The 72,089-nt window shown below is 40.5% G+C and overlaps 2 long non-coding RNA genes across 4 annotated transcripts; one reads left to right on the top strand and one right to left on the bottom strand.

Moving 5' to 3' along the window:
* Positions 1 to 37,006: 37,006 nt before the first annotated feature.
* LOC135409410 (uncharacterized) lies at positions 37,007 to 39,616 on the bottom strand. 2 transcript variants are annotated; one of them, XR_010428174.1, is made up of 3 exons: positions 39,354 to 39,616; positions 38,975 to 39,034; positions 37,007 to 38,887 (listed from the first exon to the last, which is right to left on the bottom strand). It is a non-coding gene; the product is annotated as an uncharacterized LOC135409410 (long non-coding RNA). The 2 variants fall into 2 exon arrangements; XR_010428173.1 differs by having other exon boundaries at positions 38,975 to 39,616.
* On the top strand, positions 38,322 to 47,768 carry LOC135409419 (uncharacterized). Of its 2 annotated transcripts, none has more exons than XR_010428177.1 (3): positions 38,322 to 38,843; positions 45,913 to 46,076; positions 47,609 to 47,768. It is a non-coding gene; the product is annotated as an uncharacterized LOC135409419 (long non-coding RNA). The 2 variants fall into 2 exon arrangements; XR_010428176.1 differs by lacking the exon at positions 38,322 to 38,843 and adding an exon at positions 42,671 to 44,731.
* The last annotated feature ends 24,321 nt before the right edge of the window (positions 47,769 to 72,089 follow it).

Below are 72,089 nucleotides of genomic sequence, written 5' to 3'. Positions count from 1 at the left end.
ATTTTGCCAGGCCACAGGGAGCAAAAAGCCCTGGGCCAGAATCCTCTCTTATTCACACTGGCATACGTTTGAAGATCAAACCAGCAAAGTCAGCAGTTTCACAACAGTGAAAGTGATATAACATCAGAGTTTGATGACCTGCTTCTAGTTGTCTTTCAAGGAATTCAGAGGTATTCAAATACATTTCATCCTAGGCACTTCTTTAGTATTTCTGCATATTCATGCTATCAATGAGGATTTTCTCATCATGTTCTCTGAGACAAACCATGCCTGCTCAGGTTCCATGCTTCACCGTATAGGTTGTATTAATGCCAAAACCTGAGCTTTTAATGAGATAATGGAAAGCTGTAGAATTAGTGGTTAAACTCAACACTGCTCCAACACTGAGTCCCAATCGGCAGGATAAGTGTTATAGATAAGTTATGTTGGCAACTGGAATAATCAATGAATGGAGCAGCTGCCTTACAAAGTGAGACTGGAAGGGTTGGCATGCTTTAGTTTGAAAGGAGAAAACTGTGGAGAGGGAATCATGAAAGGCTGGATCAGGTAATTGTAGAATCTTTTTCACCACCCTCCACTATACTAGGACTATGGTGTCATTCGTTAAAATAAACAGGACTGATTTTAAACATTAAAGAAAGTACTTCTTTACATAGTGTAGTGACCTTCTGGAGACAGACAACACTGGCAACTTTAAAAATAGGTTAGGCAAATTCATGGACAGCAGGTCAATTAGCAGACACAAGACAGCAAGAATGTGCTGCAGACACTGAGGAAGCATGAGGTGAGTGGGACACAGGGTCTAGGTGTGTTCCTGATATTGCAACTCCTCATGTATGCAAGACAGAAAATGCTAAAGTAGGTTGTTATGACCAGTAGGGATTTTCTTTTGTTATAATATCTCACTTACAATATTTTGAGATGTTTTTCCTTTCAAATTCTGAGGAACATTTTAACTGGCTTCTGGAGTCCACTAGAGCGCTCTTTGTATGGCATTGTATGCATTGTATGCCCTGGGGTGCTGCATAAGAGCAGGACTGAACAAGCAAAGTTTTCTGGGACAATTTGGAGGACAGCATGGGGAAGAAAAAACTACACTTGTTCAGCATCATTCAGGCAGAGTCCCTCCTGCGAACTGCCTAGACCCACAGGCACACTCAGGCTTTCTTTTGAAGGAAACTGCAAAAGAAATTTCAAGAATAACCAACAGTTATGAAATTTATGAAACAGGCTGGAATAGTCAGAGAATAAGGACACACAACTGATACCTGAGTTATCTGAGACCATGATCATAACTGGATTAGGTTTCACCTATACTATTAGTTAGTGTGATGTACTGGAGAAGGGTCTGGACAACCTGCAAAGGGTTAGAGCCAACAATAGGAGCCTGCATGGGGTCACAGAACTGGCTTCCTTTCCCATTTGGTTCCATGGGCCAGCACTTGGTTTAAACTAAAGCCTCTTTTTTCCCATTGTCCTGCATGATGCTAGCAATGAATAGGCTCCTGGGGTTGTGGCTTAAGGGGATTATTAGGGGAAAGAAAAACATGCCTTATACAAAAATCTAGCTCTAAAAACTATGAAAGTTTAAAAGACTGATGAAGAGAAGGTGCTGAGTTTTAATTATGGGCTTTCTCTATGTAAAATGCAGAAGAATCAGAACAAATTCAGGTGGAAACTTCAAAAAAAGCATAGCAGGGTCAGACTGATGCTGGTTTTAATTGCTTGAGCCAACAGGAAAAGAAGACAACAAGGAAGGGCCCCTATATGAAAGCACACGATGTCCTGTTGCTGGTTTTTCTCAAATCCACATGTTCCTGTGGCTATGGTAAAAATGGTGTTTGAATGGCTGGTATGATTTAATTGCATACACAGCTTTACCAATGTTGCCAACATGCTCATTTTTACATAGACTCTTTCTGCCCTTTACAGAGACAATTCTTTGCATGATCTTGTAGCATCAGAAACAGAAGGATCTGGGCTTTCATGACATTATTCACTTCTCTGTGGGACCATGTGAATGTAACATCTGCAAATAGGCTTGCCTGGGGACAAAGGATTTTCTGTTAAGATTTTCTATGAGGCTCCACAACCTTGAGCATTACTGAGACTTGTGTTGTCAGTTGACTCATATAGAAAAGTCAGGATGAGATTATTTGCTTTCTCACATCTCATTTATTGCTCTATTTTTCAGACCACTGCTCTCTTAGGTCATGGCTGACAACATGTGTTTCAACATCTTTTGAGAGGATGCAGGGGAACAGCTCTGAATGTAGCTTGCTGCATGTGCAGACTTAAGTATGCAGCTCCTGACGCTGGCCAAGGAAAAATTGCTGTGTAAGGAAGCCCTGATAGATTGCTCTTCATTTCTCCCTCTCTTTTCCAGTAAAAAACATTCTGTCTATGATGTTGATTGAATCTCTAAAATGGTCTGCTTCCTTCCTGTCCTTATAAATAATTTCCTATTTGATGTGTATTTATTTTCAGTTTTCTTTTTTGTTTGATTGCACCTGTCATTGTAAGAGTGATAATAATTTGCAATAGATGTTAAGACCCTATTATCACTTTCCTTGAGTAACTGAGAATTGAGACACTTAAATATAATTCCTGGAAATATTTATTCAGTTTTTGTGGTGCAGTTGGTTTTCTCATAAGAGTAGCCTGAAGAGAGACAACCAAGATAAACTTCATCAGTTTTGACTGAGTTTCAACTGGAAACTTCTGTTAAATAAATGCTCTTCAAGTGGAGCTGAGTAATTGTGAACCACTGCACCTTCAAATCAAGATACTGTTCATATCAATTTCTTGAAAACTAAACTGTTTGATATTGTGTTTATATTTTCTAGCCTCTCTATTGGAGAGCACCATTTCAACCTGTTTGTATTTGCATGTTTATTGCAGGCTATTTACTAAAAGATTTATTTATAACTCAAAGTCTTTTACACCTTTACTCTTCCACACCTTTTGGTTGGACACCAGGTGCCCACCAAAGCCACTCTGTCACTCTCTTCATCAGCTGCACAGGTGAGAGAAAATATAACAGAAAGCTCATGGGTCAAACAAGGAGAGAACACTCAGCAATTACGGACAGGGGCAAAATAGACTCAACTTGAATTTGTTATGACAGTAGGATAATGAAAAATAAAACCCAAATCTTAAAACACTTCTCCCCACTCCTCCCTTCTTCCTGGGCTCAACTTAACTCCCCATTTTCTCTCCCACCTCCCCTCTAGTGGGGCAGGGCGATGGGGTCAGTTCATCATATGGTGTCTCTGCCGCTGCTTCTACTTCAGGGATAGGACACCTCACACTCTTCACCTGCTTCAGCATGAGATACCTCCCACAGTAGACTTTCCACCACAAACTCCTCCAGCATGGGTTTCCTTCCCGTGGGCTGCAGTTATTCATGAACTGCTCCAGCATACGTCTGCCATGGAATCACAAGTCCTGCCAGGAGCCTGCTCCATCATGGGCTTCCCATAGGGTTTTAGTCTCCTTTGGGCGCGCACCCGCTCCTTTATGGGCTCCCTCATGGGCTGCAGTTGGATCTCTGCTCCACCATGGACCTTCATGGGCTGCAGGGTCACAGCTGCCTCACCATGGGCTGCACCACGGGCTGCAGGGCAATCTCTGCTCTGCCATCTCCTTCCTCGCAGACCTGGGTGTCTGCAAGGCTGTTTCTCTCATGTATTCTCACTCTGGCTACTGTTGGGCAGCTGATTTTCCCCCCCCTTCGTAAATCTCTTGTCCCAGAGGCGCTACCACTGTCACTGCTGGGCTTGGCCTTGGCCAGTGGCAGGTCCTTCTTGGAGCTGACTGGCACTGGCTCTGCTGGACACAAGGGAAACTTCAGGCAGCTCCTCACAGAAACTCAATACAATTGCTCCTAGTTTAGCAGAAGAGATCTGCTCAGGAGCTGTGAATTTCTTAAGATGACCACAACTTTCCTGTGCAGCCATTCAGGAGACTGATGGGGAACACGTTTCACGTACCTTAATAGTAGATTTTTATACATCTGTGGAGAAAAAAATATTCATAGCAGTTTTTTAAAAATTAATTTCTGGATGCCATATGTGTACTCATGAGTGCTTCTAAATAATTACACAAGAACTGTGATTTGTTTTGTGCTCAATGTGACCAATTTTGTGCCAACAAACAATTGTACTTGTAACTGCCCATTTGGTGTGTATCAATAACATGTTTGCACTTCTGCAAACATATTTGGGAGAATACAAACCAGGACCTCACAGTTTGCAATAGAACAAATGAAGCATGGTAGTTAGTAATTGAGAAGACTGATTTTCCATGCAAATTTCTTGAATAAGAAGTGTTGATTTCTAGGACAAAAGCAGCTTGCTTCTCTGATTAGTTCTTCATTAATTATTTTAAAACTTGCCTATGAGCTGTATTTTATGTCTTGTAAGCATGGTGAACAGGTGTTTTTAACCCTTAAGACCTACAGAGGAGCACATTCTTTTTTTATTTACATTTTTAATTGCTCAGTTGTCACAGCCAGACATGATGCAGTAGTGATTCCACTGACTAATTTGACTTGATATTTTGATGCCTGTTTCTTTCAGAGCTCCGTGTTATTTGGCTCTTGACCTGTGCCAGGTCATTCATCAACAAACCCCTCCATTTTTCAACTACTACTCTACTAAAGAATACATTCAACCTGCCTATATAGTTTCTTACATGTATCTACCCATAGCTCTCCTGGCTTTTTCTTTCTGTCAGCAAGGTCAAACTCATTCCTCTTCTAATTATACAAAGTACCTACTCAAATCTTTTCTATTTGAGTCTGTTAGCTGTTGAAGTAATTATATTAGTGTGAATGCCAAAGAAAACAATAAGAAAAGTAGGGAATACAAATAATTTAAAGCTTTAAGAGGAAAAGAAAGTGATTCTTACTGTCACTGAATGTACTAAGTCCCCTCAGACAATACAGTTTCAAGTGTTAAACTGTCGGGGGACCTGGCTTGAAGTTAGGTTAGAAATGCTAGTATTCTCACTTTTCATTCTTTCTTATTAATGTTCAGATGAAAGCTATAAAGTTTTCACCAAATTCATTACTTTCAGGGAAGGATCTGCATTTCTGAAGAAGTAGAAATCTTCAGTCTTGTGCAGTGAAGTTACTGTCTTACTTTAAGATTGCTTAGGACTTCCTAGAAAGGAAACAGTGTAGTAGTTTGTATGAAATGAACTGTTGTCAGACCCTACTGATGAAAACGTAGTGGACTCCAATTATATTTCCGTTTGCGTTGTATCTTTTCTTTCAAGGAAAATGTATCGAGAAATTTATTATGAATCACATTATGAATCACAGTTTGGTTTAAAATCTCTACGCGTTCTTTGCTTTTTGAGTAAAGACCCTATGCTCTATGCTACAGGTCTTTCCTGGTAATAGTCCTCTCATTCATCAGAGGAAAAAGCTGATTTTTTTATGTGTATAAATACTGATTCTTTTATGTGTACCTAGCTTAGTATCCTTTTCTTCTGGTGTGTGTAGTTCCATGCTCTTCCATGGAAGGGCACAAGAAGGGAAGTCTTGTTCTTGAAGGTAGTGCTTTGTTTTAGTGGTGTTTTATCTTAGTAGTGTTTTATTTTAGTAGTGTTTTATTTTAATAGTGTTTTGATTGAGATCTTTTCACATCTTCTTATTTGGGTTTACATTGGGTAGAGACAGTCACTTCAGTACTTAGAAGATTACACAACTAACTTTGGAGATGTTAGTGTGCCAAGAGCCCTAAACCAGCTTTCCCAGCAGTGACCACTTTTTGCTGCTCTGTACCCTCGTTGTTCATTCTCACAGTTCAGGCTGCTCTAATCTGTACAGTAAGACCTGGAGGCCAACTGGGATTTCTCAGCTGACTTTGATCAACTCAGGAGCAGAGGAAAAGACCCATCTTTTTCTGGTTGTTTTTGCCTGAAGCAGAATTAAATGTTCACTGTGTATTTAATCAATTTTGGCAGTGGCATATTCCGCAGTTGTTGTTCTATGTGGTGGCCACAGAAAGAAAGCACTACTGTTAAACACTATGTTTTAGTGCTTTGATTTTTGCAGTTACACTCCACAGAAATTGAGTAACAGTGGAGCCATCATCTTTGCTATAGGTCAATGAAACCAAAAATCTATGTTTCAACACTCTGCTGGTGAGAAGCTCCTTTCTCTGTTTGAAACAGAATGGACTAGATGACTGGATTCTAGTTAATCTGTAATATTACAGCTGAATCCCTCCCACATCATGAGGTGAAGGTGACATATATGATTATACCAATATTTACATTACAGTTTTTAAATTTGTTTTTGAAACTGGCTAATTTACTCCTGTTCATGTTTCAAAGCCACTCACGTACTAGACCAAAATTCTTCAGTTATTTATTTATTCACAGAGGAACACCAATCAGGTACAAGATTTGCAAATTGTTTCTGAACCCATCACTTTCATTTGGAAAAAAAAAGCATTAAATAAATCAAAAAGTTTCTCACTCTTAAGATAAACTGATTTATATTGTAAAACTTTTCTTTATAAAATTGACTTAATTTTATTAATAGAACCCTCATAGACTGTATATTTCAGGTTGAAAAATAACTTTCACTCTTTTAATCTAAAATTTTTTTAAGGATGGGGATGTTTTGTCTGGGAAAAAAAAATCAATCTTCCTATGAAAAATTGAATTGTCTTTGCAGGTTCAGCCTTCTGTTCCACACAGCCTTTTGCATGGACTTGTGTTTAATTTTTATGTTATTCAATGTGTTTGGAGAATTGTGTTAACTTCTATGAAAATTTTCCTTTCATTAAGAAACCAGATGAAACTAAGTGATACAGCCTGAATTTTTATTCACACTCAAACTAAAATAAGAAGAGAAAAAGCAGATTTGAACTGAACTGGAAGAAAAGTGACAGTGGACATACGCATAAAATTACATTGAATTTAAATAAATGAGGACCTGAAGAAAGCTTTAAGACAAATCTTGTCAAATCAGATTGATCTTTATTTTAAACATATTCAGTCTTCTGATCTAATAATGATTTCATTTAATGTTTGGGGAAGCTGGGATTGATATTTTGCAACAGTTCAAATGTCAGGCTTGGGCAATTTTTGATTTGTTGCAGTTTGGAGGACTGTGAACTTGGCAGGGATGGTGAGCCCATCATAAATAGCACCAGAGCTATCAAATCTGGAAATTCCCTGTCAACAGAAACCATCCAAAGTTCAGGAACATTACTTTTACATTCAGGTTGAGTCAGTTTGTCACTAAGAGCTCTAAGAGAGATTATATCATTTCCTGACATTAAAAAAACACATTTGAGTTCTTTGATGATAGTGGAGTTGCTCAGTTTCAGTGTTTCAGCATTATGGCATGCCAGTAACATGAGGAGATGTCATTAACACTGTAATAAAAGAACCAGGCTTGATGAAATTTAACCTCCTAGAAACTCTGACTGAAAAGCAAACCATCCACATATTAGTACTTGCCTTTCTATCTAGCAAGGTGTTTTAGAGGCTGGATTGGTTGTTAGTACCAGGAAAAGAATTCTACTTCTTCACTAAAAAAAAAAAAAAAAATTAGGTTTGTAACTGAAGGCTTAACATTTGCATTTTAAAGTCATGTTTGCAGAGAACATATCCTGCAATTCCTTAAATAAAAAAAAATCCAAACACAGAGTTACAGATGTAAGACTTGAAATCAGTCCTTAACATCTGAATGTGGAATGTTGCTGATTTTTGGATATCTCTCTGCAATTTTTATTTTAACATTATTTATTTCTAAGTTGGTGCCTTTAGATACAAGTCTTTTAATAGTCATATAAGACAGAATAATAGTTACTACAAAGTAGTCTGAAATATAACAATTTTTACCTGCAATTTTAAGAGAAGATGGGTTAGTGCATGACCTACAGCCTGCCTTTAGTCTATTAATCTAATTAAGTATTTTAATGTTCAAATTTACAAACTTCAGAGTATTTCACAATGTGATATCAAATCAATTAAGAAAACTAGTTCAAGTTAATTCAATCACATAAATCAACACGTATCTTCATACATTTTCTTGTGTTTTGTTTATACGTGTCTCAATCAAAACTCCATATCTGCAGGTGTATAGTTCTAAAATTCCATATTCTAAGATATTTAGGTCTATTATTGTTTATGTAAAGCAGTATATACCCTTTTTGACACAAATGATGTGGTCTATAATTGTACCATAAATTTTTAATATGTAAATTTTTTCCCCAAACAATTGATGTCAATGGGATAATCATTCTGACAAGGTTTCTAATCTCAACTCAGGAGAGAAAAATAGTAGCCTTAATTTTCTTCCTTATGCCTGACACATTTCATCATATAATCAGATTGTTTTTCTTTAAATTAATGTCTCCATGCTGGTTTTCTCTATTCGCAGGTATTAATGAATAAATTTAAACTCTGAATCAGAGGTCTTTTAATTGGCTGAAGGAATAAATGTATAGCTACATTCATAAATATATATCAAAGCAGTCAAAGGCTAGGCTATATATTCTACCTTGATGTGTATGCAAAATTTCCATTACTGTTACTTGGAGATAATGTGGGTGTTTTGAGGGCAGAATATATTTCAGGCAGTACCCTGTAACATGTTTTTTCCCATTAGTCCCATTTTTCCTTCTTTCTATGCCGTTTGCCATTACAGTAACAAAGCATTTGAATATGAATTTTAGTAAGTTTATTGAAAACAATAACAGAATTTACACCTTTATCACAACAGAAAGATTTTGCAAGGTTCACAATGGACACATCTGTACTGGAAAACCAAACATAGCAAAGGCACAGACCAAAGCATGTTTAGCCAGATGTTGATACTCGAATTGCAGACATTGATGTTTAAGCAGCTGAAGTCCTCCAAGATTTCTGTTCCATGGTTAGGACCATTTACAATGGCAACAAAAAAAGTCATAGTTACTAATAATGTTGCTGATAGTAGCAAAGGAACATTGGAACCATGATGGTGGTGAAGGAAGATGTCCGTGTGGCAGGAAAAAAATTATATATCCCTGTACACAGGCTGCAGACCAGACAATTGAAGGCAAAAGTATGTTGGAAATATTTTCTCAAGTTTTCTAATGCTTACTATGAAAAGTTAAATAAAAGTTCCTGTATTCCAGTGATCTGTTCACAGTTTTTGTTACCACTCATTTCATAAAAGACTTTGAAAATCCCTATTTTTCCTACGTGCATCGAAGTAACACTTCTCTCTCTCGTGCATCAAAATTAGTGACAGGAGTCATTAAAGTGTTTGCAGGTTCAGAAGCTTTACCTGTTTAAGAACCAGAAGCAAAGCAACTCCTTTATTTTGTTAGCATCTAATGCTTTTCTTACTTTAAGTATCATTTGGTTGTGCCTTCATTTCTCTTAAGAGAAAAAAGGGTGAGAATGAGAGAATTGGATGAGACTGAGAAAGATGTTCCCCTCACAGTGAAAAAGTCAGTGCAGAACATCCCACAGTCCAATTTCAAGAAGTCAGTTGTGTTCTCATTCCTGCTGGGATGTGTGTATAGCATGGTGACAGATGAAGTGCTAAGTAGCTATGCTTAGCCAAAGAAAAGGGCATTATTATTTTTCCCCATGAAATGGATTAGGGGAAAAATTTTTGGAACAAACATTCGATTAAAACAAAACAAAACACACACACACAAACACAACACATAAAAAAAAAAGCCCAGTAAGAACTTCTTTAATACTAGATATGTATCACTGGTGGGTACCCTCACAGTTCCCTTATTGTGTGTCTCAGTCATTAGTAAGAGACAAGAGGATATATACCTGGAGAGGGTGGATCTAGGTTCCAGGCAGTCACCATCTGCAGACTAGATGCAACTGTAAAGTTTTGGGTAACCTAAGCACACAGTTTATCTCTTGATTTCTAACCAGCTTCAGATGACACAGACATCTATTTAATTATTTTTTAAGGCGAACAATTTTCCTATCAATTGATGATTAATAATTTCTAATTGGAAAAGAAAAAAATGCAGGTGTAGTTAAACACATTCTTTAAGATTAGAAAGGATCTCTAGTATTGAAATGGCAATGCATTCACTCTGCATACAGCATAAACAAAATGCAAACACATGAACTGAAGTCACATGGGTTCTAATGAGGCTTCAGTCTGTGGTTAAAAACATGTTGTTATGAGGTAGTGGTGGGTAGCTTTATTTGCTAAAAGCACATTAAAAATATTCCTGACCCTATTTAAGACTGATCTCTACAGCTCTATTAGATGCAATAAACAAAGAATTAAAAGTGAGGAGAAAAAAATAGAGATCGTGGTAGAAATATTGCAGTGTTGTTTTGAATACTGTAACAAACTGCAATGCATTCAGGCAACAGTGGAAAAGGCTCTGGTACAACAATGGAATATAATTTATTTGGAAGATCTGCCAAGGGAAGGTGGCATCCTGATAGAAAAGAGTCGATTTGGAGGAACCAATTAGAGTTTTAAACCAGAAGAAAAAATGCCCATATAATTTATTGGAACTGTGTGTTCTTTGGCCATTTTGTTGTGCTCCTTGGGAATTAAGTGTGTTTTGCTTATAATAGATAGACATTTGTGGCTTTTTATCCTATGTTTCCTCATGAAATCTTGATCTACTAACTGTGGCATCACTCTCTAGGGCAACATACGCAAACAAGCTACAGTAGTCTCTTGTCTACAGTACTGTCATATTTCATTTTGAAAAGTAAATGAAGATATTTCATACAGAAGAAACAGTCCTTGCATTCCCTTATTTGTGAATTTCAAGCCAGAATGCTCCCATTAGCCATCACATGAAAAACATGTCCAAGAGATAATGTGCATATTTATACCAGCTTGAAGTACCACAAAGTCTTAGTGTGTTTGCTGGGCAGGAGACAGACAGTATGGGCAGTTCACTGTGTAAACTTGGACCAGATCACTTTCAACATGTTGAAAGGATTATGCTGGCTTTTTATTTATGTAAATAACAAAGTTTTAGATTGCTGCGTCCACTCTCTAAAGTTATGGAAATGAATAACTCTAGAGAGAGGATGTGGTGTCTTTTCCTGCACTATAGTGTATAAAGTCTGGCAAAAGTATTGTTTTCATGAAAACAAAATATTTCAAAGTCTTCAAGTCTGCACTGACCAAAACTGATTCCATTTAAGCAACATTTTCTTCCTCTCCTTTAGAAAGGCTACCTCTTGCATAAGCTTCTGTCCTGACTTGAACAATTTTCTCAGCGTAGAGCTTACTTCCAAGGATTTATTTTCAAGACAGGAGAAGATCCAAACCTCACACCTACTTCTTTGAGCTAGTTCATCTCAATGACTTGAGTCATTCTGTGCTTATTCTCCATTGTAACTCTGTCCACCATTTGGGCTCACTTTGCAAGAAGGTAGGATTTTTACTGTAAACATGTAAACATATAAACATGTCTACAAGAAAAATCATGGTTTGAAGAAAAGCACTTTGCCAAACTTTGTGTTGAGCAGGGCATGGAAGAGAAGTGCCTGACACCATTTAAAATAAACTTAAGGGAGGCTTAGTTAAGAGTCTAACCTTGTCCATTGCATATGCACACATGCCTTGCAGCATTGTTTATTTTGAAGCAAGGTAGTTAAAATTGGACATTAAAAACCTTGTTTTATGATATGCACTTCAATACATTGCATTTCTCACTTGCTGTTTTCTAAGTTTTCAGTGCATGATTTGCAATGTCAGGGTTCTTTCAAAAAGGTGTCTGTGCATGAAGGAGAAAGAGGCTAATTTCCTAGGTTTCTAATAAAGAAAAAAAGAGAAAAACAAAACAGAAATTTCAGCAGGTAGCGAGTGACATGCACATGTACCCTTTCAGGCACTGCAACCTTTATATACACTGCACAGACCTCTTATCTCTTGAGTTAATTTTGTGATTCCTGGGTGATGTTTTCATACTTTCTGCTGAGTGGCACTAACAGATACAGAGATGCACATTTTCCCAGTGAAGTTGCACAAAATGCTTGCTGGTAAATGTGAGGTTTAGGAACTGTGAAGCCTCAAATAAATCTGTTCCATTTTCTCTAAGTGGTACCTGTCTTAGCATATGATGCCACATCTAGCTTCCAAGCTCTTGCTGAGCTGAATTTTCTCCAGTTCACATTGGGCTGTATCCTCTTTCACAGAGCCTGGGCTTAGCAATCAGCAGGGGAAACACTGAGTTCACGCAAAGACAGAGAAAGAAAGAGGGACTTCCTGGCCTTGAGAGCTGACAGCAGGCAGGAAAACACAACCACTGTGGAAGGAATTTATAAGCATGCAGCTGCCAATTGCCTCAGCTCTTGTCTGAGCATGGACAAACTCAGGGGCTTTTTGAAAGGCTACAACTAGGAGACAGAAATAGCATGCAACACATCCTTATTCCAGATTTCACTCTCCACCTGTTACATTTTGAGTCTCTACCACACAAGATAGCAGTTTTATTCCAATAAATTGTTGTAAGGTTTTATTTTTATTTGCTTGAGGTGGGCACTCACTGAGTTTTACCTGAATGTCTTTCTGAGAAACGGATGAGGTATGTTGACTGAGAGTGTCTTTAAAACTTCAGCCTAAGACAGATACCAGGTCTGGAAAATTTTAGCCTGAGTGGTTACACTTTAACAGAATTTTAAGCCACTGGAAATAAAAATTTATTAGGAGGTTTGGAAATTTCAAATTGAGGTGGTGTTGCCACCTCTATTAACAATATATGTGAAAATTCAACAGCTAGCTACAGAAAAGGAAACTCATGTATTAGAGTGTTATTATATTAATATGCATATGGAGAGAGAAAATAAAATGCTTCTTTCTCTATTTTTTTAATGAGACAGAATCATATGTTAGAATGAAAAACAGGCATATTTAAGAAATTAAATTGAACAGAAATAGGAACAACTCTGGGTTTATACATTCCCTTGACAAATCTCTCGAGTTTTTATGACTTTATAATCCAGCTCCTGTCACAGTTTTTTGCCATGGCATCTTTCAGATGATTGGTTTTGTGCATAGTTATTAGTCTGATGCTGCTAATCTCTCATTTCTGCAGGAATAAACTCAATCGCTTCTAGCTGAGTGCTTATAGTTTCTTTTAAAAGAGTGTCTTCAGGTGGCCTAATGGAAAGTGGAAGATCCAGATTTAAAGATGACGTTTGATCTTTTGTACATGCCAGGTGATCTAGAAACTGGGAAGTATATGGGTAGTATTTTCCAATTTTATCTGGAAAAGGACTAATAATATTCAAGTGTAGTACTTCCTCTTAATTAAGAAAAAGGGATTGCCTTCACCTGTATTGGTAGGGTTAAAAATAATGCATGTGGGCCAACCCGGTTCCCCATCTGTGGAAAGGGTGTCTTGTCCCCACAGAAGACAGGTTTGTATTGCAGAAGGGTTAGCTCCCTCTGGAGCTGCTTATTTTTCCCTGTTAATATGTAGAGAAGGATCTAAATGATTTGTGTACATGAGGCATCCAAGTCACGTGGCTACACCTAAAGGAGATGTACTCAGTGGCTGCAATAATTACCCCTCTTCCTGCAGAGATGAAGCTTACATAAACACAAATATTTTGTTTTCTTCTCAGTGCTCCCATCAACTATTAGCAGCTCAGATTTATTTCATCCTGGCTTAAGACCAAATTCTGAACAGATGTGACAATAGTTAACTTGGTCTCCAACTATGCAGGATCCTGGTGAACACTTATTCTCTCAATATTCTCTTCAGCATTTTGTGCTTTTTGTCACAAGAAGTTCCTGACTTACCTACTAAAATTAACATAGCTCTACAAAGTTTTCTGAACTTGCTTATAGACTTTGAGGTTTCAGCTAGGAAAAAAGTGATGGGAAGAACACATGTGAGTAAAAAGTGTGCCATTGTGAGTAAAATGCTATTTTTGAGTGTAGACAAGTGAGTATTCCTACTCATTCTAGTCTGTGACCTTTCTTTTTGCTTGTTTCTAGGCTCTGGAACCTAATTCTTCACTTTATTTTCTGTCAACAGTAAAGAATCACAAGCATTTTTGTCTTTCACAAGAAAGAAATGCTACTGCTTTTCTTCTTTTCAAATTCCCTCTATAGATTATTCTTGTTTAGGATACCGTACATCAAAAACCTAAACATCTGTTCCCTTGTTGATACCAATCTTGACATCCAAGGAGTCACACATTTTTTTTCCCATCATCACTTTCATATTTTTTCTCAATATTGAATAGCAGTGGAGCTTCTACCACAAGAAAGTCATGATCCCTAGCTGGGACCTCTGGGTTTAGATGTAGTTTGAAAGATTATGGCACCTTTAGACAGAAAGCAGTGTGGCACTACCTCTTTAGAGATTCTTAGTGATTCAATCTCCAAGTTTCCCTCAGTTGGTGTTTCATCTGTCCTTCTCTAGAACACAAGACACCTGTGACGACCTTCCTTAAATCTCAATTACACAAGCTCTAACTCCACAGGCTGATGAACAGGCATTATTTCGTCTCCCTTCTCACCATGTGACCTCTGAAACACACTCTGAGAAATCACAGAGTTACGGAATCATGGAATCAACCAGGTTGGAAAAGACCTCTGAGATCGAGTCCAGCCCCTGACCCAAGACCACCCTTTCAACTAGACCATGACACTAAGTGCCACATCCAGTCTCTTCTTAAGACCTCCAGGGACGGAGCATCCACTACCTCCCTGGGCAGCCCATTTTAATGTCTGATTACTCTCTCTGTAAAGAATTTCTTCATAATATCTAACCTAAACCTCCCCTGGCACAGCTTAAGACCATGCCCTCTTGTCCTACTGATAGCTGCCTGGGAGAAGAGACCAACCCCCACCTGGCTAAAACCTCCTTTCAGGTAGTTTTAGAGAGTGAGGAGGTCTCCCATGAGCCTCCTTTTCTCCAGGTTAAACAGCCCCAGCTCTTTCAGCTTCTCCTCATAGGACTTGTTCTCAAGTCCCTTCACCAGCCTTGTTGCCCTTCTTTGGACCTGCTCCAGGACCTCAATATCCTTCCTGAACTGAGGGGCCCAGAACTGGACACAGTACTCCAGGTGTGGCCTAACTAGTGCCAAGTACAGGGACAGAATCATTTCTCTGGACCTGTTGGCCACACTATTCCTGATCCAGGCCACGATGCCATTGGCTTTCTTGGTCACCCAAGGCACACTGCTGGCTCATGTTCAGCTTCCTGTTGATTAGAATTCCCAGGACCCTTTCTACCTGGCTGCTCTCCAGCCAGCCTATGCCCAGCCTGTAGCACTGCATGGGGTTATTGTGGCCAAAGTGCAGGATCCCTCACTTGGTCTTGTTAAACATCATACCACTGGATTTATCCCACTTATCCAGCCTGTCCAGGTCCCTCTGCAGAGCCCTCCTGCCCTCCAGCTGATCGACACTCCCCCCCAGCTTAGTGTCATCTGCAAATTTGCTGATGGTGGACTCAATCCCCTCATCCAGATCATCGATAAAGATATTAAACAGGACTGACCCCAACACTGATCCCTGGGGGAAACCACTAGTGATCGGCCACCAACTGGATGCAGCACCGTTCACCACCACTCTCTGGGCCCGGCCCTCCAGCCAGTTCCTAACAGAACTGAGTGCCACAGAGTGCCCCTGTCCAAGCTGTGGGCTGCCAGCTTTTCCAGGAGTGTGCCGTGGGAGATGGTGTCAAAGGCTTCGCTGAAGTCCAGGTAGACACATCCACAGCCTTCCCTTCATCCACCAGGCGGATCACCTGATCATAAAAGGAGATCAGATTGGTCAGACAGGACCTGCCCTTCCTAAACTTGTGTTGTCTGGGTCTGATGCCCTGTCTGTCCTGTAGGTACTGTGTGATCACACTTAAGATGATCTGTTCTATAATGTTGCCAGGCACCAAGGTCAGGCTGACAGACCTGTAGTTTCCTGGGTCTTTGTTACGGCCCTTCTTGTGGATGGGCATCACATCACTGGAAGTCAGCTTCCAGTCATCTGGGACCTACCCGGTGAGCCAGGTCTGGTGATAAATGATAGAGAGCAGCTTGGCGAGCTCTTCTGCCAGTTCCCTTATCACCCTAGGATGGATCCCATCTTGTCCCGTAGACTTGTGAGGATCCAAGTGGCTCAGCAGGTCACTAACTTCTTCCTCCTGGATAACAGTGGGACTATTTGGCTCCCTGTCGCTGTCTACCAGCCCAGGAAGCCAGTTGTCCTGAGGACAACCTGTCTTCTTGTTGAAAACTGAGGCAAAGAAGGTGTTAAGTACCTCAGCCTCATCCTTGTCTTTGGTAACTATGTTCCCCTCCATGTCCAAAAGAGATTGAAGGTTTTCCTTGCCCCTCCTTTTGCTGTTGATGTATTTACAAAACCACTTTTTGTTGTCCTTAACAGAAGTGGACAGATGAACTTCAAATTGTGCTTTTGCTTCTCTAATTTTCTTTCTACGTGACCTAACTACATTCCTTAACCCTTCATGAGTTGCCTTGCCCTTTTTTCCACAGACTCTCTTTTTTTCCCTAATTTCCTGCAAAATCTCCCTGTTCAACCAGGCCAGTCGTCTTCCCCACCAGCTTGCCTTTCAGCACATAGGGACAGCCTGCTCCCGCACCTTCAAGATTTCTTTCTTGAAGTATGTCCATTCTTCCTGGACCCCTTTGTTTTTATGGGCTGCTTCCCAAGGTACTCTCCAAACCAGCCTCCTGAACAGGCCAAAGTCTGCCCTCCAGAAGTCCAGGGTAGATGTCTTTCCTCACTTCACTGAGTATTGAAAACTCTATAATTTCATGGTCACTGTGCCCCAGACAGCCTCTGACCACCACATCTCTGATCAGCCCTTCTCTCTTTGTAAACAGCAGGTCTAAAGCAGCCCCAGCCCTGGTAGGTTCATTTATCATCTGCAACAGGAAATTATCCTCCATACACTCTAGGAATCTCCTAGACTGCCTCTTCTCTGCTGTGTGGAGTTCCCAGCAGACATCCAGCAGGTTAAAGTCGCCCACAAGAACAAGGGCTGGCGATTTTGAAACCTCTACCGGTTGCTTGTAGAATAATTCATCACCCTCATCATCCTGATTGGGTGATCTATAACAGACTCCCATCAGGATGTCAGCCTTGCTGGCCTTTCCCCTGATTCTGACCCATAAGCACTCAACCTTATTGTCACTGGCTTCAAGTTCTACAGAGTCAAGAGAGTCTCTAACATAGAGAGCCACCCCTCCACCTCTCCCACCTTGCCTATCTCTTCTGAAGAGCATGTAGTCATCCATTGCAGGATTCCAGTCATGCGAGTCATCCCACCACGTTTCTGTGATGGTGACCACATCATAGCTTTCCTGCTGCACGATGGTTTCCAGCTCCTCTTGTTTGTTACCCACACTGCATGCATTGGTGTACATGCACTTCAGCTGGGCTGCTGATTTCACTTCTAACTCTGGCTTTCCACTCTTAGGCTCTTCTCTGGAGAGCCTGGCTTCAATCCCTTTCCCCTTCAAATCAAGTTTTAAGCCCTCTTGATCAGCCCCGACAACTTATACACTAGGGTTCTTTTGTCCTTTCTAGATAGATGAAACCCATCCAACTCTAACAGGCTTGGCACCATAAATTTTGACCCATGATCAAAAAAAACAAAAAACAAATTCCGCTGGTGGCACCAATCCTTTAGCCACCTATTGATAGAATGGGTTTTCCTAGTACTCCATTCATCCCTGCTACTGCAGGAACTGAGGCAAACACCACCTGTGCTGCTGTCCCATCAACTCATTGACCCAAAGCCTTAAAGTCCTTTTTAATTGCCCTGGTACCTCTTTTAACAATCTCATCACTGCCAACCTGTATCATCAACAATGGGTAATAATCAGAGGGCCGAATTAGCTCCGGGAGTCTCCTGTAACATCCCTCTCACCGGCCCCAGGAAGGCAGCAGACTTCCCTGTGGGATGGGTCTGGTTGGCATACAGGGCCCTCAGTTCCCCTCAGAAGGGAATCACTGACTACAACTACCCTTCTTTTTTTTGTTAACAGCTGCAGCTGTGATCCGTCTGACAGATGGAGTGCGACCCAGAGACCCTCCAGACAGATCTTTTTCTTGAATGTCGTCTGCCTGACTCTCTAGGTCCAGAGCCTCATATCTATTCTTTAAGGACACGCGGGAAGGTGATGGGGGTCAGGAGGGGATTCTTTTACCTTTATGACCAAGGACCTGTTTCGATTCCCCCCCATCTACTTGGTCTGTTCCATCTGCCTGATGGCAAGAGAAGCAGGGCTTCTCTGACTGTCCTGAAGTTCTTTTGGGGTTGAAAGGGTGTGACTCCACCGGTCTATCTCCCTTTCACTTTGCCCCTCTACTTCTTCCTTAAGCTCTGCCACTAAACAGAGCAAATCATTCGCCTGATAGCACCATATGCGGGTGTCTTTTGCACTGTCCTCTGGTGCTAATGCCAGGTTCAGACACTCTTACAGCCAGTGACCTGGACAGCTGCATCCTTCTTGGGGAGTTCTGTCTGGGTTAGAACACTCCTGCTGGCAGCAGCAGCAATGGCTTTTGATCATTTGGAAACCATTGCTGGATCTAGTTGAAGTGGAGAGGAAAAAGAAAACCAAACCAAAACAACCAAACCAAACCAAAACCCCAAAAACCAAACCCACCACCAAACAAAACCACACACACCTACCACAGAACCCACCAGCACGAGCCAGGAGAGTAACTATGCCCTTTGTTCCTCAGGAGAAAGGCATTCTCCCAGGTTATCCTGGGTTTTGTTTTGAAATATGGCAGCAAAGAGGGAATGATTACTTTTCACTACCTCCTGAGGAGTTATGCAAAAATGGGAAACACTTATGGGCGTAGTTTTCTTAAGATACTTCCCACCTTACTTTCCCTCAAGGATCTCTTTGTCCACTACTTGTCTTCTCATACGTAAAATGAGAAAGAAGGGCTGTCTGTGCCTGATTCATTTTTTGAGGTATCTGCCACATCAGTGTAATAAATAAACATAAAGTTTATGTCCTTAAGATGAGAAATCAATCCACAGAGGCGACTTTTAGATATTTCATCTAGAATAAGAATCCAAGAGGGAGGAAGATTAGGTGAAACGGAGAAATGAAGAACTTGGCTGTCACCTTGCCTTGTGTTTGTTAATTGAATATAATTGCAAGAAGAGGCAGCATTCAGCTTCAGAGTTCTTTCTGTGTGGAAAGCAAAGGTGAATCCTCTGATTCACTACAAAAACTCTGTCCTTTATTTCATTTGGATTATTGATTTCTCTGACATATTTTAAGCATCTCTTTGTAGCTACTGCTTTTTTCCATCCCAGACTCTGCCTGCCCTCCTCTGGTCTTTCCACACCTTCACAGGCAAAGAATTGAAACGCTGAAATATCTGAAAAACAAAAAATGTTGGAAGAAGACAGGAAGAAGATGGGAATAAAAAGGAAACTGGTTAAGGTAGTAATGCTGAATGTAATGCCTGCCTTTATCTTAGTATAACTCATGGTGAATGACTTTGTGTGGGCGAGATTTTTACTTCAGGAAAGAACAGTGAATACACATTTCTTGAGTCATGGTAAAGTAGATTTTTAGATTACCTTTATAAATTTTAAGATGCATGTGAAATTTTAGGATTCAGAGGTTTGTAGAAAAATAAAAATCAAACAACAATGTTTGCATGAAATCATGGGAGAGAATTGTTCTTTAATTGTGATGTTTTCTCCTTCTCCCACAAGTTACAGGTAATTTTAAAAATTCTACTGGCAATATACAGAGAAAATATCTTCTCAAGTTTGTCAGTAAATTTCTTAATTTTTGTTTCTGTTCTTCCTGACCATACAATGTAGCTGAGCAGTTAAAGAGCAAGAGAGAAAGAATGAAATGTCCACAACAGTGGACTTCTGCTGGGAAGCTCCTATCTGACTTGTGATGGCAAATGACATTTCAAAGTAATCCGTGCCTGGAATGGACTGATGTATACAAGAAAAAGACAATGTATCTTAGTGATTCCTGTTAGTCTTCTTTAAATTTTAAAAGCATTTGCTTAACTTTGTTGCGGACGACGGGAAAGTATCACACGATCACAGTATTGATCATGACTAATCCAACTTTATTGCTGTAAGCTCCATGCTTATAAAGGTTAATAATTAGGCTCATTAATATTCCAAATACAAGCTCATCATTGGCTCCTAATTACCTAAGTTCTATTTGCGCAAATGCTGCCTCTTTCTCATGGCTATAGTTACTTTATTTACTATTTGCTACTTTCTCTACCTTTCCCATCCTGTTGCTCTAATTTTTCTATCACGTATGCAGTTTCTTAAACAATACAGCTTCACAGCAGACAATGCAGCTTTGCAGTTTCTTAGACAAAGCAGTTTCACAAACACACTGATCAGTGACCTTCTAATAGTTTTCTTGCTTTAGCGTGAGACCAGCGGTATAGAATCTTTAATGTGTCCTCTCTCTACCAACCAGGTTTCTGCAATATCTTCTACACTTCCCCCGCTCTGTTTAGACAATGTTAAAAACACGTCACTCATTGCCTTTGTTAGCATGCTTTGAATGCATTTAAAAGCACAAGGAACAATGCATAAAGCAGCCAGCAGTATTAGTAAAAGCGAAATTGCTTGTTTAGTGATCTCCGCAAGCCATGGTCCTAAACCTAATTTTGCTAGCCATCCCCTAATGGGATCTTTTTGAACTTCAAAGTCATTCAGGTGACTTTGCATTTCTCTGAGTTTCTGGTAGATGGACTGAGAGTGATCAGAGAGATTCATACAACACATGCCTTCAAATTCTTCACATCCATGCCCCTGAGCCAGCAATAGAAAATCTATAGCTGCTCTGTTTTGTAAAACAGCATGCCTTATTTCATCAGAGTCATGAGCCAATTCTCCCAGAATTTTCGAAGTTCTATTCATTTGATTTCTTGCCCAACAAGCTGTTCTTTGGACAAGAACCAGGCTCTTTTTTGCTCCAACGGGGGCAAATATGGATGCAAAGAAATTTGTTGTAGGCGTCCAAAATTTAATGGGTTGGTTTTCTACTGACTTGCAGTATTTATCAAATTCAGTTTCTCGTTTGTTCCGAATATTTTTCTTTATTACAAATATAGGTGTATTCCAGGGACTAGTAGAAAGTTTTAAGTGTCCTTGATCAATTTGTTCTTGTACTAATTCATGAGCAGCTTCCAAGCTTTCCCGTTTTAAAGGCCATTGCTTAACCCATACTGGAGTATCATCAATCCAAGTAATAGGAATTGGGAAAGACCAAGCAATGGCTATTCCCCCAAAGGGTAATCATTAGAGAGTTTCATCCCAATTTGTGTCAAAACATCTCTCCCGATTAAGCATTGTACTGTTGGTGGAAGCTGCACAACAGACAGGACAGCACTGGCCACACGACCTTCCACCTCAATGTTCACAGTAGGAGTCCGCATAGCAATTGAGGCACCCCCAATGCCAGTCACAGTTGTAGTAGCAGGTTGCAGAGGCCAGTGTCTAGGCCAACAATGAGGAGCTATTATACTGGAATCAGCTCCTGAATCTAGTAAAGCATCCAGTGTTTTTGTTTGATCTTTCCATATAATTGTAACTTTATGTTTTGGCCTCTCACTTAAATCCAGTGTCAGTAAGGTAAGTCCCCTTGTAGAACCAAATCCACGATCTCCACGTTGCATCAGTTGTCGGTCGTTGGTTAAAGGTTTTGCTAACTGTGGCAGGGGTATTAATTGAGCAATACGTTGTCCTTTAGGAATCTTTAAAGGTGGAAAAATAGTATATGCCATAACCATTATCTGTCCAGTGTAGTCAGCATCAATTAATCCAGGCAGCACAAATAATCCAGCAAGGCTAGCCGACGATCTGCCAATCAGCAATGCACCAAACACTTGTTTATTATTAAAGGTCCATAAATCCCGGTGGGAATCTTTTGAGGTTGGGTGGATAACAAAGTAACTTCTAGTGTCGTGGCCAAATCCAATCCGAGGCTACCGGCTGTGGCAGGTTGTCTTTTGAGGTTGGGTGGAGTTCTGACACTGCTGGCACCAAATTCCTGTTGCTCGGCACTCCCTTCTGAAGTGTCCAGTAGCTCCGCATCGATAACACTTTGATCGAGTTTTTCCATCTGTGGAGTTATTAGCCTTTCCCTGGAGGGGTGCAAGAGCTGCTAACACTTGAATTTGGGAATTTTGAGCCTGTTCTTTAAGCTCCTTAACTAAGTCCTGAGTCTGTTCTTTAAGCCCTTTAGTAAAATCCTGAATAGCATTGACTAAAAATGCATTCTCTCCTGTTGGTATTTGCAATACTTTGTCTAATAATTCTTCTATAGTCCAATAAGGACCCAATGTATTTATTACTTGTTTAACCATTGAGTTAGCATTTTGCAAAACACACTGCTTTAGCATGGTTCCCTTCATACAATCTGGGACCCCAGCTTTTGTGATAGCAGCTGTTAACTTGTCAACATATTCACCAAAAGATTCATTCCTTCCCTGTTTTAAGCTCATATATAATGGCACTCCCCCTGGCTCCTTGACCCTATTTAATGCTTTCCTTACAAGGTCCATGGCCTCTCTAATTTTATCTGCCCCAATGTGTACTTGTGCTTCGGTTCGTGAATATGGACCTGTTCCCATTAGTTCGTCTGCTGTAACGCCGTGTAAAGGATCCCCCGGTTGCCTGATCACAGCAACACTTTCATTAACATATGCTTGCCAATAAGCATTAAACAAAAGCTGCTGATGTTCTGTAAGTATCATTCTCGAAATGGAACGGAGATCTGAGGGTAGTAAAAGTTGAGTGGCCCAGAAATAATCTAACATTTGTTTAACAGGTTCTCCATGCAAACCAAATTCACTTACAGTGCTCCGCAGTTGTGCCAAAAGTTTCCAATCTAATGGAGTTATAGTGGCATTTAGCCCTCCCCCTGGCATTTGATTATAAATAACTGGAAATGCCATGCCCTCTGCCCCCTGCAATTCTTCTGACAGGCAATGTTTAGCAATCGCTGCCCATGTATCTCTCCTCTCCTTGGCTATGGCCCCCGCCGGGTCAGTGCTTGCCCCAGGGACAGGCATCACAGCATCTAAAGCAGGAGGAGGGGGTGCTGGTGGCTCCAGCAATGGATCAGCGTTATTGCTTAAAGGTTCTGCAGGGGCAGGAGGGTCAGGAGGGGTTGCAGAAGGGGGAGCCGTATTTTCATTAGGAGGGGGGGCAGACGGCTGTGCTGGGAGCATAACTGATTGAAATGCAGGGGGGGTCGGGGAAATAGAGAACCAATCTCTGTTGTGTTCCTGCATACCTCGAGCTTGCTCAGCAGCTCCTTTCTCTGCTTCATGTTGTAACAATGTATCATTCACAACTTTCCAAAACTTTCCCAGCTTTTTTGCAACTTTATCCTCTTCTAGAATGGCCTCACATATTTTATCTCCAAACTTTCGCCACTCTTCTAAAGAATGCACGGTATGCGGGTTGATAAAACACCCTTTTGCATACCCAAAAGCAAGCAATCCTGGTAATTCCTTTTTTAAATCTATATCTTTAATACCCTTTTTCTGCAAAAATTCAGAAAATAAACTATATGCTGCTTCCCTTTCCATTTTTTACCTATTTTTAGCGCGCTCTTGCAGCCTCCAGGGTCCGGCAGCACGTACGGTGGAACTCGTCCCAAGTGACGCTTTAAGGATCCGAAGTTGCAGTTGCCCACTTTTTGATCCGGGTCCGAAGTCGCAAATTCTGCCGACTTTTTGACCAGTTCCAGGTCCAAGTCACTCCTCAATTTGACTTTTTGACCAGCCTTCGCTGCTAAGGCTCCGACACTATGCCATCCCAACCGTGGATTCCCCCGTTTCTTTAAATTATCACGTCGGGGTCACCATTTGTTGCGGACGACGGGAAAGTATCACACGATCACAGTATTGATCATGACTAATCCAACTTTATTGCTGTAAGCTCCATGCTTATAAAGGTTAATAATTAGGCTCATTAATATTCCAAATACAAGCTCATCATTGGCTCCTAATTACCTAAGTTCTATTTGCGCAAATGCTGCCTCTTTCTCATGGCTATAGTTACTTTATTTACTATTTGCTACTTTCTCTACCTTTCCCATCCTGTTGCTCTAATTTTTCTATCACGTATGCAGTTTCTTAAACAATACAGCTTCACAGCAGACAATGCAGCTTTGCAGTTTCTTAGACAAAGCAGTTTCACAAACACACTGATCAGTGACCTTCTAATAGTTTTCTTGCTTTAGCGTGAGACCAGCGGTATAGAATCTTTAATGTGTCCTCTCTCTACCAACCAGGTTTCTGCAATATCTTCTACATAACTTATTCTTTGCATGCTATTCTAAAATATTCACAAGTATCAGTGATGTTGAGTGAGTTTGTACTGAACAGTTGGAAGATCTTTCGTGACTGATCTAATCTGACTCATCATGTCCTCCTCATAAGTGCAATCACTGCCATTCCCCAGAGATACCCTCTTTCACAGGGAAAAGTGTAAAAGCAGCACTTTGGAAACATTATGCAGGAAGGCTTTGCCATGCATTTAAGTACAGCGCAATGTGGCTGAAAACATTGCCCCCTTGATGCAAATAAATTCCTATCATAGAACTGTAGAATGGTTTGTGTTGGAAGGGACCTTAAAGATCATCTGTTTCCAATCATGGTCAGGGACACCTTCCATTAGACCAGGTTCCTCACAGAGCCCCTTCCAACTTGGCCTTAAATGCTCTCAGGGATCTGGACAACCTCTTCCAGTGTCTCACCACCCTCACAGAAAATAATCTCTTCCTTATACCTAATCTAACTCTACCCTCTCCTAAGAGGAGAGGTGCTCCAGCCCTCTCATGATCATAGTCCTCCTCTGGACCCACTCAAGCAATTTCATGACCTTCTTGACATGACACTGAAGTGGTAGCTGGACGTCAGACTTGATACTTTACTAGGAAACTGTATTAAGTAATTGAACAGAATCCTAAGTCTGCAGGAGTTGTAATACATTTCATGCCTAGCTGGTGTGCAGACACCTCAGTACTAGGTATTTTCATCTTCAGCCGATTCCCTCTCTGAAGGGCAAATTTAATAAAATGATGTCATATTGCAGCAAAAGTTACCAGTTTTGCCAGTATCTGAAGTTGATAATTTCTTAAATTACCCTTCAGAAATTTTCCAAGCTGAAAAAATTTGTCTTAAATCCTTCAACATATTACTCAAGCAGTTTCTCTCATTTAAAAGACCGTGAACTTCCTAACAAAGGCAATTTCTTTGTTTTTCACTTTCACATTTATAATTTCACAGTGGTGTGGTCATAAATTAAACAACTACAAGTCTTTCCAATCTTTTCTGATTAAACTTTGTTATTTTTAGCTGCCTATAGAGGTTTGCAACCAGCGTAAATCCTCTTCTAGATGCTGTGCAAGCTACAATGAATGCCAATCTCTACGTAGAAAGGTGGTTTATAATTTAAGACATATTCTGGTGGTGAAGAGCACAAGTAAATTTCCCAGTAGTTTGCATGAATCATTAGTTTATACTGTAACATCTTAATTTCACATCAATTAATCATGTGATTATAAGTTTAAGATATTCACAGTGGCACGAGGTTTTGAGAAAGATGAGTAATCAAACTGTTTTGAAAAGCAGCTGTTTTTTCACAGCTGACAGGAACTAGTATTGTCACTCTATGTGACAGGGATCACAAAAATTTCTGTTACCATAAAGCAAGAAAAAAACCTCAGTATTTTCAAATCCATCTCATGTCCATTGAACTGACTACTATATTGGTGAGCTTCTGCAGTCTGTCTTCTCAGTTCGTTCACTAAAAATAATGAAAACAAAAAAAAAAAGAAATAGGCATGGTGGGGAGAAAACAGTGGAGGAAATTAGAAATAGTGGGTTTTTCCACGGCAGATTTTTTCAGTTCATTATCAAAGGCCTCCATTAAGCTGAAATAAATCACTACTTTGTACTTGTATCTTCTCTCTGTCTACAAGTAAGTGAGAAGGAAGTACAGTGTGCAGCTGAAAAAACAGGGAAAACTTGTATAGGTAAAAACATACCTAAAACTTGTTCAGAAACGTAACTGAGACTTATTCCCTGTGTGCTCATGCCTGGTATTGAAGCCACTGGGAGTTACTGTTGCATGAGGCCTTCAGAACTAGGCTATTAGAATCATAGAATCATGGAACGATTTGGGTTGGAAGGGACTTTAAAGACCATGTAGTTCCAACACCCTGCCATGGGCAGGGACACCTTCCACTAGAAAATTAGCAAATCCTTCTTACTGCAATGGACATGGATATTAGGAATAAAGTTCATATACTAGATTAACTGTACTTTCTGCAACTTCTTGCCTGTTTCACTAAAAGAGAAAAATTTTCAAGCCTGCCCAAAGATACCCATTTAGTTTGAAATACGTACTATTCAATTCACAGTATTTTAGAGGGAGTTTTCAAGGTACTGTCATTAGCTTGTGTTTAACAGTCATTCTTTACTCATCTTTCCACTCTAAGCATTCCCTGCTATGAGACTTGCAACTGCTCTAAGAATGAATATGACCCCTTTTTAATGCCTCAATTGCCCAGCTAGAGCCAACAGGGAATATCTGGATCATCTGCTTTACTAGTTGTGTGTACTCCACTTTCACCCTATTTTCCTTCTACCTAAAATTCACCCTGTGTTTTCAATTGATCTTCCTACCTATTTCCTCCCTGAAGGCTCAGCTTTGCATCCAGTGAAGTCAGTATGAATGTTATATGAGAAAATTTAAGCCTTTAGACTGTGATTTACCAAGGTACTTAAGCACATGCCTGGCTTAGCGCACAAGAACCTTCTTATTGAAAGCAGCAGAAAGATTGCTACTGGTCTAATTGGGAACAAGAGTGATCTATGAACCATTAAGCAGCTGTTGAATTCCACTGTAGCGGTGACTATATTTCAGTGATGGGCTGGGTGTGAGCTCTGTGAACAGTTTATGATGTGCTTGAGATCCTTAAGAATGAAAGCAGCTCTATAACCAACTGCACCCAGCCATGGAATTTACCAGTCTAGACAATACATCTTCTAGTCCACACCCACCAAGAACCTTAAAAGGGAAAAAGGTATTTTACAGAACAAATTGAGAATGATGTCTCCCCAAACTTGAGAGTAATCAGTGAAAAATATTTGTCAGGATTCTCAAGAAGAAATGTAAATTATTTTATATATCTCTCTATCGTATGCCAGAATAGAATTTTAAAGCACTTCCTTATACACACATATCCATGCATGCATGGATGCTTACATACAGGATATTACATGTACATCTCCTTAACCTAGCAGGGCAAGACTACAAATAATGTTTCTGAGATTACTCTGATCTTGTATTCTGATGTTCGAGAAGGGAAGAGATCACCAGCATTTAAAAACAAATACTTGGAAAAAGCACAAGTGATTTGTCTTACAAAAGCCAGAATATTAGCAAAGACTGACGAATTCACCTACAAACATTATCCTGTCTTATTCCTCCAATGTAATGTTTTATATTCCTGTAGGAGATGTCTGATACGTGAGTGTAATATAGTCATAGATATATTGTGCAGTCTGTAGGTAGATGGCTACGACTTATATGAGGACAAAACAGTGGAGGATTCACTGCATGATGATAAACAGGAAAAGATAATGCTCATTTTTGCGGGATGGTGTGATCCTGCCAGTGCCCTTCATACTTAGGTCAATTTCTAGCCCATTTAAGACTGTGAGATCCACACCCCTCAATTTTCTTTATCTCCTACCCAAAGTAAAGCATCATAATACATTGCATGCCAGGGAAAACGTCTAGTGCACCAGGTCATAGTTCAGTGAAGGGGTTGTATTGTTTCTTGGGATTGTACTGCCTCTTACCTACAGGAAAACATGAAGCCATGGCAGTGCCAGTGCAGCATCCTGGTCCTCTTCCAGCCCTCTTCCAGTGTGTTCCAAGGGATAGACTGTGACTCCACGCTGCAAATGTGAGACGTATATGTGAAGCCCGAGCGACGTGAGTCTTACACCAGCTGCTCAAGTGCTGTGGTCAGAGTATACAATAGCATGGCTCCCGGGATGCATTTAAGACAGCTTTGGTGTAAATGTGGAATGGATTAGTGGCCGTCTAATTCCCACTGTGTGCCTCCACCTGAGCTAGGCTTTGGATTAAGTGATTTGGAAATGCTGTCATACTGTTATTGCTGCTGCTTACTCTTAACCTCCTGAGAAGCTGTAGTCTAAACCAGTCTGTGCCTCACTCATTGAAGACTGTTCTTGCAACATACACAAAAATGATGTTAAAGCACTGAGCAAGAGAGGCTGCTATGCTTTCAGGGGATCACATAAGATACTGTGTCCATAAATAGGCTACTTTACTTCTTAGAAATTTAGCACTCTGTGGTTACTTATCTAAAATCTGTGCTCTGTGTTTGGAAAGCAAACCTTCATTTAAAGTTGTAGTTGAGGTCTGTGTGTCATTTATTTTAAATCAACACAGGAAAACAGCTGAAAAGAATTTCTAATTTAAGCTTTTCACTCTAAACTTTTACATTAACACTTTCAGCCCTTCTTGGCTACCATTTTGGCACCATGACTGATGGCACCTGTGAATACCTCTTGCCACAATGAGATACCTCTATAAGATACCTCCCTATTTGTGCCTATGGTTACAATAATGCCAATGGCAACTGTGTAAGCAGCCTGAAAAGTTCACTTCTCTTAAAGAGTTTCATATGAGGTGAAAATTCCAACAGCACTAAAAGGCATGCAGACACAGCAATTTCAGAAGCATCAGATAAATACTCAGGCAGACTTATTAAAAAGAAGAGGTCTGTGTTATCTTGAAATGAAACAAAACTCTCCTTTAAAGGGTTACACTTTGAAACCAATAGACACAAATTGCTCATTGGTCCAAGAACTTGTATGTGGAAACTACTGAAGTACTGCTTCTAATTTGAAAGTCAAGAGCAGGAGAAGAATAGAAAGATCACTGGCCCCCAAAAAGTATATTGGTTTTGCAGAATGGTTAAACCAAAGAAAGCCACCTGCAAACACTGAGTGTTTCGTTATTGGGAACAGCAGCAGTCATCAGCTGGGGGAAGCTGTGGTCTTAACTCTAAAGCAGATTTAGTCTTCCTCTTAAAACTCTGCATAAAATGCAAAGTGCTTTAGAGTTGAGGAATTTTTTAAGAACATTTGTCAAAAATTTGGACAGAAAGACATCAACTTACTGCTTGTTGACTTTAAAGGGCACACCTAATATTTGCTTACTGGGTGAAGAAAAAACTGATATTAAAAGGTTAATTGACTTTACAACTTTATAATTTAGAAGGGATAGGATATCTGGCACTAAATAAAATATATTTGCATGTGGGGATGGGAAGGCAAAGGGTCTATAAACTCAGAACAATTCCAAGTGTCTGGACAAAGCACAAGCGAAGTCTAGAGTGTTGCAAACTTACCACAGATGATGAAGGCAGGTGGGCTCCTCAACTGCCTCAGGAAAACCAGGAGAAATAACAGTGTCCTCCTGCATCCTCCCAGTCACCCAAACTGCTTTGAGAAATGTGTTTGCTTATTTCCTCACTTTTCCCAATACACCACCTAGTTAATCCTCCCCTTAGCTCTTCAGCCAGCCTTGTATATTTTCAGAGGGCCATAGTTGAGAGCAGTTGGGTATGTTGGATTGTGAGTGCTGAAAATCTGTTGTTTCTCTGGCTTGCCCTCAAATTCTCAGGCTGCCTCTGATCACTATTGTTCAAGTTTTGAGGCAGAATATTTTACTTCTGCAGCATGTCATGTGCTCTTATTTTTAGCTTGTTTGGCTCATTCCTAAAGTGTTTGTTTCTAGTTTAAATCATTTCTTTATAACTGCATCTGTTGGGTTGGGGCTCAGTTCAGGAAAAACAATGACTGGATTTTATTGTTTATGAATTCTCTAAGTGTATGGCTTTGCACAGATAACTAGATAGAGAGTCACAATTTCAAAATGCTATTGCTAGATGACTTAGGCTCTGTTCCAAAAATAATTAGGCACTTAGAAAGCTGAATTTCTATGAAAATCAAGAGTATGTGGGAGACCTTTGACTCGAGATCTCAGGCTTGGAAAATGAATGTATGAGTAGCTGGAATTTTACTCCTGACTGTGATTCAGTAAAGGCCGTCCTGTAACCTACTCATTACAAGTAGTCCCATTAAACTGTTTACCTCACCATGAGTGAACTGGGTTATGACCTCAGTGGGGACAGAAGTAGTGAATAATTGAAACAGATGGATGGGATGTTAAAAGAGGGAATATTATTATTGTATATGACTGTTATCACAGGGTCACTTTTGTTCCTGTATCATCAGCCTGGTAAATATTATTACTGTTTCAAGTAACTAATAGAAGCTAAGTTAGCTTGGTATGCTTATATGGCCCCATTTTTCACCTACTTATCACTTTGTTAAAGTGGACTTGGACTGAAATTGTTTAATCTGTTCCTATTTCTTTGTGGATATTTTTGTTTGTTTTTCTTTCCGTTTTGATTCTTTGAAACTGTGACATAGAGAAGCTTTGTGGGGTATGAGGATGGGGGTAATACTTTTTTCTTCACCCTAGAAGTGTTTTGCTGGGAAGCCATTTTGATGAGAGGCTTTAGCCCTTACTGTCTTTGAAGCAAGGAATTGAAATTTGGCGAAGGATGGACTTGCTATGTAGAGTCTTTTGCTGTCTTTGTAAAAAAGTGGCCAAATTATGTGTGTCTGAAAAGAATCACTTTCTACAAGCTTGAGACATTGTTAAAGATCAGGGGAATTAGTTCCCTGTCTTGACAGAACAGACCCCAATACAACTGTGAACAAGGACATCCATTACCAGAGCTGCAGGCTGGAGCAAGACTTCTGTAGAACTGGTTTCTTGCTCTCTGGGACGACGGTGGTGGTAGTCACAGCAAATTAGAAGAGATTGATTGTCTCTTCTGTCTGAGTTCCCTCTGCTGATGCCACCACTGGGACTGAGTCCAGCTGAACCAAGGGTATGAGCGGAGATAAGAATAAACTGTGCAATACCTCTGTCCGGAGGAATGGATGAATTTCACTAAGAAGTCTTAAATGTGAGAATATTGAAACTACATTGGAGATTCATCCAGAAATCAATCCGGTTGCCAAAATCAGTGTCCACTTTGCATCAAACTCCCTAAATTAATTTTTGCCACCATATTTAATTTTCCATCCTAGTGCGTGACATAGTACTTTACAAACTAAAACATCTTCCAGGTGAAAAGTGTCTCCTTTTTACAGCACAGTTCAATGTTACTCTCTTGAGAGTGAAAGAAGAGAATGGATACCTACCTTTCAGAATTTCAGGGAAAACCTGATCTGCAGCATTTGCTTCTCTTAGCTGGAGCTTTGCCAGCTCATCAAAGCTAATATCCCTTCTTCTGCAAATAAATGCCAAGGGACCTTTAATTAGCTAAAATGATCAGCAGTCAGGACCTTGATTTTTCACTTAATCTGAAAATAGCACAGTGTCCCTTAGCACACTGCTAGAACATTGGCACTGTACCAACAGAGAGAATATAGTGCCAATTACTAAATCATACACTTCCTGCAGCTTCTTCTGCATTTCAGGTTGAGTTCATCTCAACAGCTGGAGAAGGGCATTGTACTTTCTATAGCTTGTGGTAAGGGAATTCATGCTTTCTTCAGAAATTATTTTGTAGGGCTATTTCAGAGCTTTTGGATTTGTTCACTCGAACGTTAATACAGCAAACTCTAGTGGTCAATATGGTGCAGTGGAAAGGAGGGAAAAAGGCAATCCCAACCTATCTTGTGCTATGATTTATTAACATCTACAGGTGAAACTCAGACTCTACCTTTTGTGCTGTCCTTGTACTCCACTGTCTGCTGTTCTTGGCATAACTCTTTAAACTAACACCTGTACCAACGGCAAATAAAGGTCGAGCAAGATGTTTGCAGAAGACTCAGTGAGGTGTTCTAAAATCTCTGCAAGCAGTCATAGGACCACTGTACTAGAAACCTGTATGAGCGTGACTGCAGCAGTGCTCCATTCCCGCAGCTCCCAAGAATAGATGGAAAAGATCCAGCCTTGCAGATCACCTCATCCTTGCTTTAGGCGATAAGTCAAAATTAAAAGACTTTCACAACTTCAAAGTGTGCTTTGATATATCTCTCCTCTTCAGGTACTCATCAGTGGGTCACAGTAACATGGCAAATGCTGGGATGAGTACTCCTTAAAACAGCTAATTGCCGTGTCCTGCAGGAAAGACATCCCAGTGTCAGAGAAGGCTGTAGAGTGGATGCAGCAGGGAGCAGAATGCTGCGATGGAATTGGACACAATGGGAACATGCTGCCAAGGGCCAACTTCATGGCTTGCACAAAGACTTGTGACCCATTTTAGCAGAGTTCTGTTTGGTTTTCATTTTTACTGGCAGTGGTAAAATGAAAAAAGAAAAGAAGGCTATAATGAAAGCCAAATATTCTGGTATAAATAAGTATAGTTCTGTCCAAGTCAACAGAGTGAGACTGGCTTAATTCAGAGCTAGACATCTATATAGATGTAAAGTAGCTCTGTCCACACTTATAACATGTGTCTTGGAAGAAACAGCAGTAGGATATCATGTCACTGTTAACTAGAGACTGAATGTGATGGCTCCACAGCTATCTTTTAGTTCCTTATATTCCCAGCCTGGACAGTGCAAGACCAGTTGGGGAAGGGCGGAGTGTGGGGAGGGTGGGGGCTGATACAGTTTCCTCCTGTTTTGCTGGTTAGCAGCTTGTCTTTGTTCTCATTGGCACTACAGTGCAGGGACTGTTTTCCATGGTTTCTGACTTCCAGCACAGGTGTGACCAACCACACATTTCAATTTCTTAATGCTTGTGCTCCACCCTTGAACAACTTCGTCCCATGGAATCCCACCAGTACCAGTAAAGTTTTTTCTAAGGATATCCTGAAGCCTCAAAGCACCGCTGTGAGTAGAAGAGGAAAATATTTTTATGCCCAGTTTGCAGACAGAGAAATAGAATTTCTTAAATGACTTCCTCAACATCATTAGAAAACATGAAGAATGAGTTAGAATGAGAGCATAAATGTTTTGACTTCCAGCCCTGTATTTATTTCCATGCTTCTCTTTCTTTCAAGAGACTCTACATTACAATTAATTTAAGAATGAATATGATTAAAGTAAGTGGTTCAGTTAATGTTTTCTGGAACGTTATATATAGAGACTGCTTTCAAGTAAGAGTCAACTTTTTCTTTCTCTTTTCTTCTTTTTTTTTTTTTTTCCCTGCAGTAAGCCTCCGTTTCCTGCTTTCTTTGAAAAACTGTACTACGAATTATCAACAAGTGGTCACAGATTTTAGCATTCAGCTGGTGCTGTCAAACCTGCAAAGTGTGTTGCTCTTTAAAGTAACATCTTGTGTGTTTCATTTCACACATGGCCTCTGGAGCTTGTAGGTCATGCACAAATACAATGGTGGTCTTTCATGACCACAAGAGTTTCTAAATCACTGTGTTTTGCATTCTCTCCATCTGTATGACTTATTCTGGTCACATACATTTTCAAATATTCAGAATTTTGCAACTCTCCCCCACCCTCCTCTTAAATGTGAAATTAATTGGTTCACAGCTCTTTGCAGGATTGCATGTTATTCAGTTTTGGGGTTTACTAATAGATGATTAGTAGATGCATAGAAAGATGGTTTAGTGATGGACTTGGCAATGTTAAGTTAGTAGTTGGAATCAATGATTTTAGAAATCTTTTCCAAGCCAAATTATTCTATGATTCTATGTCTGTTCTAGGTCATGTCAAGTGTCCAGTGTGCAGTGGCCTCCTGCTAGCAATGTCCATGCAAAAAGCTATTGAAATTATTGAAGAAAGTGAGAAAAAGGCAGATACACTGAGTCTCTGCAACCTCCCAGCTTCTAGGTCAAATGAGAAATTATGCAATGCTCTGATGTGAGCTGCACAGCACCCAGAACGATAGGTATGGTAAAGGAAGGTTATAATTGGGGGTAATTTTGATTAGTATAAACAATGTGTTTTCAGTTCCTATTGTGTCAAAGCCGGACATGGGAATAATTGATTGGCTTAGAGGAAAGAATAGAATTCACAAGGGTCCAGGCTCTTCTTTTCCGTGAGTTTTTGTAGGTACAGGGGATTAGTAATTGGAAGACTAGAATTGCAAGAACTAAGAACATCTGTGCAGATTAATAAGAACAACAGGGTTTTTTATCCAGTATTTATATATGCTTAAATCTTAAAATATTTTCTCCCCCAGAAGGAGAAAATGAAGACTTGCAATTTTTTAAGCTTCAAGTTATTAATTTGAACAATGCACTTAAATGATTATTAAGTCACTGCAAACTCCTTTTGATTCAAGGATTTCTAGCACCCCTTATTCTGAGGGTTTGTATGTATAAGCATTGACTATCTACATACTACCTGAGCCCTGAAAGATTCCACACAGGCCAATGTTGATCATGGTATCTTGTAGCAGTTTGCCGGACTTTTAAAGAAATGACTGGTGACATTTTCCAATGAAAAAGCATGTGGACCCCAGCAATTTAATACTCTGGTCTCTTGCTTTGAGGTCTGGTGTCAAACGAACTGAAAAACTTCTTAAAAATGCAAGTGAAACAAAGTCTTACTTGTAGCCTCAAAGCACCAAAGTTTGATCTATTCTTATGTCTTTTTTTTTCTGCAATATTTAGTGCTATGTACACAGGAAAAGTTTGCATGGTGTTATTGCAGATTGAAACCCAGTAATCAGATCAAACTGTACATCTGCTTTGCAAGTGTGATAATGATAAGATCATGAAAATCCCATTTGGGGTTTTTCAAGCTGTACATATGTTTTGGGGTTCTCACATAGTAGACTATAGATCTGCAGTGGGGCTTTTATGCATTCACTCTAGCAAAGAAATTGTTCCCAGCACAAGATTCCTACAAGGCCTCAAGTGAGACCAAGGAGTATTCTGTCTTTGGGGAAAAAGTTTATAAAAGGTGTGTATTAAAGAGGTTCGTGTCTGGTGAAACTTCAGTTTTAAAACATATAGTTTTAAACCAAATAACACAAATAATGTAAAATTTTTCCACATGTAATGTTACTGAAAATCTAGCCATTGACTTCTTAAGAGTCTATCATGAGATAAAACTATTGATCTAGTAGTCTGATTTCCTTGTAGTATTTGATTTCCTTTACATCTCTTGATAAAAGCAAGTCTTGCAGAAAGGAAGACCTTTATTTGAAAACTTTGAGTTGAGAAGAAATCATTGCCTTCTTGTTAAGGTATATATTTGTTCATCACCAGTACTGCTAAAAAATGACCACTATTTTTTTTTTTTAATTTGTTCAGTATCAGTTTCTCTTACAGTGAATTTACAAAGACTCCATTGGACACAAGTTTTCTCTCTACGAGAAATTCCTGGTTGGAATTACATTCTTTGCCTAAACAGCTTCTCTATGTTCTTTCTTAAACCAGTCTCTGTCATCACTCTTTTTCATCACAACACAAATTGCTTCTGTAGCATCATATCTGCATCTCCTCAGAGTCATCAAGGTGGTGGTCAACGTTCGACATGTATAGCCAAAGAGCTACTAATGGTTTAGTTTCTACTAAATGAGAAAAAGAGAATTTTGGAAGCTTAAACTTACAATTCACCTTCAAACCAGTGGGAAAATAGTTTCTTTGAGAGAAAATCTTTTAAGTTTAGCTATATTTTGTATGGTAGATTCCTAGATAAATCAGGCATTTCAATCCTTTTTTAAATGTTCCACATTTTTCCTCTCATGTATTGGCCAAACAAAGACTTGTGAAACAATTCTGAGTTTACAAACTGATCAAAGATGTTGATTGTTTTTTTAAAAAAAACCCGTTTGTCTGTAAGATGCCAAATTGTCTGTAATTTCAGTGTAGTCTGAATAGATATGCTTGTTTAGAGAATAGAAGTTGAGTTTTGTGTTTGACTTTCAATGAATTCCAGGCGAATATTTTACAGATTTGATGAATATTGAACATATTTGTTAGCTGTAGTGCCTGAAAGATACTCATTTATAAATCCATACTATGTTGGTTCTTTACAGCATATCAGTTTTATGAATGCCAGAATAGACTCAGTGTGATCTTTAACATCTCTGGTATATGATGTGGAATAATGGCGTCATTCTGAGTAATCTGATTGACAACCTGAAACAGTCAATCAAGTACATATATCTGTATTTTTGTCTTTAGCATCATCTTAATGTCAATCTTAGTGCCTACCTCAATTCTTAGTGAGGGAGTACTGCATTGCAGCTTAAATAAAGCTCAGTTAAAATAAACAGGGTAAAATTTTGCCATTAAAACTGGAGGACTGGATTGTTGAAACACTGGAAAAATGTGTATAGCTTTTATGGAACTGTTTTGGTTTAAAATTCCAAAATAAAACCTCTGAACTGAAAATAAACCATTCAATTTTCAGAATGGCAGTGCTTTGCCTACTTAATTTAAACAAAATTTTGATAATAATAAAATTATTAATAGCAAGAAGTTTCAGACTGTGGTGAAACAATTTTTTCCGCATTGAGTTCATTTGGCATGAACTGAATTTGTTTTACAAAGTTATTTTTTATGATTTTTTTAAATGGTGATTCAAAACAAAATTGTCAGAAATTTTCAAAACAAAAATTAAATAAAAACCTAAATATTTCCTCAATCATAATGCTGAGAAAATTTATCATGAACCAAACAATACAGACATTCATATCAGGTTGCTGCAAGAGAAATAGATTTCATGTACGATGCATAGTAGTGTGTGGCTTTTTGTGAGCAAGGAAATGATTAACTCACCAAGTGCAACTGCTCAATGAGGTTTTTTAAAAAGCCCATTGTCATAATATTTATTATATGAATTGATTTTGTTTACAGATTATTTAAGAATAGTTTTTAGTAAGTTCAAAGTTATTCACTGATGTATTTTTAATTTTGAAGAATAATAATGTTCCACATAGTTCCAAGAGAAAGGGATTAGATCTGTGAAACAGATTAGCATGGAGTGTTTTAATTCTGAATACGGGCCTTCTCTTTTATTACTCATGTCCTTTGTATACAGAATTCTGTGTTGAAATACTTATAACAACACTGCTGTTTCTCATTTTGAAGTCAAGAACCACAGCACCTAAAACATAGATGACTAATTCCAACACAATCAACCAGAGCACCTCAGACAGATGCTTAGGTTCTTTAGACAGTCAATGGAGAGAAACAATTGCCTCTGGAAGACAGAAATGAATGTCTAGAAGTGTAGATGGAGAGCTGCTCAGAGTTATGACCAGCAAATAGCAAGGACAATGTCCCCATTGCAGATTCCCATGACTCGGGACTCACTACTCAGTACCTGAAGTCACTGAAGCCCTCTTTTGAGGTTAAGTAATTTTCATACTAACATCCTCAGTGTGTAAAAGGGGATATGACACCTGTGTCCCCTTTTTTCGTGGTAGCTTGACGACTGCAACCACTTTCACTTTCAACTACAATTTAAGGAGTGTTAAGGACATCATTTTTAGAAAATGACCAAGAAGTAGATAGGCAAACACAAAAATAATTAATGAGGAAAATTATGCTAACATATTTTTGTATATTTTCAAGCTTACTTAGTAAAAAAAAAAAAAGACCAAAAAAAGAAACCAAACCTCAAAACTTTATTATTAGGCACATTGTTAAAACAATAAAGGAATGGATGAGGGGTAATATTTCTTTTTTTCCTAAGCTTATTCAGTTTCAGAAATTCTCCAGCCTCTGAGATTTTATGTTTTTTTTTTAAATCTCACAGTAGTTTACTGAACTATTACACTTTTTGTAAGTGATTTTCATGTCTGATTTAAAGAATAATTGCAATTCAGGTAAATGCCTAAGCCTAGTACTTCCCCTTGACATACACTCAAGTCCTGCATGTTCCAGATATTACAACCGAGGTGGTAAAAAGGCTTCCCTCTCTGGGGGGAACAACTGAATATTGGTGTGTTGTGGTTTGTTAGCCAGCACCTTTGATTATGTGTAGTGGCTTGTGTGCCAGCACCTTTGAGGAGTTTGTTTTGGGAGCTGAGAACTTAGAGACATGTACTGTATGAAATTAAGGGCTTGTTAGCCAACATCTTTTCAGTCTAAATAGTGGGCTGGTTGCCAGACTTATGGCGACTGTACAGTAAAACATAAGAGTTCCCAGACATGTGTCCAGTGTCTTTGTTCAGCCTGACAAGGATTTATAAGGAACATCATGCCCCTGACCCGTGGGTAGGGTCAGCTGCCCCTGTCAGCAGCAACATGGCAGTGGAGGCCCATCCTCTCCCATGGTGGCAGCAACCGAGGCTCTTTTTTTGTCCTCCAGTCCCTCTAGGACCTCTGAGGTTTCCCTCTGGTCTCCTTAACACCACAGTACTCTGCTTGGAAACCCTTCCAAACCCATTATGGTGAGGGGAGGTGGTGATGCAGTAACAGCAGATGCCTCGTTGGATGCCTGTACACCCATGGGAAGGCAGAGCAGGGCCCGCAGTTTCTGTGCCTTATCCTCGCTGCATGGTGGGGGGACTGCCCTGAGGAGACACAAATGAGGTTTCTCCTGGGTAAAGCCTCAGTAAGGGTTCAACTTCTCAAACAGCCTGGGGCTGTGGGTGTGCTGAGGGGAAAGTTGTCCTGCAGGCAGCAGTAAGGCCAAGCAGGGCACAGTCTGTGCATCTGAAGGACATCATGGATTTGGGCCTATTGTTCCAGTGTTAATAAATCACAGCCATCCTCCAACTGGCTCAGCAGCACCAAAAGAGCAGTGCCTGTAGATTGAATCTTGGGTTTTGCTGTAGATTTAAAGCTGTCAGGATCAAGATGGCCTGAGTTGCCAGGTAAGAGATGAAATCGTTGCCCACAGTCTGCAAGGGCTGAAGGGCTGTGACTAAAAGAAACAGAGCTGAGATGAACCCCTGTGTCTGCAGAGACCCCCAGACATCCCCTGCAGCCCATGTTCCCCACTCACCACTGCAGATCTCATCCAGTTTCTCTGTGCTTTGGTCCTGCAGGTGCCGCGTGGCCACCCCTAGGGACAAAGCTCCATCAGCCTCTGCTCCCCAGCAGGCTCCCAGCAGCGCAGCCCCTGGCCCTGCCCTCCTCCCCCTCAGCAGGGATGACCCCAGGAACCACCAGTAGCTCAGGGGGGTAGAACTGAGCAAGGTGGCCACCAAGCCCAGCTGCATGGGCAGGGGTGGCGGAGGGAGGTTGAGGCCCAGCATGTGGCAGCTGGGGCTTGGGCAGCCCCAGGGCTGCGCCACGATGTTGGTGCAGGAGCAGGGATGGGGGCCAGGTTGCCGAAAGAGGGACTCCAGGGGCTGGGGCTCACTGATGAACCTGATGGTCACCTCTTGCACAGTGGCCTCAGGGTCCTTGGGGTACAACAGGTGCTGACGCAGGTACTCCTCAGCCCTGCTCCTGTCCTTCCCCAGCTGGAGAGAGTACAAGTCACAGAGCCTCCTCCCGCTGGCTGCAGCAGTCCCTCCTGCCAGTACTCAGTGTTGCCCAGAGCCCTCTCTCCCACTGGGTGCAGTGAAGGGAGAGGGGCCTGGAGATGAGCCCTTGGGGCTCCGTTCTTGGAGGACAGAAACTGGGGTGCAGCTCCAGGCTGTGGGCTCTGGGCTGCAGCAAGGCAGGAAAGGCCCAGCTGCAAAGCCCACACCCCAGGCTTTGGGTGCAGGGCAACCCCCACCCAGCCTGCACCCTGGGGCTTGTTCTTACCAAGCACTCACCAATCCTCCAAGTCTGCTGTGTCTGCATCAGGTCTTTGAGCTGCCTCCACTTGAGGAGCTCTGCAGCAGCAAGGAGCACTTCTTCAGTGACCTGCATAGCAACAGAAGCTGTGAGATAGCACCATGGCTGGCAAAGGAGACCTCTTGGCTTTGTTCCTGGGGTGATCCTGCCCTTAGGAAGCAGGGACATGCCCTTGCCAAAGTGTCTGGGGGCCTCTTTGGGACAGCCCCAAGGAACAGGGACTGAGGCTTGAAGCCCTGGCCTCTGACACATGTCAGGGACAGCAGAGAAGTCTGTGGAGATGTGCCTGTTCAGGCTTTGGCGGCCACAGGCTGCTGCTGAGCCCTACTGGAACCCTAGGGCAGGCGTTGGAAATGGCCGTGCCAGCTTCTCCATCCCTGCTCATGCTGGTTCTGCAGGGACCTTTCCCATGGGTTGTGCTGAGGGAGGTCTGCCCACTGCCAGCAGCCCTTGCCCTGTCGCCTAGGCCCCACAGGGAGGGTCGGCCCTCCCTGTGTCAGTGCTCAGCCTTGAAACCTGTACCTTGGCCACACTGGGGACTGGTCACTCATATGAAAGAGCAGCGGGACCAGTGCACTCCATATGCAGGTCTTCCATCTCTTCTTGTTCCTCACCACTGCTAACCCCAGGTGTTCTCGGAAGAGGCAGATTGAGAACTCTCACATCTCGCTGCTCTCCTGGTAGGAAGGAGGAAAGGAATAGCTGTCCATCCATTCTCTCAGTACACAAATCCTCGCAACCTTCACATCAATTCTCTGATATCTCTGGTAAAGTCCACCAGCACCTGAGCAAAGAGAATCTGCTGATGAGCCCCGGGAGCAGACACCTGCTCCAGCAGCAGCGCAGCTCCGCTCCTGTGTGGAACTTGAACTGTCCCTCAAGGCCTCCTCTGATGTCAGGCAAAGCCTGTAGTGGGGCTCCTGCCCCTGGGGTCCCTTGTTGGCCTGGGCCAAAGGCCCTGGGCCAAGCTTTTGGCCAGGCGGGAAAGTAGGTGCTCCAGAAGAGCCTGGTGACGCAGGAGGTGGTCACTGTCACCTCAGCGCTCTGCCTCTGTGGTACTTGTCTGGGGACTGACCACCCAGGAGTGGGCAACCCCTCCCCCACAGGGTGGGGAAGAGCCCTGGGACACCCACTGTTTGGACAGGCCAAACCTGCAACTTGTTCTGCAGCTTCTTGCCCATTCTGGAGGGAGGAGTGTTCTGCACTATTGCTGTCAGCATGGAGTCCATGGCTGCCAGGGTCTGCAAGGAGGACAAAGAGATGTGGCAGTGATTCTTCACCCTCAGGAGACGGATCTGAGTTCCCAGTGCCAGGTGAGGAGAGCTGCCTGCGCTTCCCAGGAGAGACTTAGGAGCAAGCAGTCTACTGCAGGTAGAGCAGCCTGCAGCACTGGATACAGCTGGGCCCTGGGAAAGGGATGAAGGGATGAGGGCAGGAAAGCAAAGCTGAGACCCTGCCCTGCCTTGGACTTCTGGTCATGGGACAGCACAGGATGGCCAGAGAGAAGCCCAGAGGGACTATTGGCTCCTGCAGCTTACCCAGCACTTACCTCCTCCCAGAGCTGCCATTTCCCCCTTATTGACATGTTTTCTTTAGGAAGGAAGAGAACAGCTATGAAGCAGGCTTCTAGTGGTCTTCTCTTTTTGCCCTCCAGCACCTTTTCCACTGTGCTGCAAAAAGAAAGGGCCCAATTGGACAGTGGTACCAGGGAAGTGCCTCGAGGCCTTGTGCAGGGGATGCTGTCCTCTGGGGAAGGAGTCCCTGGGAGGGATGGGTGAGTACTTCAAGGCTTCAATGGCAAACAGGTCGAGCCTCCACACTTCTATGTGTCTCATCTCATGGGACTGGGCATCCAGCAGCATCCACAGATTACAACTGAGCTGGGACCTGGCAGCTGCCAGCACCCACTGCCACCAGACCCTAGCCCTGCCCAAGCACTGCCTTCATAGGATGCCAGTACCAGGGGGCCTTGCCCCCTTCCCCAGAGCACCAAGTGTCCCCTCACCAGGATCCTCTCTACCACCTCATATCTGCAGCAGAAGTGGACCAAGCGCTGTGACGAGCCACGGACTGTGGTGCTTATGCACAGATCCACGATTTTCTGAAGAAAGGTGGCCTTGTGGCCCAGATTCTGGCAGCCAGGGGACAGAGAGACAAACAGGTTGCATGAGAGGGGGGAAATATGGCCAGTAATACTGGAGCCCTGAGGTAGGGGAGCAGCAGCTCTGCCCAGCCAGCACCCCACCAGCAGAGCCCCTCCCAGAGGTGATGGTTCAGCTGCCATCCAACTGGCCATGGTTACCTCTTTGAGGCTGTCAAGAGCCTGGATGGAGTCCACAACTTCCTGTTGTTCTCTGTACAGGGGTAACAAGCTGACATCTAACAGAGGGGCAGAGCAGGGAGGGCTGCAGAGGGTTCAGTGACAGGAGAGAGCAGAGGAAGATCTGCCCTCTGCCCAGCCCCACGCCTGCTCCCCTGGCATGGCCTTTCCTTGTGGCTCCAGGGTGGAGGGTGCCCAGCAGAGGAGCTGTCACACTGGAGCACATCCTGGCAGGGAAAGCCCCAATGCCTTAGGCTGAGGAATGGGCTGACAGATAGACAGGAAAGGTCCAGCATCCCACTGCATCACTGCCTCCTGCCAGCCATCTGCGCTTTGCTGCTCACACCCTGGAGTGGGAGCTGGGGCCTCTCTGCTCTCCCCCTCCTCCTTAGCAGAGGCTGTGCTGGGGCTGGTGTCCAGCCCTAGAAGCCTCAGCATCCAGGCATCACATCCACTCCTAGGACCTTTGCTAACAGCATGCCGGGGAAACATGATGTGGCATCATTGCAGGATATGCTGGAGTGCCCCAACCCTGCCCAGTCACACGGGGCCCGTCACTCACCCATCTGTGTTTGTGATGGTTTTGGGGGACTTCTGCTGGAGAACTGCTTTCCTCGGGAGCCCTGTCCTTCATCCAGGCCACCTCATGAGGCTCTTATGGAGAGCTGCTTTCCTGGGCAGCACCTGCCTCCTCCCAGGCCACCCTGGGCTTGCTGGGGGGTCTCTTCTCCATCCTGATAGAAAATGACTAGAAGTAGGGAAGTGGGAAGCAAGAAGCTTTGGGGAAATAACTCAGCACTACAGGGCAACAGGAAAAGTCTTGGAGTGTGGCCAGAAGATCCACAAGGCAACAGGGAAAGCCTTGGGCTGTGCTCAGAAGATCTTCATCAGCTCTGTGCTCCTGTCCTGTCATGCCACTGTCCTGATGGGCACTGTGGCTGACACTGCAGCTGTGCTGACCACACGTGCTGTAACGGAGTGTCCCAGTGTTAAACTTACCCCCTGCTCCAAGTAGCCAGACAGTGAATGCAATTATTGAAAGGCCAGCAGATTAGGGTGAAAGTGTACAATAACCACGGTTGATAGGCTATAGCAGAAGTGAAGACAGCATGTAACAGAGCTGCCTTTTTTCCAGACCAAACACCCACAGCTTCCTCAGTCGCTCTTCATCAGACTTGTTGCTCCAGAGCCTTCCCCAGCTCCATTGCTCTTCTTTGGACACACTACAGCACCTCAATGTCTTTCTCGTAGAGAGTGGCCCAAGCATAACTTACTGCCAAACTATATACTACAAAACCCACACTGTATCCATATCTGTTGAAAATTAATATGTCTCCATTGGGTTTAGCAGAACCTGCAGGTCCAGTTCATTATAATTCAGATCTAAAATATGATAATATGAGAATTATGATATTTTATTTTACTCATCTACCTGGATATTTCTCCTTCCTCAGACATGTTACAATATATTTAGAGCCTTCTTTGATACATTTATTGTCTTTCTACTGACAACCATAATTCCCCATACCAGCTATCATTAATGGAAAAAATATATTTCAAGGGAGCTTCATAATGTTGCAGTGACAACTAAGAAGAAATACTTCTAAAACTGTCTCATAGCTTGTTTCAAGATTTGTTCTTCCTGAGAAATACTCCACTGTACCCACCTTTCAGAATGAAAGAGAATACTTCTAAGATGACATGGAACCTCTAGGAGATAGTGGATAGAGGTGGGACTGACCAGTTCATGATACATCTCCATGGGGAGAGCAAGGCAATTGATATGTATAATGAAGCTGGAGAAGAGTCTGGCAGTGAGAGTGCCATCTTTGAGAACATGGGAAAGGTTTTTGATAGAGCCTGGCACAAACTTGCAAGGGGAAGACAGCTCAGTATGTGTGTAGATGGCCAGACTGCAGTTCATGGTTTGAGAACAGTGTTTGCTTTATTTCAGATGCAAAGGATGTGCACCACAAAACTAGAAGTGACTGGCTCAAAATTCTTTAAACCTTCTGTTTAACAAAAAGGACTGATGAGTGTGCTCTGCCCTTTGCTGTGGTTCCTACAAAACACAGAACAAGTCTCTGTTCCCTGGTTAAAATAACCCTGGAGACTGAAATTGGTGGTCATAACATTTGACTTCCCTATGGGGTCCTGACTTGCCACAAAATGCCACCACTGAAACAATACAAGGCCATCCAACCTTGGAAAAGCAACACAGAATTTCATACGCAAAAAATTCTAGAAACTCACTGCCAGCTGAGATCACTTCAGATCTTACCACCTTCCAAGCTAAACGCACTATAGACTTCCTTGATGTTTAATATTTCCACAATTAGTTCTTAAGATGAAAGCACCACCTCACTAGAAATCGTCTTCATCCCATGCAGATAAATTCACAAACCTATCAAGCTCCTTCTCCCACAAACTGGGAATTAATTATTATACTCCATCCTATGCTTGGGAAATGCATTCTTTGCTACTGAAGGCGTCTACGTGGATAAGCAGACAGACTGAGGATAGATTGAAGCTGTTCAGAAAGTTTTAAACCTGCCTTCCTGTTGGTTTATCCTGTATGTTGATGCATCACTGCTTGAACTTCATGTAGATCATAACAGGACATCAGAGGAAACCTATGAAGTTCCTGGGGTGGTAAGCTGACAGACTGTAAATAAGATACCCTTGGAGATTCTTTTCTTTGATGTTTTAATAAAATAATTTGCATAGTTTTCACTATTGCTTTTTCCTTCACCTCTTCCTTTCAGGAAGATGAGCAGGCAACTTTCCTGCTTTATAGATTTGTAAATAGGGAAATTAGACATACATATTTTTTACCACTTAGTACACAAAAGGGAAGTGTATATCAAGTACTACTTAAAAGAGCTAAGTTTAGCCTAGCTATTCTCTAATTATTTGCTTTTCTTGTTGCATGTTTCTTCCCTTTCCCACAAGGATGCTTGTTTGGGATATATGGAAACTCCCAAAAGGTTGGAACAGTGTGTTTTAGACAGCTAGGTTGTGCCAGTCCACCTGGTAAGGAGGACAGACATTTATGGTATAAAGTAGAGCAAGCCTCTAACTTCTAATTTATTTGATTAATTTGATAAATTATAAATTGCTGCTAGAAACAGGAAACTTTTGGTACTTAGGCATGTGGGTGTACAAACAGCACACGGGGCCCTCCTTCAGTACCAGGCTGTTGTATATTTGGGAGAATCAGAGGAAGCAGAACTACTTTTCACATCTCTTGTTGAGATTGATTACTCAGATATGCATGGAAAATATTTGAAGCAACAGGCAATTTGTCAAGGGTAGAGGGTGGAATAGTAGTTAGATTCAGCTGAGAAAAGGAAAGCATGGCTTTCTGGTACCTGAAAGTTTATACATCCAACACCCATTTGATAAAACAGAAACCGTGGAAGGTAGAGTATGTACTTGTATCTGAGACTGTAGACTAAAAATCTTGGTCCTGTGGAGCAAGGCTAACTGCTTGCAATGGTAAGAGAGTTACAGGATGGAAGAATTCAAAGGCAAAATGAGTTTGGAGAATGGAAGTGAGAGAATAGACTAGACTAGACTAGACTAGACTAGAATAATTTCAGTTGGGAGTTACAATGACCACCTAGTCCAACTACCTGACCACTTCAGGGATGACCAGAAGTTAAAGCATGTTATTAAGGACATTGTCAAAATGCCTCTTAAACCCTGAGAGGCTTGGGGTGTCAAGCACCTCTCTAGAAGCCCTGTTGTGCTGTTTAACCACCCTCTTGGTAAAGATCACTAAAGCCCAGTGAGAAACACTCAGTACCTCTCTCTTCCCTTTCCCTCCTCAGGGAGCTGTGGAGAGCAATGAGATCGTCCTTCAGCCTCCTCTTGTCCAAACTAGACAAGCCCAGAGCCCTCAGCCGCTCCTCACAGGATGTGCCTTCCAGCCCTGTGACCAGCTTTGTTGTGCTCCTTGGGATGCATTCAAGGGCAGTCACATCCTTCATAACAGGTGGGTCCCAGCACTGCATAGAGGGCTCCAGGTGAGACCACACCAACACTGAACACAGTGGAATAATCCTCTCTTTTGTCCAGCTGGTTGTGCTGTGTTTGATGTACCCTAGGATGGGGTTTGCCCTCTGGTCTACAAGGGCACACTGCTGGCTCCTGTTGAGGTGCTGCCCAGATCCCTTTCTGCAGGGCTGATCTCCAGTCACTGGTCTCCCAGTTTATATTTATGCCTGGTGTTACTGCTTCCCAGATGCAGAATATGACATTTGATCTTGTTAAATTTGATCCCATTAATCATTGGTCAAAGCTCCAACCTATCTATAACCCTCTGCAGGGGGAAATACTTCCCAGTTTAGTATCATCACCCAGCTTGCTAATGATACATTCAATTATCCCTTTGGGTTTTCTACTCCCTCTTCTTACACTGAGGAATGAATCCCTTTATTTTGCCTTAGCCTGTTGTGGACAGTGGAGTTATACTGATTTATATGCAAGAGAGGAATTTTTAAAACTAACCATGTAATGGTTCATGTAATATCTGGGACAATTTATGAATCATTTACTAAATGAAAGTAGAGTAGAGCTAGCTTGATCTGGAACATATCTGTACTCTGCTGTTTCAGGTAAATAAATCTGGGGATCTAGTTTGCTGGACCTGTGACGCCTTAGAGAAACACCAGTGTCTTGATTTGAACTTAGCAATGCCTTCTGTTTGGAAGAATTCTAAAGTTCCTTTTCCCTGATTATAAATGACTTCTCTTTCTTCTGTCTGTGAATTTAACAAGGATCTAAGATAGGAATTTTCTCCCTCCATTACAGTTTTTCCATAGCTGCTTTGCACATAACAGTGTTTTGATCTGAGAAAAAAAAAGATTTAAAAAGACACATGAGAGGAACATGACAGTGTGACTATTAACTTCTCTTGTGCTAGGAAATAGTTTCTTGTTCTCAAGATCTTCAAAACAAACAGAAAGTCAATTCATTGAGAAAGGAGTCATAATAAACCCTAGTTCTATCCCCTGCTTTTCCCGATATGAATGATACCATTTCCTACAGAATAACAATCTGGATCTTAATATGGGAAAAAAAGCCCCCCAGCACAGGAAATGCATGTTTTTCTTGCTCAGTTCAGACACTTTACCAGACAAAGATGCTCAAAGTCTGAACTGATGAGTTTCTTTGGCAGTGATTATCCCACAACAGCATTTCATTAAGTGGTGTGGGGGATTTCCTCTTTGCTTCCGCTCCAAGATTACTCACAGATCCCGCAGATGGAGATCTCCCAAATGACAGCCTTTTTTCCCCCTCCCAAACCTCCAAGAATTTAAAGATTCCTTTTAGAAAAATAAGTTTCTCTTTTATTGTGACTCAAATTTAATCAGTCCAATGCAGCCTATGCAAAAACACATGCAGCTTTAAATTAGCATTTGTGAACAAGCTGGGTTTCTTTGGCTGTTTGCTGAGACTTGGCAGTTCAGTTCCTGGAGGAAAAAAGAAAGAAAGATTCATGTCTATTTATGGCTCGATTTTCAGACATGCTGAGTACCTCCTGTGGACTTTGAGAGCTGTTCCTCTGAAAATCAGGTCACTGATGTGATGCTGGAAGGAGAAAGCACAAGGAAAAAGAAGGGCTGTGATTTTTAAACACAAGTGTTTATATGATCTGGGGAAGAAAATAAAATGAATAAATAAAGCAGTTTTTAAAGGTCTTGTTTGGAACTACTGGACTGAGTCACATATTTCAGACTGAGTTCAAACTGAAAAATGCCTGTGTGCACAAAAGCACTGACAGTCACCTATTTTCTAGCATAAGCAGAGTATGTTTTTGTTTTTCTTCCCAGCTAACTTGCTAGTAAATCACTAAAAGCTTTACCTGTTCATTCAAGTCCAACACTGGCTGAAGAGGTTGCTCTCCTCCTACTTGCCTCAGCTGCCTGTCACTGCCTCCAGCTAGAGGTTCCTGTCCTCTCCGCATGTTACTGAGGAGCTGATCAATGGAAGCAGTCACTAAGTTATTCAGCCTAAGTAGACCAGCTAATACATTTTAAAAAGTAGGTCTTTGACTAAAATGCAGTAGCAAGTGCACATGTGACCTGCTCAGGTGTGGGATCTGACCAGGGTGATATTCTTCACCAGAGGAATATCTTGTCTTACTCAGTTTTAAAAGCCTCTTTTTGATCCAAATTTTTTTCTCTGTGGCCCCCAACATTAAAACACAGTGGCACAGAAAGTAGTTGTCATAAATCCAAACTACTAAAGATTTTTTAAAAATAATGTTTTCCAAAACTTATGATAGTCAGTTCATAAAGCAAACCTAAAACTTAAATCCCATCTATACTTCATATAATCACATTACAACAATGCACTTGTCCACTCCTTATTAAGCATTAAAAAAATCGCATATACATTGCAGACTTTTATTCCCTCACCATCTGCTAAAGCAGTGTTAAAGGTGAGATTTCCTAGGGTACTTAAGCTCACAAAGTGACAATTTCTTCACTTTCAAGAATATTATAGTTTTAGGTAATGTTTTACTCTAACAGATTTCCACTAAAAAAAGCCAAACCACCACCAAAAAACAAAACAAAATAACCCCCACATCTGTATTTTCTGGTTATATAGCTTTTTTTACCTTTTTTTTTATAACTGGATTTTATTAATAAAATATGATGGTTTTATACATTTTCAGTGCAATTTATTATAGACATATTCCTGTAAAAGAACCCTAGTGATTTCTGTTCTTCACTAACTCTGAGATGCTCCTCAGTGTCAATGGGAATCGAGTATTTAGACCCCTCCAGTAACTCTAAATTCCACAGTAAATATTTAAATTCTGAGACTACTCTTGTAGATCAAGTTCCCTTAAATGGAACTGGAACAATTGCTGTCAAGGACAAATGTTGAAAAAAAAAAAAGTGTAGTAAATTTGTTAGTTTGAGTCCCCCTGCAGTACAGAATAAAGCTAGTAATTTCATTGCCAATCGAATAGAATGGCACATGGATTGTTATTTATTGATTCAAAAAACCAAAAAACAATCTCCCCAAAAATCTAAAAGAGACTTTTTGCCAGTTGCCTGCAAACATGCGGTCTTTAGGATTTGGCATAAAACCTTAAGTCAGTAAAACTGTTTCTGAGTCTCTGACCTTCATCCTAGTCCTGCCAGGTGGGTTTGAAACAGAAATTCCATGAAACAAGGGATTACTGGAACAGTAACTCTTACATTTCTATCACCTACAATACAAGATCTCCCATAGCCTTTTTAATCCAGGATAACAAAAACAGTACAGAGATGTCTTGTGCAAGTTGCTTGCAAAACTGTTTAAGCAACATTATGAGAACTAGAAAACCTGCTCATGACAAAAGAGGAGTGAGATAAGACAAACACTGTCACACAGAAAAGCAATTTATATCGGAAGATTATATAATCCACCTGAAATGTTCAAAAGCATCCAATTTTAAAGCAGTAATTCCAGTAATTGCAATCTGAGCTGGATATAGAATCTCTTTGGATAGCTTTAAAAATACAGCCTCTATGGATACAGGAGACTGAAAAGTCTATCATTCAAGCCTGCTCTATTTTTTTTTGTGCAAGAGCATCTACAGTATGTCAGACTGGTCCCTGCCCAAAGAACTGTCTTGCAGCACACAGCTGTACAGAGGTCAGAGAAGAACAACAGCAACAGGGATTTACTATGTATGATACCTTACAGATGGAGCAGCCTAAATAAGAAGTCAAATAAAAGTAAGTGGGGGAAAAGGATTAGTGTTTATGCTTAGAAAGACACCAATATCTTGTTCTTTAAACAATAAATCAGATCTTTAGCTACTGATACATTTTAAATCATAAGTTACTTATATCTCTTTAGTAGCTGAAATGGTTTTGAGCCAAAATCTGAATTTCTTCTGGCTTCAGTTATTGTTTCTTTTCAGGAAAACTTTTGGCTCTCTGGGTGACCGACTGATTGGTAAGAATGAAAATGCAAATTGAATGTAATGATGGGCTTAGGAAGGCTGGTTTTCCTCCTGGTTTTACTCTGAGAGGTTGTGTGATTTTGGACAACTCAGCACAGCTTCCAGTGCATTGTTCCCCTTGAAGATGAAATTCCAGATGTTTTTCTTGAAATATTTCCAGGCATACAACACCTGGCAATTCTGGACTTCCACTTTGTTATCCAGTTTTAGGCAGAACTCCAGACAAAGTCAAAAACATTCCTCAGCCCAGTCCATACCAAAAAACTGGAGAACACTTTGATTCCACTTTATTTCTTAATATGAAGTAAATAATAATTCTTAGAAATTCTTAGAAATGTTGTTCTCATACTGTATTTACAAATATGGTCAAATAAAGAACAGAATTCAGACATGAAGACTGAAATATGTCCTGAGATTATTTAAAACATCACATCTCAATATTTGAAAGTCTTTGTCCAGGCCTAAAAAAAATAAAAAAACCCACTAAAATTACTATCTATTTCCAAAAGTCCTAAAACTTTGTAATACTTCTTGAAATATTTTCTGCTCATGAAATAGTTTTTTTGTTGATGATATTTTTTATTACTAAGTGTTGAAGGCCTCAGGAAAGACCACATGTCAAGTTCAGGCAGCTGGATGTAAACATACAGAAGGGAGAATTTTCCTTTTTATGGTATATATTTTTAATATCTCTCCATCTCTCAAGACCTGTTTATGGCCTACTTGAATCTTTTTCTTCTTCCTTCAGCAGAGATGGTGTCCTGCATCTTAATACTTGTGACTGTCATATAATCATTTGTGTAGTCAGGTGGTCTGCTCAGCTCATACTAACATTTAAACATCTTTATAATCAGCTCTTGAAAATTCAGATCTACCAAAACACCTACAAGAAAACAATCAATCCAAACTTGGTGTTATACTAGTTTTCTTGAGCTGAGTTCAAATTCTGTGCTGTTTCTTTCTCTTGTCCCTATTCATTGCAGAGGAGTTGGACTAGATGACTTTTAAAGGTCCCTTCCAACCCAAATTATTCTATGATTCTATAACTCTCGGGGAGTTAAAACTGGTATGGTATTTTTTCAGACATAATATCTGTGGTTGGTGGACAATCCTTCAGCAAACCAGCCTGCCTCGCCCTAAGGAGTGAAACAAGGTGTTATACACCGTAGTTTGGGCAGACGTATTGTGAAACTGTTCCTCCTGTATCCTTCCTGTGTCAGCTCAGAAAAGTCCCATTGTTTCACTGGATGGCCTCAGATGCCCAACTAGGCTTGCTTTTTCCTTGGTGGAGCACAGTTACCAGTCAGAGAAAACAATGCTAATCATTACAGGTGTTTATACTCTGCATACTCTGGTCATGAGAGAAATAGTTAAACTTGTTGCTATTTGCATTGAGATCACTAGACTTCACTTAATGCTCACTGACAAACACGAGATGTTGTATCACTCCCTGAATATGCAGGCAGACTTTTGTGTACCAGTTACAATCTCTTCAGATATAGGTTTACTCTAAAAGACCCTGGAACAGGACAATACCACCATCCTAGCAAACCTAACTAGAGCAGGTCTAGACATAGGCAAGAAAAGTTGTGATTCAAAACAAAACAGCACAAAATAAACCAAAACAAAACCTGAACCTTTTAAATGCACCAAGATCTTAAAATAGGAGTAAGAGAAAGAAAGGAAATTTAGAAATACTAAAATTAGACTAGAAATTTTTGAGGGTTTTTTTTGCTCTTTTTTTTTTAATTACAGATCCAAAAAACATGGTTTGAGTTACTTTTCTGCTAGAAGGTAACAAACAGAACCACTTACACACTCACTTGTCCAGTTTTCTTCTAGTTTCTCACTAATTTTTCAATGCAAACCCTTCCCCTGAATGGCTCCCATGGTTTGAACTACTTATGTACAGGTGGTAAAATACTTACTGCTTTGAGATAGAGTGATATTGCCCACTCTTTCCACCCATGTCTATAGGCCCTGAAAACCAGTCAGCCAACAAGACAGGTTTGTTTGTATGTCTTCAATCTCCTCGCCCCCACAGCAGTCTACAAAAAAGAAAGGGTGAACTGACCTTTAAGTGAGCAGTGATGTCATGGTGCCTGTTAATAAAGTCTCAGGGGTATCGTGATTGCAGGACTTTCCATTAAAGTTCATTTTCTGGGTCTTCTCCAAGAAACAAATCCAAATGTAATCACCTCATGTGCTGCAATGGAAACAGCCCCAGAGTACCACTCCAGAGTTTGAAATCAGGCAAGCCTAGAAAATGAGGAAAATTATTCTGTGTGTTTTAGTAGTGATTTCCTGTAGTCCTTTGCTGCAGTCCTTTCACTGTCTTGCAAAAGTTCCTGATGTCTTTAAGAAAATACTGAATTGTTGGAAAGGACAAGGAAAAGAATGCACATAAAATTTTGCAAAATAAAAGGAAAGCAAAGGTAGAAATAACAGATTTTATGAGGTTCTCCTACACCGTTCCAGTTTCCTGTTACTGCAGGCAATAAGAACTCCTATAATCCCCTTCACAAATTGAACAAACTCCACCCTCAATCTGCTTCAATTACTTTGTACTTATTTTGGAAAACTGTTCAAGAATCTCACTCCTTGAATAATGGAAACCTTACTGTTACTAACGCAACGATGTTCAAAACGAGATTAGTTTTTGTCATGGTCACTTCCAACTGATTTTCCACATTTTACTAAAACAATTAATTTTTTTTTATAAACTCCTTGCTTTTTTTATTTTCACCTCTGAAGTGTTCTCATTCTCTTCTGTGTTGATTTTCTTTTCTGTCTTCATGTCATCAGCAAATTTTATTTATCTCTTATATTCTTGCCACGCTCTCTAATAAAAATAGTAATTAAGACGCATTTCAAAACAATTTGTAGAGAAACTCTCAATTTTACATAATCCATGGGTTTAGACTCTTCAACTAGTTTCTTACTGGATTTAGGATTAATTTATTAATTTACTTGTTTTGCAGCTTAATATATGGCTTCCCATGTGACAACTTATAATGTTGAAAGCTGAATAAATTTAATCTATCTAAATTTCTTAATCTAAAACTCATTCCTCATTAAAAGACATAGAGCTATTCTGGCTCAATCTGTCATTGGTAAATTCAAGTGACATCTCTTGCATGACTTTAAATATTTATTCTACAACACTGCATAGCTAAGATCAAGCTAACTTTATTCTCTTATGCATCTGATATCTTCTCACAAATTGCTCTCAGGAGAAGAGCTTTAAAGAAGAAAAGTGGTGTTTGTCAGTGATGTGTAACAGCTGGTAGTAGAATGCATGGAGGGCCTCATCCACAGTATGTATAAGTCAGCTGGAATCTTTCCACTGATTTAGCAATCTTCAGGTCAGTCTTACAGTAGTCTAGAAAATCACCCCTTCTTTTTAAATTTTATTATCAGCAAAAACTTTGTGGCTCAGATCCTGAGACAGACAAGGAATACATATGGTGCTGTAAAACAGAACAGGTTTTTTTGCTGGCTATTTAGTAAAAAATTTGTCCATCATTAATTCTAGCTAACATTTTCAATGTTAATAAGGAATACCTTACAATCATATGTCGATGAGCTGCCTAGTCTGAAAAACTTTCCATCTTTAAATTTTGAGACTGTAATTTCAGAAAATATTGCTTCTGGACAAAATAGGTACTATGGGATTATGATCAAATTCTTATGCAGCAGTCATAGCAATAACAACACCTGTTAACAAAAGATAGTTATATATTAGTATAGAAACATTCACTACCTAATGCAATTATTTGGGCTCAGAAATTGAGTTATAGCTTTCATTCATAAAAACACTGTCATATGCTCATATTTAGGGCATTTAGATACGTGCATATGTAGTGTTTCGAACAGCAATGTTTCCTTCAAGGTTGATGTTAGGAATTTTGTATGAAGCATTAAAACAGTCCATAATCAGAAGTGCCTTGAATCCTCACCACTAGTGAATGAGTGTACATTTGAAGTCATGTCAAGTTCACCATAACATTCTAGTTATGGAACCTATAATATAAATCTTAGACTTTCTTGTTGAGAGGAGGTGAGCGGAAATCAGGCAGTTCTCAGGAGAAAACACAAGATCCTGCTGTGTGGTTGTGTTCATTACCTCTGTGTTCATTTCATTAGGGTTAAAAATTTTATTATTCCAACTCCTCAGATTTTTAAAACAGCAATATGGGACCTTTTTCACAGCTGCTGGAAAATTTGTATGCTTGCAGAAAGTACCCTGACAACAGCAAAATAGGTGAGACACATCTGAGCTTGGACAGAAACAAAAACCACGAGGGCAGTGCAACCCCTCTGTATTATAAATTGGCAGGTGGGGGTGCCTCTTGGTTTAACCCTTGTTTTCTTTATTTTTTTGTACCTTCGCATGATTTCCAGCAGGGTCCCTGCTGGTCCATCTACTACCCCTCAGAATTCAACAAGGAGGTCGTTTAGGTCTTCCTCTTTCACGGCCTGCCAAGACCTCAGTGTGTAAGTTTACCTGGGATAAACTTTGCCTTCAGGCTACAAGCAATCTATTTCTTTTTAGAGTTTTAAATATTTCAGTAACCACTTTTAAGAAGTGCTGAATAGAACAAGACAGATTTTTGAGGAATGAAGTGGCAAACGAAATGTAGGTAATAGTTCAGAAGTCCTAGATGTTTCCACCTGTTCTCAGGTCTGGCTATGAAGAAACAGGTGAAGAGCCAGATTGTTACTTTTCGTTATAATGACCCCATTCTTTTATTTTTAGCATGTGAGGAAAGGGTCAAAAGAAGGATTAGAGAACAAAGTCCTTCATCTAAGGGTGATATAATCATGTGCTGTGATGTTTTTGATGGACATTTCAGTAATTATGGGAATCAACAGAGATTTACATTTCATGTCCTCTAAAATTAGAAAGAGAAATAAATCCAAAGTAACAGGAGATGATGTTGTCATGATTAAGCCAGGGGAAATGTTCTGGTCTGGACTGAACAACAATTAATAGAAAAATACATTTTTCTGTTGGATTGTCAACACCTCCTAAAATCCATTTTCTGTGTACCTGCACTCTCTCACACTGATGTATACATTAGTAGATCATTTTTTTCTAAAATGCATGAAAAAACTCTCTGGAAAATATCATCCGAAGAGTGATGGAGGAGAGTTTTTGCATTTTTACTTTGAGATAAAGTAGTTCTAAACTGCACAGACTCCAGGCTTGGTTACAGAAATACAGTCTTCAGTCAAATAAAAACAAATACTGTGTATAGGAATAAGTTTAGGGAAGGTTTAATGGAAAGATCACAAGTCTGAAATCACATTTTACATTTCTTTACAACAGACAAATCTTCATGGGTGTTTGTTTTTTTCTATTTGATCTCCATATAATCTCTACTTTCAGGTTTTTGATAAATTGTGAGCACTTGAGCTCAGCCTGTTTTATATTGGAGTTGACATACTTCTTTGATTGATTTACTTCACAAGCTTGAAAAGTTGTATGGATGAGATACTGTGGTTCCCAGTAAAAGAAGAAAAGAATTCCACTGAAACCCTTGAAACTGTGTCTAAACCAATCTGTGTGTTATTACTTCTTCATGGTTTGGGTGTGAGCCCCACTGCACCCAAATCCCTGCTTACCTTTCAGTCTATGTCACTTCAGGATCCTGATTGTATTGATGTGGCTGTCACAGCCATCCTTTGGCAAGCAGTCTTGCTCCCAAACAGATCAAGCGCCACTATGAGAACAATAAGTCTTTTTTTTCAGTTCCACTATTCTTATTGTTCCAGGAAACTCCCTCCTCTGGCAGTTAGAAACTTGCAATGTTTCCAGCCTTGAGTCATGCATGGTCAGTTTTCACTCATTCAGCCTCATGCTGACGTGTTCCTATAGCTTTAATAATCAATCCTCTTCATGAAATATACCCTGATGCATTAAGAGGCAGAAACGATATCCCTTCCCAGCATTAATTTTGACATACTAAGCAAGCCAACACTTCCAGACTCCTCTGACAAGTGAAACTCTCTCTTCCCCTCATTATTGGTTTTATTGGTTTCCATGAACATGTCCAATATTTCTATAAAAAAAATTCTCTGGATTGATACATGTGTCCAGGATTTCTGTCTCACTTAAATCCACTGTATTAACTCTAATCAGCCTGGGTCAAAAAATATTGTCTGTCTGCAGGACACACTGAGCTCAGTTTTGCTTGGTACAGCAATTCCTAGAAGTGTTACCCTGAATATTTTATCTGTGGAGATGTCAGACTTACTGCTCAGATATTAAATATGTGATGTGTATGTGTTCAGCAAGTCTAAAGAGCTGCCAAACATTAAATTCAGTTCATACATATATTTTCACTGCACATGAGTCTATCTGTGGAATTTGTGGAGGAATAGAGCAGTTCTCCCTGTCTAAGTAGCATCCTTCATGTTTCCAACTTGAATGAGCAGAGGTGATGGTGACTGAACACATTAACTATATGCACTATACCTGCAGCATCTCACCTAAACCAATTTTTATTTACCTTTCACTTGGCCAAATCCCAGTGTTGTCTCAGAGTCCTTTGAAGCCAGTCGATGCACAGATATGTCTATTTCTGTGTCATATTCAACTTAAAGGCAGACAGGTCATAGTAAAAATTCTTCTTATTAATATCTGGTGTCCAAATGTTCTGATATTCTCATCTCTCACAATGTAGTTGAGGCAATTCCAGATTTGTGTCACTGGCAAATTTTATTAAAATAGCCCAAATTTTTGCAGCAAGGTCACTAACTGAATATATTAAACCAACTAATTGCTCCTTTCTTCTTAGCTAGTCCTTTATAGTTTTGTATTTGCTCTCCAATTTGAATACTCTGGTCACGTGCATCTAAATCATTGCAAAAAGTTTCCTAAATATGATTCCATCTTGATCCTTCTAAGGGTCTGGTATCATTTGGTCTTGTCAATATAGATAAATAAGCTCCCTGAACTACTTTTGAATTTAATTTTTAAATTGCCATTTTGTTTCAATGCAACAAAATTCTCATGAGACGAAAATTTCAGCTAATACCATGGTACATTTATAAAGAATATGGCCTGTATTTTTTATGGTATAGGTGAATATGAAGTGACACTAGTTTTTCAAAAGTCTTGTTCATAATATCCCTGTATTTGTCGGCTGTATGTTTTTCCAGAAGTAAACTTTACCAGATCAAATAGAAAGAGACTCAGCAGATGAAAAAGGGTAGAGATGTGTGTCACATAGGATAAGACCTCACACTCAGGAGCTCTTGTTCAAATGTGTGTACCTTTTGGTGAGTCAACTACAAAAGTTTTGGTTTTAAAGGCTACTGCTTCTATGATTTACTGCAAAAGAGCAGTATTGGTAGTAGGCAGAGAGCATTACATTAGTAATGTCTCACTCCATCCAGCTAAACTGTGCTTAAGTCACTGTAGCCTTAAGCACTCTTGAACTGATGTTAATATAAGCAAGGATTGGACAACAGCAAATTAGTGCCAGAGCTTGGAAAATAACCCAGGACTACTGGTCCTCAAGTCTATGCATTAGTTACTGCAAACATTTCCTCTCTCATCTAGCAGTTAGGATTGCAAGAGATACAAAATGAAGTGGAGGGTTTGTGTGTGATATTAACCTGCATCTTGTAGACATTAGTTACAATTGGACTTTTAGTATAAATTGCAGATTGCAGAGATCACCGTTCTCAGTCAGATACTTTTCTGATTCACTAGTGGTTTTTGGGTTTTCTTGGCTTTGTATTAAGGGAATTACATCTCACTGAGTTGTGTAACAAGGACTGTGAACTGCTCCTTGGCTAAAGCAATGCTCACACAAAGGTACTCAGCACGAATAAAGCTGCTTCAAGTCTGCCAACTAACTAATAGAACTTTTCTTCTGCCTTTTTTTTTTTTCCCTTGGCTGTGAATGGTCATTTATTGGCTTTAATTCAGTCCTTCTGACAGGACTGGGTTTTCTTGAGGACAATAGAACATAACAAGGGTGTCTGAGCCTCTGTTGGGCTTTGCCATAACAGTCTAAACCAGTGCTTTCAAAGTGTTTTCATTTTGTAACTCCCTGAGTATCTTAAAGGGGAGGTGCAAGCCTCTGTGTAATAAATTTAAGCCTCCTGAGAAGATGCCTACAAGTCTAGTTGACAAACTCTTCAGAAGACCTCTGGGGACTGCAAGCCAAGAATAGCTGGCCAGACCTGAGATGAACTTACATCAATCTAGAGCATTTTCAATCCAAGGTTTGAGATGAGAGAAATATTTCCAGTGATAACATTTTATTACAAACCTACCCTCCATTAATGGTGTTTCTGCTACATTAAACCTTTTGCTTTGTCAACTTATTTACTACCACAGTGCTGAGTTCAGAAATTTTCAATTATATCAAGACTGTAATTTCTAAAAACACTCATCACCTTCTGAGCTTTTGAATCTGTGAGAAGAAGAGTGGAAAAAACACCCAAGATACTGTCCAAATTTTAGTGAGATGGAAGATCCTTTCCTTTCTTATATGATGCACCTGTGTGAGGAAAACTGAGGGAATTTTCCTGTTTTCTGGGTATGATCAGCTGTCGCACAACCAGGGCAGCATCCCTTACTCACCACAAGCAAACCTTTCATTTCCGCATGCAGGGGGAAGTGTGCAATGGTATTTCTCTGTACGTACACACACAGTTCTGCCTTTTTGTGGTAAGTCAATAACTCTGTGTGTTTTTCTAACATTTTCTCACGCCAAAAGAACAGATGAGTAATAGATGAGTTCTGTCATGGGGAAATAGGGTGGTCAGGACATCTCTGTCTCAGAGAAGTCACAAGCTGGCAAAGGAAAGGACTTTGTAGCCAAGGGTAAAGAGGGAAGAGTTGTTTCCTTTTCAGTCTAAAGGTATTCTGGGATCTGTCTCATGTTCTAAGGTAATAAGATAATTCAGAAAAGTTGCAGGTGTTCCTGAAAGCTAAAGGAAAGGCCTACAAATCAGGATTCTAAAGCTGGATTGTAGAGACTGAGGCATTTTCAAAAGGTCACTAATTATTTCTGTTCCTATATGTACAGATCTAGGAGCTTAATTTAAGTAATTTTTTTAAAAAATATGATAATCTGGAAGATTAGTATTGTCTTTTTGAAAAGTAGCTGTCAGTTGCGCTGCCATGTAAGAGAAGAGTACTGGTATGAGATTAATTAGTTCTTCAGGAGCTGAGGAAGTCAAATTTGTCTCAACTGATACTGTTTTTCCTTTCTTTTCTCATGAAGTCAGAGGTTTGGCTTCCTTTCTCTAGAAAGTGATCTGAAAAGAAGTGGAAAGTTGTTTTCTGCTTTAGACACAACTTCACAAACAAAGGAATCCATCTACACTGCCTTGCATATACATATTATAGACAGAGCTGATTCTGACTTGTACTATTCTGAAATCACCCAGTAACTAAAGAAAAATATCAAAATGATCAATACTTCCAACAAAAGGCATATAGAAAAACTCTCTAATATTCACCAAAAACCTGTCAGGAAAAATCATTTCAGTTTTTCCATCTTTATGTCTACAGTCTAATGAGGTTTTGAGATACATGTCTATTACATGACTGGAGAAAGCTCCTGAGTGTGACAGGTGCAATCTATGTAGTTCTGGACCTGGTAGAGCAAGAACCTGCTTTGTCTGAGACACATACAGTCTTTTATTGGCTTCCAATCAGCTTTCACCCACATAGTCATCCAAACCTTGTAAGATATTAATGGATTTTAGAGAAATTGAAATAATTTTTGTTTCCAGAGCTGCACCTTGCCTCTCTCATTCGCTGCACACAACTTATCCACACCAGGGTCAATGTACATAGTTCCTGCAATTGCCACATTTGCAGTGCAGATCTCCACGGTGAACCCTCACAGCACTAAGAGACTCAGCCATGAGCTCGCAGAGCTCCCTTTAGAAAAATGAGGAAAAAATTTCCAGGGATCCACCTCTCTGGTAGGGAGGGAAATCCTGAAGAAAATGGGTCTTTCTTCTTACAAAGACTTACCAACACAAAGGGTGCTTACCAACACAAAGGTTATGATATAAAAGCCCAAGGAAGAAAGATCTGCACAGGTGGTCTGTATATGCACCAAGTGAAGACATCCTCCTTCGAGTCCTGTGCACGTTGATGCTTTCAAATATTTTCAGTGCCACCCACCTAACCAATTTGACTGTGCAAAGAGTGAAATTATTGCACGTACAGTGCCGACACAGTCATCAGTAGGTGCGTATGTAACTTAGCAAAAGTTACAAGTATTTGTACAGTGAGAAAACGAAGTTGTGGGAATCAACCAAATCCTGCTTAATTGTTGTGAGCTGAGGGCAGAATTAGATGATGTCAGGATGTCTTTGTGCTGCCACCCGTATTTATCTAGTTGAATGTTGCCTATGCAGAAATCAAAACCTTCTGGAATTGTTTCCAATGTGATAAGGTCTGATGTTATTCAGGGATAGGTCCTTCTTCTGTGGAAGGAGGTGTAAAAGGAGTGGGGGAAACTGTGATGGTCCGTAGAGAAAGTGAAGTGTGAGGTACACAGTGCCCTTTCTGAGAGTAAGTCTTACAACTGGGATAGGAATAGGGGTTCTGTGAGTGCAGAGAGGAGGAAAAGGAGGTAATTTCTTTTTTGCTTTTTTTTCTTTTTTTCCCCTCTGCTCAGTCTCTCTGTGAAAAACTTGTAAGGCAGAGATTTTTTAAGTTGTTTTTGTGGGAGGGAGCAGGGAGGAAATTGAGAGGGATTTGTGTACAGTCCTTTGTTGCTTTCAGAAGCAGTAGGATGTCTATTTATTGAAGTGCTGATGGTCAGAGAAGGAGACCAAAACCCTAATCTCAGAAGAAGATAAATCATTACCCATTTCAATACCATTGCTTTCTTAGATTTTCCTTGGGCCCAGCTATTTTTTGTTTCCATGGGCAAGGATTACTGACTAACTCAGTCTCACAGAAAGTGGATTTTCATCCCTCAGAGTTAAAATAAGCAAAGACCATATCCTGGCAGAACTGTAGGTCTGTGCTAAGGCTGCTTGTCTCCAGAAGACCATCTTGCCTTAAGCAGTGGATATGTTCCTTACTATTGACTGGAGAGTGAAAGTGCAATATAAGTATTATAAATGACCTGAACTGATGAAGTATTAGAATTGCTTACTCAGCCAACCAAACCTTTGCTTCTCCTCCACCCTAAATTACAAATAAGGACTCCATTGTAAAAACGTTCTATGGTCTTTTATCAATAATTTAATACCTCACAAAAATAGAATTGTATTTGGTCCTTGCTGGGTGCACCTAGTTCCCTAACAGACAGATGCCAGTGGCAGTGATAAAAATTGATCTTCCAGATCACGTACATTTTTATCGTAAATGAAACCAAAACAGCTTATCCCCTAAACACGCCATGAAGTGATATACATGGTTATTCTTTGGTCAGTTATGTACTGATGTCATCATCATCATCATCATGGCTGGGCTTCGCGAACGAAGATTTAGGAAGGCACTATCCACGTTTGTTACAGGCACGCTGGTGACTTATGAGGCCAATACGAGATAGGCATGACTGATTGCAAAAGGCACAGCAGAAAGATTCTTTAGGTGGTGTATTCAGCAGGATTCGATTCTTTCTGCATTGTCTTTTCTCCTCAAGAGTGATCCTGTGTGCATTCTCAAAGGAAACGGCAGCGTTAAAGATGGTGTGTCTCCAGGCCTCCCGATTGGAGGCCAGAGTAGACCAGTTATGAAGATCAATGTGGCCAAGGCTGAGATGTTGTTACAGGGAGTCCTTATATCTTTTCTTCGGGGCTCCTCTCCTGCGGCAGCCAGAGGCAAGTTCACCGTAAAGCAAGATCTTAGGGAGGCGGTGATCCTTCATCCTTGAGACGTGTCCTGCCTAGCGCAGCTGAATTCTCAGCAACATGACCTCAATGCTAGTGACTTCTGCTTGTTCTAAAACAGATGTGATGGTCACATAATCTGACCAGTGGATGTTTAGGATTGTACGGAGGCAGCGTTGATGGAAGCATTCTAGGAGACGCAGGTGGTGGCGGTAGATGACCCATGATTCGGAACCATATAAGAGTGTAGACAGCACAATGGCTCTGTAAACACTGATCTTGGTGCTTTTCTTCAAGTGTTTGTTACGCCATACTCTTTTATGGAGTTTTCCAAAAGCACTATATGCCTTTGCTAATCTGTTGTCTATCTCCCCATCAATCTTACCATCTGAGGAGATGAGGCTACCTAGGTAAGTAAACTGTTGGACTGATTTAAGCTCTGACTGGCCAATGGTGATATGGGGATGATGGAAGGCTTCCTGAGGTGCAGGTTGGTAGAAGACTTCCGTCTTCTTTAAGCTGACTTCCAGCCCAAAGAGCTCAGCAGCTTCTGCAAAGCAGGATGTTAAATGCTGCAGAGCTGCTTCTGTGTGGGCGACAAGGGCGGCGTCATCAGCATAAAGCAGCTCCCGGACAAGATGGTTTAAGGTCTTAGTGTGGGCCTTCAGTCGCCTTAGGTTGAAAAGGCTTCCATCAGTATGGCATCGAATGTAGATACCGTCCTGATCATCAAGGTCTGCCATGGCCCTTTGGAGCATCATGCTGAAAAAGACTGTGAATAGGGTTGGAGAGAGAACGCAGCCTTGTTTCACACTGTTTTTTATTAGAAAGGGCTCAGAAAGTGCATTGCCATATCTGTCTTGGCCATGCTGATCCTCATGGAGTGAGATGATCATTTTAAGGAATTTAGGGGGACAACCTAAATGTTCCAAAATCTGCCACAGACCTTTTCTGCTCACAGTATCAAAAGCCTTGGTGAGGTCGACAAAGGTGACATAGAGACCTTTGTTCTGTTCCCTACACTTCTCTTGCAGTTGTCTGAGGACAAATACCATGTCTGTGGTGCTCCTGTTGGCTCTGAAACCACACTGACTTTCAGGAAGGATTCCTTCTGCAATGGTGGGTATTAGTCTGTTCTAGAGTATTCTTGCCAGGATTTTGCCAGTAATGGAGAGCAGAGTAATACCACGGTAATTTGAGCAATCAGATTTAATTCTTTCTTCTTATACAAAGTGATAATGACTGCATCTCGGCGGTCTGATGGTAGCTTGCCTAGTTCCCAACAGCGCACCACAAACTCGTGGAATTTGGTATGGAGTGCAAGGCCCCCATGTTTCCAGACTTCAGGTGTAATTCCATCAATCCAAGCTGCCTTGCCGATTTTCACCTGCTGTATGGTCTTGAGGGTTTCTCCTAAAGTGGGAGCAGTATCCGATTCGTATTTCACCGATTGTTGTGTGATGGACTGAATTGCTGAGTCTTGGACTACACGGTTGGTACTGAAGAGAGTCTGAAAGTGTTAAGACCATCGATTTAGTATGGAGGGTTTGTCTGTTAGAAGCATTTGACCATCTGCACTGAGTAGAGGGCTTTGGACTTGGTATGTAGGCCCGTATGCTGTTTTCAGAGCCTCATAGAATCCTTTGTGATCTCCTGAATCTGCGCATAATTGAGTTTTTTCAGCTAGATCAATCCACCACTTGTTCTGGATGTCATGGAGTTTCTGTTGGAGCTTGCTGCATGCAAGATGAAAGGCCATTTTTCTTGCGTGACAGGATGGCAATGCAAGGTGTGCTTGGTGGGCGGTTCTCTTCTTCCTCAACAAATCCTGGATTTCTTGATTGTTTTCATCAAACCAGTCCTATGTACTGATGTAAAACAGTATTATACCACTTGGTGATGGTAAAATTTCATGTATAGTTTCCTACTGAAGACTTCTAGCAAATTATCAGAAACTTTGGCACATCCATTTCCCTTCTCTCACCTTTTTTCCAATGTAATATTTTTCCTTAAAAGATACCTTTCCCCTGTAGTGAATCCTAGAAGCTTCTCCTTTCATGATCCGAGCAACTGGTTCTCACAAAAGATCTTTTCTTCATTCTAAAATTAGCAAGGTTTCTGAGGGGGAAGAAGAAAATTTTTACTTGTAAACAACAATTTGTTTGAGTTTTCTTCTATGAATGACAATGACATTTTGAGGTTTGGGGTGGGAATTAAAGAGACATTTTTTCACAGCAACAGTTCCATTGTCAACATCATCTAGTAATGAAATTGGTTGTAGAAGGGGATGGAATTTCTGATGCATTTTCACCCTATTCCATCAATAAAATTTCAGCCAATTCTTTCCCCTAACTTTCCAGTCCCCTATACTACAGCCTCTAGCAGTAGTATTTTGTTTTGATTTTTGCTGAGCTACATCATCGAGTCTAAATATTAGATGAATTAGTTAATTCTGAGTATGTAGGAACCAGATGATCTTTGAGGTCCTTTTCCAACACAAACCATTCTATGATCCTATGAGGTATTCTGATCTAGTGAGTTACTCTTTACACTGTACTATGAGATTATTTTTTCTCATTCCCTGTATTGCAGCTAGCAAAAAATGTTAAGCATTAATAAATGTTAAATGGTCTTTTATGTGAATCAACTAGGGGTTTTTTAGCCTTGCAGCTTATGTAAATTTGTCTTTTAACCATATTGAGTGGAGGAAACAACTAACCCCTAAATGTGTTAGGTCTTCCTGTTCTAAGCAGGTTTGAAACCAGTTACTTTGTAAAGCAAAAAAACCACAACAGTATAACCCAAAACTATGTTCAACTGGAGAATAAGCGGCACTTCTCACGGATCAATTCCAAGAATGTTTTCATTTTGTGATGGTGACTGTCGTACAGCATCACATCAGTTATGCTTTGGTTTCCAGAGAATAAGAGTTCTCTACTTTTATCTATAACCAATACTAAATTTCAAAAGAAAAAAAAAGTGGATAATAGCTCAAAAATGAAATACATGCTAATAGTAGCTAAGTATTCATTGATAAAATGTAGTGACTATCAGAACCTTTTTTGTTCTATGTTATCTATTTTACTTATTCTGATTGATTAAAATTGTGTTAACAAAAAAAATGTTCATTTCAAAGGAATTTCTATAAATCGTCCCTTTCTGCAATAATGAGCTTTAACACAACGCTGAAGCCCAGGGCCATGCAAAATGTTGATACTGGAGCCCAAAACCAGGAAATGCTCCTCTGATTTCTGTATTATGACCAACACTTCTAATTCAGAGCAAAACTGATTAATGATTTGTCATCACAACAATTTTCAGTGGAATCTGCCATGTTCAATTACATTTCAAAGGGATCATGTCCAGATCTGAAATCCAAGAAAATGTTATCACAGACAGCTGGTCTTTAGAACATTCCTCTGTCATTAATTTCTGATTCTTATGTGTCATCAGCAAGAGTTTGTCACCCCCTCCAGTTTGTCCACTGACACACATTGTGAGCCAAATGCAAACAGAACTGTTGAGATACCGAGCAATCTCATGAGTAGTAGCCACTCATGAGAGTAAGAAAGTTTGTTAGTTTTTTTTTAATGGACTTTTTATCTTCTTGGAATTCTTCAAATTCATATTAATTTATAGGAAGATGAAGAAATGCTACAGTATTATGACCATGACAAGATTTTTACACTTCTGCTAAAATGGTTTATCCACTCTTAATTGTGTGCATGCACAAAATGTGATATTGACCAGGAACAGCTGGCTTACTTAAGAAGAACTTATTTTGTCTGAATAAAATATATGCTGTCATTCAGGCTTGTAGGGATAAGAAGTCTGAAAGTTTTCAGTAAAAGACTGAAAGGAAAAATGAAGAAACTATGACAAAATCTATATACATGATACAATTGCTGCTAATAGATACACACTTTCCCTTCTGCAGATACCACACTCTCACTAACACACAAAGGGAAGTGCTAATTTGTCTAAATACATGATTTTAATTAACTACTCACAAACACTATGCAGGCCTCTGACAGGCTCCTAATATCTGCGGTGCATGCATGACCTTCTCAGCAACAGTGATTACATCTGGGGGCCAAATTGTAGTGAGCACAGGTTACATGTGCCTTGTAACCTTGATAAGCACAGGATGTATTCCATATGAAAATATGCTGGTGGGAAAGGAAATCCCTGTGTACGCAACAAGTAGGAGTGTGCAAGATGTTGATGAAGCCTTGAATTTGTTTTTTAATCATTATGTGACTGGGAGAACTAATCCAAGAATTTAACTCCTGCAGAGAAATTATTCTATCTTGGGGCATGCATTCAACAGAGATAGTGAAAGTCCTAACCCACTCCTTGATTTTTGCTGCTCGTAAAACCCTAGTAAACCAATGCCCTTAAGTGCCATATCTAGTGTATGAAATTCTCCTGTGCTATAATAGCCCCAAAGGGGCCTGAAATGGCCTAATAATTTCTTCCATGGGAGCAATAACAACTCAGGTCATGAGTCACCTCAACATGATGTCATGCATTGACTTCTGTGTATCCTGTAGCTCTCTGGTAAATTATTTTTTTTCTAGCACAAGATCCTTGGCTCTCACATTTACTCCTGATAAAAGGTTGTGCTTGATCATCATAGAATCATAGAATGATTTGGGTTGAAAGGGATCTTAAAGATCATCTGGTTCCAACTCCCCTGCCATGGGCAAGAACGCCTCCCACTAGATTAGGTTTCTCAAAGTCTCACCCAACCTGACCTTGAACACTTCCAGGGATGGGACATCCACAGCTTCCCTGGCCAACCTGTGGCAGTGCCTCATCACCCTCATAGGTAAGAATTTCTTCCTAATATCTAATCTAAGCCCAGTCTCTTTCAGTTTGAAGCCATTCCCCCTTGTCCTGTCACTATATGCTCTTGTAAATAGTCTCTCTCCAACTTTCTTGTTGGCTTCCTTTAGGTACTGGAAGGCCACAATGAGGTCACCCCAAAGCCTTCTCTTCTCCAGGCTGAGCAATCCCGATTCTCTCAACCTTTCCTCATAGGAGAGGTGCTCCATCCCTCTAATCATTTTGATGGCCTTCCTTGATAAGGTAGACCCAGATACCCTGTGGTTTGTAGCCAAAACATGTCATGATTATTCCATATGCTGTGATTTTTCACATGTGATTTATATTCTTTCAAGTACTTATGAGTTTTTGGGGACTGAGACTTTTTTTCATTTTTTTTTCTAGTGACTCATCCTCAGGTAGCCAGAAGGTTTAAGGACCAACTAATTCTAGCAAAGAGAAGAAATAGAAATGGTGACTTCCTCCCTGCACTAGGGAAAGGTGGTTATTCTAATATCACAATGATAGTGAAAACTCTTTGAACTGTCATATTTCTAATATTATCACATAAAACTGGAAAAAAATATCCTGCTCATACACAAAGTTGGTAAAAAGTTTTATTTCTTACTGTAACATGTAAAAAGCTTAAATAGGCACAATAAATTTCAGTACTTTCTTTGCAGGTAATTTCCATCAGTGGGCTCATGGCATCACCCAAAACCACTAAACACAGATACAGAATGGCTGTGTTAAAAACACACACTGAGGCACGTATTTGGCAAGTTTCAGGTCAGTTGTAGTAGATGCCAAACACAAGGTTCCACCAGTGGCTAGGAGCTTCTTGAAAATAAGGTAGTATGGTATGATGGGCTTCCTAACCTTAGCTCAATCCCTGACCTGTTTGTTTCCATGTTAAACCTCCAACTAGCTAACAAGCACAAGAGAGGTTATTGTACTGCTGTGCAAAAGCATGAGTTTCTACTTCTGGTGGGAAGAGAAGGTAGGAGTCAGTTCAGTCTCTGTGAGATTTGACAACTGTTGCAGGCAACCTGAGGTATGAAGGGACAGAGGCAGTTACTTGGCAGGAGAAATGAACTGATCAAAAGAAGTACTGATTTCCCTCTGCTGCTTGTACAGTTAATGTTTCAGACTTTGTATAAAGGCTCCCACAGCACCAAGAGCATACACACACACATATATAAGTATGTATGTGGGGGAGTGTGCATAGTAAACAGTCTGCCTGAGACACCCTTCTTGTCTGTGAAAGGAAGTGTTTGAATTAGAAGGAGATTATTCCAAGGAGAAAACATCAGGGACAAATTTATACATAGGAGTAAAAATTGTTCTCTGAACTTCATATAGGAAGGAGTCTGAGATGCAGATTTCATAAACAGACCCCTTTGGATCTCTGAAGAGAGAATATGAAAAGTCAAACACATCCAGGACATGCCTATAAAAGTAAAAATTATACCTCTCAAAGCCTTTTAAGCAACAGACTTATTTCAAACAACAGAATACTGTAGCTGTTACTCTTTGTCTCTCTCTCTGTGTAGACATGTGTTGACAAAACTAACCCCTGTGTAAAGACGTCATTAGTTTAGAGATTTTATCATTACAACTGGAAGACCCATGGCTGAAACTCATCGATCGTTGCTGCTGAGCAGTAAGGCAGGCAAGTCAGATGCCCAGACAAAAACCCCTTCCCTTTGTTTAGCTAAAGAAATGAACTTGATGGGTCAGGAATCATTTTCTTGTCATTTAAGGAACAGTGTGGGTGACTTTTCTTCAGTTAGTAAAATAAATTATATTAATTCACCTGAAAATAAATAGGGAAAATAATCATATCCACAACACTGGAAACAGACAGTTATTGGAGCCTTCATTGGATAGAGACTACAGACAACAAAAGAGCAGGGATACTGGAAGGGTCTTTTTGAGAAGACTGCAGGACCATGTATACCACTAAGTGTTTGTAAAAGGATTGGAATGTTGCAGGTCCTGTTGGGATGAGTGATGGCAACACCTGATGAAACAGGGTGTTAAGGAACAGTAGTGATGTCTAGCAGTAGCCAGTGAAATGACAACAGAGCAACCATAAACAGCAGGTACCAGGAGAGCCATCATAGAAACTGTTTTTATGGTCAGCATCACAGCAAGGAGTTTTGTACTTATCTTTATTACATAGGATAGAGTTGTGAGTTTCACCTGTAATTCAAAGAGTTAGATTTAACCTTTTTGAGCTCAGTTTGCAAATGTTCATGCATGAGTGCCCTGAGAATGTTTATGAGTGCCTGGGTCTGTAGCTGGCATCCCAAGCACTTATGTTTAAAGGGTCCTAAGAAATAGATAGTGACTGCATGAGCATTTTTGTGCTTTGCCTCCAAATCACTTAAAGCATGTAAACATTTAATTGTGTATGTGTGCAATTAAGAGTTTAAAATAAAAGATGAAATTTACACAGGAAGAACACTTGGTAGGACTGACAAGGAGTGTAAGAACAGTTCTTGGGAGAAAAAAATATTTGAGTGGTGTTTCTTTGCTGCTAGTCACCTATTTGACATTAGTATCTATATTCCTGGCCTCAACAGAACAAGTGAGGGCATTGCTGCAATATTAACTTTTCTCTGATGCTATCAGTAACTCTGTAGACTGCAGAGAAGAATAAGGTAATTTGCAGGGGACAAAAGCTGCTGCAAATTCCCTTTTCTCTGCTCACTTTCCCTCTTTCATTTCAAGGTGAGTGGGCTGGGTGCCGTAAGTAGGATATTAAATTCAAAACTGTTTGAGAAGGATGTAGCTGAAGTCTGTAGGGTCTCTGAGTTTTATTGATCATGTCTACACTATATATCTTTGCTTATTCAAAGTCCTGGCCATGTCATGGAGCACGAGATGAAGACACAAAGTGCAACCTCTGTTAAAACCCCAGGACTTATGAGTTATTCCCTGTCACTTTCAGAAAGGCTTCCTTTCACAGTTTCTCCAACACAAACTGCTCTGCTTCTCCTAGCACAGTGGGAAACAGAGATGTCTATAGGCAAACACAGCCAGCACTAGAGATGTTTCTCTCCAAGTCAGCACTTCCTCCAAGCAAAATCAGATCCCTTTAACATATCACTAGTCAGTCTTCAAACTTTTAGAGAACATCACATTTTTATTCTGCAAGGCACCTGGAGAGTATATCCATGACTTTTGTGCTACTGTGTCCTGACAGCTTCACAGGATTGAAGCATGAGTCTTTACCAACTAAACATGAAGTTCACAGTTCTTCAGGAGGAACACAACCATTTTCCTCTACATTTTCTTTTCACTAGTAGTCTTTCAAAGAAAAGTACAATTTACAAGTGTTCCAACAGCTTCATTAACTGCTCCCTCTCCTCCGTAGACAGCAAGGGTTAAGGATGCATGGCCCTGGCCACTTGTCAGATTTGGCATGGTAGAGCCAACAGCTGGTGGAGGCAGTTAATTAGTCCTTCGCCCTGCTCAAAGTTCAGCCTTGACTGGCAGGGAAAAGCAGGCTGCACCAGCCTGCTTTCCTCTTTCAATTAACAAAGGCCTGTGCCATCAGATTACCTTGGCAACATGCCACTGCATCCGTGTCATTTGCCTGCCTGAGCTTTGCCATGGCAACAGGAAAGCTAACCTTGCCAAAGCAGCATCTGGTCTATGGGTGGCAGATTACCTGTCAAACAGATTTACTATCTGCAAAGTGCTGCCCAATGTCCCGAGAAAACAGAGGGAGGGGGAAAATCCTGTGACAAAAAGATGATTATCCATTTTAATTTTTGTTTCTAAGAAAAGGTTTCCAGAGGTCCAGCTGATGATGTGTAGATAGAGCACGTCGTTATTCTTTCTGGGCATGAAAACAATTAGACAAATTAGGCTTTATCTTAGCCACAAGGACCTCTGGGCATTACAGAAGAAAAAGTCTTTGTTGAGGACTAATTTCTGTCATGCAGTAACCATGCTGGTCTTGACAGAGCACTGCTGGTTTTCCATTTTGTTTTATCGTATCCATTTTGTTGTGTTAACACTAGAGATATGTGTGATCCAGAAGTCATGGACCCAACTGCTCATAAACTGCAGGGAAAATCAGATCTGAACATCAGCATCACATCGAGTTCCAACAGCCTGCAAAAGTCAAGGACAGGCAGTACCAGATTTGCAAGTACTGTGAGACTTTTCCAACTGACTGTCTGGACTCAGTAGAGATTGAAGTTTCTGGATTCGTAGAGGGCAGGGAAATAGACTATAAGCTATGGCAACATCTCTACCAAACAAGTCTTGGAAGCAAGTCATGTTGCAAAGGAAGGCCAGAAAACCAGCGACCAGATCCCAGCAGTTCCCCTGTTTTGGGAGACAATTCCTTTCTAACTCTAACCCAGTCGGTCCTCTAACACCCAACTGCTGTGACAAAGACTGACTAATTAAACTCTCAAGAAATATTTGAATGTGAATGCAATATGACTGCCACTATGCAGCAAACAGTGAAAGAACAAAGTTCCTTTCCAGTCCCTCCTAGGTTGTTAGCACACATTTGAAACATGACATTTCTCTGAAGCAACAAATGTCATCAAGGAAAATAAGGATAATCTTATTTCAACTCTTTTTACAAACCTAAGCATTGCCTCATAAACTTTAGGTATTCACTCCAGGATGTGTTTATCCCAGTTACTGGCTCTGTGGTCTGTATACACCACACCCTGAGATTAACTCTGTTGGTTAGAGCACAGTGCTAATAATGCCAAGGGTTTGGGTTTGATCCATTCACTTAGAAGTTGAACTTGATGATCCTTGTGGGTCCCTTCAACTCAGAATATTCTGTATTCCGTGAAGGGGATAGTGCAAGGAGTGGTGGTAGCTACAAATGGAGCAAGCAGAGATTGACGTTGCTGCAGCAGTGGGAAAATTTTCTTCAGATTGGGAAGTAAGGTTAGTCACCAATGTTTCACATACCCAGCAAAAAGTACCATAACATTTTTTCATTGTCAATGGTCTAGATGCTTCTCTTCCCTTAGGTCTAGATTTCTAAGGTATAAGGGATACATTTGGGAGAGTGTGTTTGCATGTGTCTCAGTGTCACACAGACCCATGACTTGCTGAAAGAGCAAAATCAATACCTAAATGTGGACAAAATAAATTGGGTAGCTGGCACATACTTGAAAGACTCTTGGCAGAAAGATAACCTCACAGATCAGAATATAAATAACTCGAAAGTTCAACTCTTGTACATCAACAATTATTGTGACAAAAAAATCAAAACCAAAACCAAACAAACATAAAGAATAAAGCAAATAAAAAATCTTTGGTCCTACTCAGGATGTAGGAGGATAGTGACAAGGGAGCTACATCTCTTCACTACATCACTCTGGTACCTAAATATTCATGACC

The sequence above is a fragment of the Pseudopipra pipra genome, chromosome 1, assembly GCF_036250125.1.
Source record: "Pseudopipra pipra isolate bDixPip1 chromosome 1, bDixPip1.hap1, whole genome shotgun sequence".
Taxonomy (NCBI): Eukaryota; Metazoa; Chordata; class Aves; order Passeriformes; family Pipridae; genus Pseudopipra; species Pseudopipra pipra.
The sequence above is the reverse complement of the archived record's forward strand: the minus strand, read 5'-3'. Positions and strand labels throughout refer to the sequence as shown.